General features: G+C 36.1%; 2 protein-coding genes, 1 long non-coding RNA gene and 1 other non-coding gene across 4 annotated transcripts; all 4 read right to left on the reverse strand.

The window, feature by feature from the left end:
* Positions 1-22,228: 22,228 nt before the first annotated feature.
* LOC149822648 (5.8S ribosomal RNA) lies at positions 22,229-22,384 on the reverse strand. The gene has a single exon (XR_016426309.1). It is a non-coding gene; the product is annotated as a 5.8S ribosomal RNA (ribosomal RNA).
* A 2,224-nt stretch (positions 22,385-24,608) lies between these two features.
* LOC149822649 (photosystem I reaction center subunit III, chloroplastic-like) lies at positions 24,609-26,637 on the reverse strand. The gene is made up of 2 exons (XM_089979942.1): positions 25,791-26,637; positions 24,609-24,804 (listed from the first exon to the last, which is right to left on the reverse strand). Exon 1 carries the CDS (start codon positions 26,549-26,551, stop codon positions 25,847-25,849), a length of 705 nt encoding a protein of 234 aa, XP_089836068.1. The 5' UTR covers positions 26,552-26,637; the 3' UTR covers positions 24,609-24,804; positions 25,791-25,846.
* A 13,620-nt stretch (positions 26,638-40,257) lies between these two features.
* Positions 40,258-45,726, reverse strand: LOC149822650 (uncharacterized). Its single transcript, XR_016425701.1, has 4 exons — positions 45,699-45,726; positions 45,538-45,616; positions 40,575-40,688; positions 40,258-40,493 (listed from the first exon to the last, which is right to left on the reverse strand). It is a non-coding gene; the product is annotated as an uncharacterized LOC149822650 (long non-coding RNA).
* Positions 45,727-47,525: 1,799 nt separating this feature from the next.
* LOC149822651 (uncharacterized protein At4g15545-like) lies at positions 47,526-54,645 on the reverse strand. Its single transcript, XM_089980335.1, has 8 exons — positions 54,513-54,645; positions 54,008-54,354; positions 53,699-53,767; positions 49,123-49,176; positions 48,903-48,975; positions 48,709-48,783; positions 48,348-48,626; positions 47,526-47,641 (listed from the first exon to the last, which is right to left on the reverse strand). Exons 2-8 carry the CDS (start codon positions 54,296-54,298, stop codon positions 47,526-47,528), a joined length of 957 nt encoding a protein of 318 aa, XP_089836461.1. The 5' UTR covers positions 54,299-54,354; positions 54,513-54,645.
* Between the last annotated feature and the right edge of the window lie 17,444 nt (positions 54,646-72,089).

The following is a 72,089-nucleotide window of genomic DNA, read 5'->3' on the forward strand; positions in this document are numbered from 1 at the left end:
TAAATATCGTCTGCGGAATTTTGATGGATTTTGCAATTCGCAAAGCAATCACACAAAGAACACAATAATTTATCCTGGTTCGGTCTTTCCCGACCTACATTCAGTCCCCAAGCAAAACCAACTTGAGATTTCCACTATCAACCTTGTGTAACTACAAGATCATACAGACCAAATCCGGTCCCACTTTCAGTAACACACCTACTGAAAGCAAACAACTCCTTTAAACCAAGGAGTCCTTCCTTTTATAGAAAAAGTAAAATAATCAACTTACAATCAACCTACGAGCCTTCTTATGAATGCAAAATAACATGCAATTGGCTTTTGAGGTTGTTGAAATACTCAACTCACGAATTCACTGTCTCTCAAAGGAATTTGAGTGAAAAATATCAAGTGAGTGAGAAAATGAATATGAGTGAAAAGCAAAGAGTAATTCAATGAAATTGCTTTCAATTTGATTGATTTTGCATGTAGAATGCACTCATATTTATAGTTGAAAGATTTCATACGTTGAGGGTATGAAAGGGTGTCAAAACAGTCTATTTTGAACGATCAAAACGCTTGAAAAATGAAAAGACGGGTCTTTTTAAAAATTACAAAAAAATGATAAAATTAGTCGACTCGAACAGTAGTTAGTCGACTGATTTTCAAATATTAGTAGACTGACAGTTATCGTCGGTCGACTGATGTATTTATTGAGCCGTTTGAAAATCTGAAGATTTGAAACTTAGTCGACTAGAGAAAAAGTTAGTCGACTGATAATATCATCAGTAGACTGAAAAACCTTTCAGTCGACTGTTACTAAATTTTTCTGAAAATACATGTTCTGTCCGGTCGACTGATAAAATCATTAGTCGACTACTGCTAAAATTCCAGAAAACAGACATTTTGTCCGGTCGACTGATAAAACCTTCGATCGACTAATTTGACAAAAATGATATTTTGTTTAGAAAATTTGCCACGAAAGGATTAGTCGACTGGTGAGTCTATTGGTCGACTAATAAACACGAAAAATTAAATAAAGAGTTTTCTAAAAAGATTTTCATGAAGGGTTTTTTTAGAAAAGTTTTTCTAAAGACTTTTTAGGTGAAATGCAACCTAAATATGCACTCTAAGTAAGGCTCTTACAAGAATCTAAGACATTAGATAAATTTTACATTTGCACACAAGTCTTCAAAGATTCTTCATCGAATTCTTCAATTCTTGTCATCTTTCTTCATTGCCTTAGCTGAAATGCAGTTGCTTTACTTGTTTATCATCAAAACCTTGTACTTGAAGTATCATGTACGACTTCATTGTCGTAACAATCTCCCCCTTTTTGATGATGACAAACTAATCAAACATGGAGCATTTATATGCATAGATGGAGATTTTACTCCCCCTATCAATATGCTGCAAAACATCAGAAGTTAGTACAATCAAAGCACATATATCACATATTGATTGTTTTGCATTTCCATCATTACTTCATGCATTTCTAAATTTTTTTTCAAGAATGCAATTTTCAATGCTTTCACATAATGCAATTTCCATGTTTGTCCTTTTCTCCAATTTTCAATTTCCATGCAAGTTCTATCTTCTATCTTTTTCTCCTGTTTCTCATGCAAGTTCTATCTTATCTTTTTCTCCTGTTTCTCATGCAAGTTCTATCTTATCTTTTTCTCCCCCTTTGTCATAATAAAAAAGAGTAAGGGCAGACATAGCATAAGCAAAATGCAAATAAAAAAAAAAGGGTATTAAAAAACAAATTTTATAAATCTAAAAATGAGCAAATGCCTAGTTCTCTTCTAATTCTCATAAAATCTTCATTTTTAAGTGGTTTAGTGAAGATATCGGCATGTTGTTCATTAGTGGATATAAAATTTAATGAAATATCTCCTTTTAACATATGATCTCTTAAGAAATGATGTCTAACTTCAATATGCTTAGTTCTTGAGTGCTGAACAGGATTTTTCAAAAGATTTATATATAGCACTAGTGTTATCACAATAAATAGTTGTTGTGGAGTAATTCAAACCAAAATCTTTTAAGGTCTGTTTCATCCATAGTACTTGTGAACACGCTAAACTAGTCGCTATATATTCTGCTTCAGTTGTTGAGAGTGACACTGAATTTTGCTTTTTACTAAACCAAGAGACTAAGGAATTTCCTAAGAAATGACAAGTTCTGCTAGTACTCTTGCGATCAGATTTACTTCCTGCAAAATCTGCATCACTATATGAAACTAAATCAAAGGAAGATGATTTTAGGTAAAACAAACCATAATCTGAAGTATCTTTCAAGTAACGAAGAATTTGTTTTACTGCAGTTAAATGAGATTCTTTTGGATTAGCTTGAAATCTAGCACACATACAAACACTAAACATTATATCAGGTCGACTAGCAGTTAAGTATAATAGAGATCCGATCATACCTCTGTAGAGTTTAGTATCTATATTTTTACCATTTTCATCTTTATCAAGAGAAGTAGTTGTACTCATAGGATTTCTTCTTGATTTCGATGAGTCCATCCCAAATTTCTTGAGAAGTTCTTTTGTATACTTAGCCTGATTGATGAAGATTTCTTCTTCAGTTTGCTTTATTTGAAGTCCAAGAAAGTAGTTTAATTCACCCATCAAGCCCATTTCAAACTCTTCTTGCATAGCTTTAGCAAATTCTTTACAAAGAGAATCATTAGTAGAACCAAATATTATGTCATCAACATAAATTTGCACAATAAGAATATCTGAATTAAGATTTTTAATAAATAAAGTGGAGTCTACCCGACCAATGGAGAAACCAAATTGTTCTAGAAAATTTCGTAGTCTTTCATACCACGCTCTTGGTGCTTGTTTAAGTCTGTACAAAGCTCTTTTTAATTTGTAGACTTTTTCTGGATATTTCTCATTTTCAAAGCCTGGAGGTTGCTCTACATAAACTTCTTCATTGATGTGTCCATTTAAGAATGCACTCTTAACATCAATTTGATATAACTTAAAATTCATATAACTAGCAAAAGCAAGCATCATTCGAATTGACTCCAATCGAGTCACTGGTGCATAGGTTTCATCAAAATATATGCCTTCTTCTTGATTATAGCCTTGTGCTACTAGCCTTGCTTTGTTTCGAATGACTTTGCCATTTTCGTTCAGCTTATTTCGAAAGACCCATCTTGTTCCAATTACTAGATGATCCTTTGGTCTATCAACTAGATCTCATACATCATTCCTAGTAAATTGGTTAAGTTCTTCAGACATGGCCAAAAAACAAAATTCATCATCACAAGCCTCATTGATATTTTTTGGTTCTATTTTAGATATGAAAGCAATATTTGCAATATATTGCAATTGCCTTCTAGTTTGGACACCACTCTTTATTTCTCCAATAACTTGTTCATGTGGATGATTGGGAACTTCTTTCCAAACCGGTTGAAGAGGAACATTTTCTTGAGAAGTACTCTCTATCAAAGGTTCTTTTTGAAGTATAACTTCTTCTCCTTCGCTTAGATGTATAACCTGCTCACAATTCTCATCAAATGTAACATGTAAAGATTCTTCAATGCAAGATGTTCTTTTATTAAAAACACGATAAGCTTTACTTCTAGAAGAATATCCAAGAAATATTGATTCATCTGATTTTGAATCAAACTTATCAAGATTATCTTTGGTATTTAACAAGAAGCATTTACTATCAAAAAATTTGAAATATGAGATCTTTGGTATACGATCATAATACAATTCAAAACATGTTTTATGTAAGATTGGTCGAATAAGAACACGGTTTAAAACATAACATGTTGTATTTATTGCTTCAGCCCAAAAGTATTTAGGTAAATTTTTATCTTGAAGCATGATTCTAGCACATTCTTGCAAAGTTCTATTTTTTCTTTCAACAACTCCATTTTGTGGAGCCGCTCTAGGAAAAGCAAAGTTGTGAGATATACTATGTAAATCACAATACTTTAGAAAAAATTTATTTTGAAATTCACCACCATGATCACTACAAATTTTAATAATAGATGTAGATTTTTCATTTGTAATTCTTCTACAAAGTTTAAAAAATTCAGAAAAAGCATCATTTTTGCTTTTTAGAAAAATCACCCATGTAAATCGAGAATAGTCATCTACTATAACAAAAGCATACTTGCTACCATTCAAACTTTGAATTCTAGATGGTCCAAATAGATCTAAATGTAAAAGTTCAAGAGGACGTTTTGTTGAAACTATATCTTTTGCTTTAAAAGAACTCTTGATTTGTTTACCCATTTGGCAAGCATCACATAAGTGATCTTTCTTATATGGTATTCTAGGTAGGCCTCTAACAAGATCATTCTTGGATAACTTGGAAATAATTTTAAAGTTAACATGTCCAAGTCTCTTGTGCCATAACCATTGAATTTCATTTGAAACAATAAGACATTTTTCATTAAAAGTGGGTAACTCATCTAGATAAAGTTTATACACATTGTTCCTTCTTTTACCTTTAAAAATGATCTTTTTAGATTGAAAATCAGAAATTAAGCATAAATCATGTTCAAAAGAAACAAGAAAACCTTTATCACATAATTGACTAATGGATAATAAATTATGCATTAAACCATCTACTAAAAGAACATTTTCTATCAAGGGAAATTTTGGATTACCAATGTTACCAATACTGATTACTTTTCTCTTGTTATTGTCACCAAAGGTGACGGTTCCTCCATCCTTACTTTGGAGGGTGGAAAATAACTTCGGCCTTCCAGTCATATGTTTGGAACAATCGCTGTCCAATATCCATTTGCTCCTTATTTTGTGTACCTACAACAAAATTAGAAGACAAAGCATTTGACCTCTTTCTATTTTTGGGTCCATGAGAGTTAGTCTTAGGAACTCATATCCATTTGGATTTTGGTTTCCTTTGATAATAAATATTCTTTCTATAAAAAGAATTAGCATTTCTAGAGTAATCATGTCTAGGCTTATAAGCATTATAAGTTCCATGATTAGATGCATTTCTATTATAACTAGAAAATTTAGTTCTTTGAACAAATGGTTGAGAATATTGTCTTTGATTCTTCACCACATAGTTTGATTTATTTTGAGTATCAAAGAAGCTATATCCCAATCCGGTTTTATTAACCGAGCATCTTTGAGAACCAAGAAGTCTTTCTAGATTCTCTTGTCCATTTGTGAATTTGGTCACTATAGAAAGAAGATCATTTGATTTTTCTTTTAGACTAGATATTTCTTTTTGTAAGAGGTTGGTTATAATTCCAATTTCTTTTATCTCAAATGCTTGACAAGAGTTTTCCTTCTTGAGATCTTCTATCTCTTGAAGTAACACTTTGTTTTGAAAGTCAAAAGTTGAATTTTCAGTTTTTAACTCTTTGTTTTTAGAACTTAGACTCTTAAATTTAGCATATAAATCATCATACTCAAATTGACTTACCGAGTCTTCTTGAGCTACAAAACACATGTTGGCAACTTCTTCATTTGATTCTTCATCGGAAGAGGAATCACTATCATCCCAACATGCTTGAAATGCCTTTTTCTTCTTGAATTTGTCCTTAGGCTTGATTTTGAAAAGAGGACAATCTTTCTTGATGTGTCCCGCCTTTTTGCAGTTAAAGCACTTGACTTCATTAGGATTGGAAGAATCCGCTTTCTTTACCTTTCTTTGAAATCTTTCCTTTTTTATGAATATTTTGAATTGCCTTGTGATGAGGGCAATATCTTCATCTTCATCTTCTTCTGAATTTTCAGAGTCAGGGATAGCCTTAAAAGCAAGAGATTTCTTCTTGGGTTCTTCTTCTTGTCTGTCTTGAAGTTGGACTTCATACGCCATTAGGTTACCAACCAAATCTTCAAGAGTGAGAGTGTTTAAATCATTTGTTTCCTCAATAGCTGTGGTTTTTCTCTCTCATTCAGGAGTTAAACACCTTAGAATTTTTCTGACTAAATCCATTTGTGAATATTCTTTTCCAAGAGATTTTAGAGTGTTAGTGATATCGGTCATTCTTGTTACCATGTCCGATATAGATTCATTTTGCTTCATTTTAAATAATTCAAATTTATGAACTAAAGAAGCGATTTTAGATTCCTTTACCTTTGACGTACCTTTGTGAGTCATGAGAAGAGTATGCCAGATATCATTTGCTGTAGAGCATTGAGAGATGCGATTGAACTCTACCTTGTCAACGGCACAATACAATGCATTCATAGCCTTGGCATTAAGTGAAGCAGTCTTCTTTTCTTCATCGGTCCATTGACTGAAATCAGTTGATGGCATTTGGTACTTTTCTGAAACAACTTTCCAAATTTCGAGATCCATGAATTGTAAGAATATTGTCATTCTCACTTTCTAGTATCCATAGTTTGTTCCGTCGAAGAGAGGAGGACGAACAGAAGAGCATCATTCTTTGTGCTGAGATGATGTTGTTGTCATGCTAGATGATGGTCAAATCAAAATAATAGCAAACCTGCTCTGATACCAAATGAAAGTGCAGTAGGATCGAGACAACGAGCACTAGAGAGGGGGTGAATAGTGCTTTTAAATATCGTCTGCGGAATTTTGACGGATTTTGTAATTCGTAAAGCAATCACACAAAGAACACAATAATTTATCCTGGTTTGGTCTTTCCCGACCTACATCCAGTCCTCAAGCAAAACCAGCTTGAGATTTCCACTATCAATCTTGTGTAACTACAAGATCATACAGACCAAATCCGGTCCCACTTTCAGTAACACACCTACTGAAAGCAAACAACTTCTTTAAACCAAGGAGTCCTTCCTTTTACAGAAAAAGTAAAATAATCAACTTACAATCAACCTACGCGCCTTCTTATGAATGCAAAATAAAATGCAATTGGCTTTTGAGGTTGTTAAAATACTCAACTCACAAATTCACTGTCAGTCGACTTCTGCTAAATTTTTCTGAAAATACATGTTCTGTCCGGTCGACTGATAAAATCATTAGTCGACTGCTGCTAAATTTCCAGAAAACAGACATTCTGTCCGGTCGACTGATAAAACCTTCGATCGACTAATTTGACAAAAATGATATTTTGTTTAGAAAATTTGGCGCGAAAGGATTAGTCGACTGGTGAGTCTATTGGTCGACTAATAAACACGAAAAATTAAATAAAGAGTTTTCTAAAAAGATTTTCATGAAGGGTTCTTTTAGAAAAGTTTTTCTAAAGACTTTTTAGGTGAAATGCAACCTAAATATGCACTCTAAGTAAGGCTTTTACAAGAATCTAAGACATTAGATAAATTTTACATTTGCACACAAGTCTTTAAAGATTCTTCATCGAATTCTTCAATTCTTGTCATCTTTCTTCATTGCCTTAGCTGAAATGCAGTTGCTTTACTTGTTCATCATCAAAACCTTGTACTTGAAGTATCATGTACGGCTTCATTGTCGTAACAAGAGATACTAATTTTAATGTGTGAAGAATTGTCATCCTTCATAAGCTATAATGTGTTAAAGAAAAAACCAGATAATAGTGTCGATTTAGAAACCTCACAATAAATAAAAATGCCAAACTTCATGTTTATCGTTTGCTTTCACAAGTACCTTTTAGAGACATATATTGAATTCTTGAAGAATCTTTAACTGCAAAAGCAACACCATCAATGCAAAGATGAAAATGAAATATTCCATGATATAAATATATGGTACAACTCATTGAACACCAAATTTTCCTTCAAGATTAAGCGACACAAGAAAACTAAAGAATCATATAAGGACGCCAAATTTTTCTTAAAAACAAAAATAATAACATGTGTCTGATTGTTTATCTTTTTTTAGAGAAATTTAACCACAAAAGCATCAATTATTTAATACATGAATATATATATGGAGAGAGAGAGAGAGAGAGAGAGCAAGGCCTTGTTTTCTTGGGTTGAAGTGTATGCGATCAGGTCTGGAAAATCCTATTTTGTTTGAATTTTCAAAATAAATAACTATAGAAAATGAGCTTCTTTTACAAATAGTGAGCAAACTCATTTTTGATGTACATGACGTATAAAGATTAAGTGTAACTTTAAATTTTAGTAAGTACAACATGTAATATATTATATAAGTTCTTCAAAGACAAACTTTAAATGTGACCGACTTAACTACGAGAACACTATACTAACCAAATAAAAGATAGGATGTCAGCTATTGATAAATTCAATATTTTCAGAAATCCTTATATGATGCTTATATTTAAGTTAGTTGGGTTGGGTTAGATACCTGAAAAAAATCATAGCTAAAATAACCTTACCCACATGCTATTTGAGTTAGATTTGGCTGACCCAAATAACTTTTGGGTCAGAACTTCTTAGGTACATACCGCATATCTGGGTTCAGGTTGTGTTAAACACCCAAGACAAACCTGACTCATTGACAGCCATGTCTTGGACTCCAACATAGACCTATCCAAGTATGTCAATTTGTTTTATCATGTTGTTTTTTTATTTGGATCCAACCTTGAAAACCACCACAACCAACTTTATATACACATAAATTAAACAAATAATTAGAATTTTATGGGATAATCCAAGTCCAATCTAGTCTCTTATCTTGGCTCACAAGAAACAAAACCAACACATGTCAATGACAAAGGGAACACGATAAATTACTATTAAACAAGGAAAAGTTAATCTGTTAGGTCTACTCTGTGGAGTCGATGTTCTGAAGGCATAACTTGACAACCACTAATGATCTTTTCAAAAATCTTCACTTCCATAAAATTGTTAAACCATGGCAAGTTATGTTCGGTCCTCTTCCCCATGGATGTATGAACACTCTAGCAGGAAGTTCTAGCATAATCAATCATACACTTCCAATAGGCCGAGTGAACTGCATGTATCCAGCCATAGGAGATTCACGTCTATCAAATGAATGATTCAAGAACGAAACACACTTTTAACTTTTTTTCACTAAATGATTTTTTGCCTTGCCTTTCAGCTCACAGTGGAGTAAGCCATAGCATTGTGAGTCATTAAGAAAGGGGGCATTTCTGATTGGTTAGATCGAGTCCTTTGTGCAAGCAAGCAACCTGCGATGGTTGAGAGATTCACTATCGTGAACCAAGAAGCAAAACATTAGAAAGACAAACCATGTAGATCAAATCTTTAACATTTGATCTACAAAAAATTGGAAATTTTTGAAGAAAAAAGTGATTTCTATTTATTAGTTTTGTACCTTCATTAGTAGCCAATATTAACCGTATATATATATATATATATATATATATATATATATATATATATATAGAGAGAGAGAGAGAGAGAGAGAGAGAGAGAGATTTTTCTGTCCAATTTTGTGCCATGTATACATTAAGCATCAATAGCATAATATGTACAAGAAATTGTATGATGTCATGAATTCAAAGAACACTCCTTTTTCTTTTTGCACATTTACCTATTTCAAAAAGTGTAGTAGAATTGTTCTTTTTTGTATTTAATAATAAATGTCTTAATTGGCTTTTCTAGTGGTTGTGGTGCAAATGAGATGGAGTTCTATACAATATGCTAATTATGGCTTTTATGATATGCATTGTTGTAGCTTATGCATGAAGATATATGACCACCATGTCTGCCCAAGTGCATATTTCTCTCTCTCTCTCTCTCATTTGGTGTGGAGAGCACCAACACATTTAAACTTAACTAGATAACTTAAATTTAAGATGATTATTTTCGACAAAAGTCTACCTTCTAAGGCCATTGCAGTTGTAAGTAGCTAATGTTAAATGAGTGCAACTTGCATAACTTGTGTTCTCTCTCTCTCTCTCTCTCTCTCTCTCTCTCTCTCTCCATCTCTCTTGCAGAGCACATTTCTAAAGTCCCTACCCCACATATGCATGTAAACAGAAAAGGATTGAGGTGTTTTTCAAAAATTCCTACCCTACAAAATGAGTTCAACATGGTTGATATGTTAGAAAGCAACACTTGATCATGTTTTCAATGAGAAAACATGAATTTTTCAGCTTGAAAGTTTATATGAATTGTAGTTCATCTATTTTCAAACCTTATAAGAACCTAACTACCCGTGACAAAATCAAATTATCCAAGAATACATTCCTATAAAAACCAGCATGTAGAATACATCTATATGCTCATATATATATATATATATATATATATATATATATATATATATATATATATATATATATATATATATATAAGAAAATTATTTTCTACTAATGAAGACAAGGAACTGATGACCTTGAAATCATAGGTTTTAGTTGTATCGACTCACTCTAACCACATAGATGTGTTCATCATGGTTTGTTTGTTAGGGATAAAGCCTTTGATTTTACTTTTATGATGTAAAACGTGATTTTTTGAGTTATGAAATTTTAGCACATTATGGGTAGTTGATTTTTAAACCCCTTTAAAAACCTAATTACTTGTCATAATCACATGATTCAAAATAAGTTTCCTACTAAACAAACCATGTAAATCACATCTGTAACATTTGATCTACAAAAAATTACAACATTTTTTATCAAGAGTGATTTTTGCTCATTAGTTCCTTACCTTCATTAGTATATATATATATATATATATATATATATATATATATATATATATAGAGAGAGAGAGAGAGAGAGAGAGAGAGAGAGAATATTTCTAAATATTTTTTTGCTAAAAAAAGGAAATGGATGTTGATAGACTCAATCACAATCCAAATCCACCCATATGGCCTGATCAATTTTGGCACCAAATTGGCACAAATATTTTATTGATTTATTTGTTTGAAAAATATAAAATATGATAGATGTAAAACCCGAGATTTCTTATTTGAAAATATTTCAAATTAATTCAAATTGGGCCTAAATCCATATTTCGGATCTAGGACCCATAAAGGGGTATTTACGCTTAAATGTTTGCGTTATACTAAAATAATTAGTAATAAATTAGAAATATACCTATATATATGTATATATATTAAGCAAATTCGAGGATCCACAGTTGGATCCACTTGGATCCAACTTGCGGATCCATATTTTGGGGGTTAAAATTTTTATGTTTAAAGTGAGATTTAAAATAAATAAAATTTTTAAGTTTTTAAAAGTTTATCCGAGGATCCACAGTGGATCCATTGGGATCCACTTGTGGATCCATATTGTTTTGGGGCCGGGTTGCGGGTCCCGGGTTCGGACCCGAGCCCCACTCTATGATAGCCCTTTTAAGAGAAAAGGGCAACCCGATAAGGGTTGCCCGATACGTTGTATCAGAAAAGGAAGGGGGGCAGGAGGGGGGTTACGCAGGGCATAACCGACCTCCCCCCCCATCACGGCTTGAGGGGGGCTAATAAAAGGGAGGATGGGGAGTTAGGGTTTCCCATCCCTCGCCTCTCTCTCTCCACTCAGTCCCCCATCTTTCCCCGTCTCTCTCACTCGCTCGGTGCGCACACGCCGGAAGAAAGAAGGTCGCCGACGAGCAACCAGCAACCATCAGCCCTCCTCGAGCATCCCTGTCACGACAGCAGTGGGGGCGACTCCAGCCAGCCCGGTGCTCCCGCCACGACTGTCTCTGATCGCCAGCAAAGTCATCGGAGAAATGTACGGTACTTCTTGGACTCGGGATGAGGAATCGAACGTGGGTTCGATTCCATGGGTGGATTGAGGGGAGGATTCGGGGATTAGGTTGTTTCCCCATTTCGAAAACCCAAACGATTTGGGGATTCACTGTACCTAACCCTAAACTGTAGCAAAGTTTATCCCAAATCGATTTGGGGATTTTTCTTACCTAACCCTACGTTGCAAAAATTCCTAGCCCAAACGATTTGGGGTTTGGCTGTGGTATCGGACTAGCCCCATTCGTGGGATTTCCGATTCTTTGAAATGGATAACCCTAATTTTTGGGTGATTTCTGTTTTGGGACCCAATAACCTAAATACTAAAGGGAAAGAGGAAACTGAAGTCTGTTTATTCTGGGTGCTTTACATGCTGTGAGCCGGGCCATAGCAGGCCCAGCCGACCCAGTCGGCTGGGTGCTGGCCTGTAACTCGTATGATTCAAAAAAAAAAAAATATGTATGCTGTGCATTTTCTGCTATGCCATGATATTATTCACGATATGTCTGCCTATTTTCTATGGATATTCATCTGATTTACTGAACTCCAAGCATGATCAAAGATTTGTTAATGTGTTGTTTTCCACATGGAAATGCACCTGAACTGAATCTGCGTAAAATATTGAAAAAAAAAAAGAGGTGGCCTCAACAAGTTGAATTGTTGTAAAATCAAGTGTCTTTATGAATTAATTTTTGGGAGGTTTAATGCATGCTCACTGACCCCTTTCAGAATGTATAAACCAATTGCTCCGTTAGGATGATAAACATGTACATGTTTGCTCCAACGAGTTTGAATTATTATAGATCCAAGTGTCATTCATGAGATAATTTTGGAGTTTGATTTCGTGATTAATAACCCATTCATGTTGTGTAGGTTGATTTCTCCCTTATGATTATAAACAGTTATATGTAATGGCAGCATAAGATTGATCATTCATAATGATGTACATTGTTTGGTTGTTGTTTTTTTTTGTTGTCCTAACATGATATGAAACCATACATACTATACATTGAAGATGTTCAGAATTTTTAAGTATTTAGTTTGGCCGAATATAAAGCTTTATTATTCAATTGTAACCTGTTTCAACTGCAATCGTTTATTGTCGATATTTCTAAACATGTTACATAAATTGTATTTCCAATGTAACGTACATTTATGGTAGCTTGTACTGTATCCTTTTGATTATTCTGATATTCTTGTACTTGGTTGCTGAACATGTAAAGACTTATCTCATGCACATGTGGGATTCGAGATTAGCAGGCTCTAGTAGGGCTGTAGAGTTCGTTTTCTGTAATACGTCACTACCCGTTTGGGTGGATATGTTCACTGCTCAATCATGTTAACTGAATCATGCATATTATACTGAAATAGAACCAAGAATGGGGTGAATGAACTGGGCATCAGTGTTGTGTTGTAGAATTAGTCACATGAGAAATATTTGATGACTATACTAGGATGTTGCTTGTATTTGGGGTCACATTTAGTTGCATGTATACTTGATTTACATGTGAAAAGGTACATGCACACTCACACACTTAAAGAAACTATGGATTGGTTAAGACCCCTATGTGATGTAGGTAACACACACATTGAAAATGCATATGAATAAATTATGACGTGCATATGTTTGGGGCATGAATATTTATGCTTTTGACATTTTGGCCTAGTGTTGTAAATTGATCACTAATTTGGTTTTATTACGTGATGCACCGATGGCCAAATTGGACCATCACCGGCCTGGAGAGCCGTGAGTTTGGTTTTCTTTTATATATGTTTTTTTTTAAAGCATCACTTAAACCACATAAGATGGTTTGGCACTTTACTACACTGTTCTTTGTGTTTACACGGGCTGGAGTCCCGAATGGGTCCCTGCAAGGGAGGATGCGGGGTTTTCACTTTACTTTTTGCATATGTGTGGCAAACTTAAAGAATGAACTTTAAATAAAAATATAATGAATAAGAACAGTGTAATATACCTTCTGGGATATCTCATCTGGAGTATGAGAATCTTAGTTATCCGGTCTTGGGGAGACTGTGAGGATACAAAAACTCCGTGTGCATTGTTGCCCCTGAACCCGATATTGAGGTTCTTCTCCTGGCCACGGTTTTAGAGAGAATCCGCCACTTTACCCGGGAGTGGTGTGTTAGTCACAGCTGTGAGTTTATGGTACCAAGAAAGTGGCACTTGTGGGCGTGGGGTGTCCCTTGTGTCCCCGACATTAGATGTGGAGGTCTAATGTTCCGATGGATGGTGTTGTTTCCTGATATCGGTCGAGGGCTAAGTTGGAACCCAGTAATAAAATACAAATTGTGTGTTAAGCTACCCTGGGAACCTACTTGACCTCGGGGTTTGTACCCGTTTGGTGTATCCGCGGGCCACGGTAATTAAAAAGAGAAACTTAAAGATGTGTGCATCTAATAGGGCATGCATATGGAAAGATGAAACTTAAATGAAAGATAACAGAAGAAATCATGCATTGCACATAATCATGCATTTTTCTGTTATGCATTAGATCATGCATGTTTGAATCATTCTTGATATCATGACATCATTTGGTGGTAGCATACGCTTTACTTCGTGAAATCATGCTGAAAGGTTGGTTATTTAGTTGTTGATATATGACATTGTTTACTGTTATTGATTGGTGAGTAAATGAAATCATTGGTAGTTATGAAAATTTAGATGTTGAAAATTTTATATCTGCACTCACTCAAATTACTGCATGAAATCTTATCCATGTTCTTTCTCTCATCTGGTTTCTTTAGAAGTAGCTGTGCTCAGAATTTCGGTTCTGACACCCTACTTTGTTGGTTTTTCACAGGAAATGGTGAACAGTGAAGTTGGACATGCATCTGGGGATGGATGAGTTATACTTGGACTTGTCAGCTTCAGTAGAGGATATTGTGGCTCTTTCTTTTGTCTTTCAGTTCTTTTAAATTCTGCAATTGTTACTTTACTTTCAGTTGAAGAAAACTTTGTCTTTGAAATTTTATTACTCATTAATAAAAGAGTTTTAGTTGGTTGATATGGATGATAATTGCAACTTCGTTTGTGGTGTGTGGTTATCCAACTGAAATTGGAACTGTAGGGACCCCAGGTCTCTGGGAAGTTTTCCGCAACTCTTAGAAAAAAAAAATTCAAAAAAAAAAAATTTCGCATTTTTCAAAGGTAGGAGTTGGGGTCGTTACAATAGAAATCCTTTCTTTACATAATAAAAGAAAGAATAATATAATTAAAACTATAGAAAAGCAAGGATAAAAATCATAATATTATTTCAACAATTTGATTACATTTTTAAGGAAAGAATATTGCAATAGTTACTCTTTAAATAGTCTTTTTGTTACATGGAGATATTTTTTTTATATTATGGCATATTTAGTATGACTTTTCAGGGTCATGAAACAATAATCAATTACGAATAAAGAAAGTGACCCAAGTTACTCAATTCATTTTTGGGATCCATTTGATGGATCCAATCCAGAAGGAAAATTAGATTGGATTCAGGATACAAACAAAAAAGCTACTTTAAATGAGTCCAAACGGATCCACCTTTTGGATCCTTACTATGAAAAAAATTAAGCCCATACTAAGAATAAATGATAAAATAAAGAGGGTTTTGAGTCAATTTGGATCCAAACGGATATCATATCAATTTAACTATATGGTATATATATAATATAATGAATTGGATTTGGATCAAATTGATCTAAACCCAACTAAAAATAATAATTATGGTTAAGGGCAAAATCATAAATTTTGGCATAGGGACATAATTGGTAAATTGAGAATGGTCAAGGGGCAATTTAGTTAAGAGATATGGTAGAGATTTTATAAAAATTTATGGTTTTAAAGATAATGGCAAATGTTGTAAATTAATGAGAATTTTGGGGTAAATAGAGAGAAAAAAGGAGTTGTTAGGAAATCTTTTTGTAGGAAGATTTTTTGGTCCTTTTGAGGACCACATGGCATTAGAGGCCATGCCAAGTGGTGGCTGGCCATGCCATGTGGTGAAGTTGAGCTACCACTTGGCTAAACCTACCTACCACCCCTTTCCCCTATAAATAGGAGGCCCACCTCCCCCTTTAACGTCATCCCTCTCCTCTCTACACTCTCTTCTCCCTCCCTCCCTCTCCTTCCTCTTTCCCCTTCTTTAACATCTCTCTCCTTCCTCTTCCACCCACCACCACCTTTGCTGCCACTACCACTACTACCACCACCACCACACTGCCTTTCCTCTTCACGCACCCTCTCCCTTACACGCTCTCTCACCCGACCCTACTGCCACCCTCTTGACTCCCTCATCTCTCTCTGTCTTCTTCTTCTTCTTCTTCATTTTCTTTTTATTTTCTGTTATGCGGGATAGGGGTGTCGCAACTCCTCCATGGCTGCCACTAGTCGGTATGAGGACTCGAGATACGTGCACACCTTTGCTTTCTAGTTTGAGGTAGGATTTTATGCCAAATGCTCATAAATTCATAGTATTAAAATATATATTTTTGCATGTGTTATTTTATAATAAAATATGTTTAAATATGTTCGCTTGCATAATTTTGTGAATAAACTATATTTTCTCGCATTCAAGGTCGACTCATGCTTTGCAAGAGTTGAATCCTACTATTAAGTTTCTATTTAAAAGCCTAGTGGGTTGACTCTTACTTCGCATGAGTCGACTCCTGATTTTTAGGATTGTATTCTATTTTTACGAGGGTCTACTCATGCATTGTCGGAGTTGATTCATGTATTGAAACTAAATTTTGTATAACAAGGGTCCACCCATGCACTGATGAGTCGACCCCTGCACTAATGAGTCAACCCCTACTTATGATGTCTATATTTTTGTAAAACTGGGATGATTGACTCATGCTCTACAAAGAGTCAACCCTTGTTATTTCACAATTTCGGTTTTGTAAAGCAAGGGTCGACCCCTGGAATGATGAGTCAACCCCTACTTATATGTTTGAAGAATTCAGTGAGTTGTGAGGGTCGGATTCTGCCTATGTAAGAGTTGACTCTTAATTTATGTTGTGACCTTAGGATCAACTTCTCCACTGCAAGAGTCGACTCTTAACTATGATATTTGGTTCGGTTATAAAAATGCTTGACTTCTGTTATGTTGTTTGAGTTAATTTTTGGATAATCTAAGTGAATGAGATTTTAGTTCAACATGTTTATCTTTTTTAAAGAGGAGCATAAATTTAATTATGTTTGCTCAAATGCATGATGTATATGATATTTGGGATCCACTTTCATAGGCAAAGTACTCTATTAGGTGCCAATGCAAATTCTGAATAATGAATGATATATGCATACACACACACTTAAAAGAATCTGTCTTCATAGGCAAAGTATTTGTAAAAGCAAAGCGATCCACCTTCACAGGCAAAGTGCTCATAAGTATCAAAAGTGCTAAAGCAATACTAAATGGGTGGGTACATATAACTGTATCATAAAGTGTTTGGCTACCCGGAAGCAAATTTTGAATAATGAATGATATATGCATACACACACACTTAAAGGAATCTGTCTTCATAGGCGAAGTATTTGTAAGAGCAAAGCAATCCACCTTCACAGGCAAAGTGCTCATAAGTGTCAAAAGTGCTAAAGCAATACTAAATGGGTGGGTACATATAACTGTATCATAAAGTGTTTGGCTACCCGAAAGGCGATACGCGGGCTATTGAGCCCTGAAATGCCTACAAGAAATATATACAATGATAAGTTCCTCTTAAATAAAAAAAAAATCTATGTTACCCATTCAACATTATGCTCAGCTTGTAGAGGGTAAGTGATGCAACTCCTATCGACACTGTTGTCAATGAAACATGTTCTTCAAGTGGTAATAACTTGACATCCCTAGTCATCGGAGGTAGGGGATTAGATCTACCGCAAGTATGTCTTAGGTTGGTAGTTTTCACAACTTTTGCATAAGGTTAAGGTGCACTCATGTTTGAAACAAGCTCAGTGTGAAACTCTCTTGCACGGTCATTATACCATCTCATGTGGTTATTATGTCAGCTATTCATACGGGATATTAAAATACATAGCTTAATAAATCCTCGTATAGTCTCAGTATGACTCAAGTTTTCCCTATGAATACCTACAGTGAGGCTAAAAATCAAAATAAAGACCTTATTCATACTGTTTGAAATGAAAACATGCCCTAATAATGCAAATACTCAAGCATAATTATTCTTTTGTATAAAACTACGTGATTATTTTAAGGCATGTGTTATGTTTTTTACCTTTGAGAAACTTCATAAATATTAGTTTGATGAACTAAGACATCTGAGTTGCATGAATATGATTGATGTACGACTTCTTAAGTAATATATTTTAATATTATATAATTACCTAGAATTGACATATTGCCTGCCAAACTATTATAAGTGTAACCCTTTAAAGGGGATTTCAGGTGAGCCATTTGATGACAGTGGATGGCGAAAGACAGGGGCAGCATCCAGTTAGGGGTCAGCTTAGGATATTTTTGTTTATACATTGTTTTGATCCTAAGTATTTTTCTTGTAAATAATATGCATGGTTTTGGTTTTCCTAAATGAATGCTCTGATTTATATGATGTTAATTCATACCTGTAACCCATCCAGAGTTTTTTAGCCCAAGAAGAAAAAACAAAAACATCATTTTCTGTTGCTTATAGATAAAAAAAAAGTTTTTTTATTAAAATTTTAAGATAAATTTTTGGGTTAGAAATTCTGAGCATTACAACATAGAAGTCAAAAATGTTGGCCGTAACTGTGACTATGGTTGGTTTCAACCATTTTTGGTCTCATGTAATCAGTTATCACTTGTGGAGACTATAACTATTTTTTGAGAAGAAAGACAATAATGATTTTATTATTGTAATTTAGCTATGATACACTGTACATAAATCAAATTAAAACCAAAGAGTCCAGCCCGACCTGGCCCAATCTTAAAATGCATAAATGCTTGACTGAAATTATGGGTTAATGAAAGAATAATAAGTTTACATACAAGTAATTCTTAATTAGTTCAACTAATTAGGTAAATAATAATAATTAATAAATATCAAGTTTCCATGCAACTAATTAGGTAAATAACAATAGTTATTCAAGTTACTATGTAATAGTTAAATTTTAAAATTTTATATTATTAAAAAGATTAATAAATAACTCAGGCTCATCGGGTTGGCCCGGTAGCCCGCGGGCCAGCCCAAGCCCAGCACACATATATAATGGGCTAGGTTTTGGCCCGGTACATAACGGTCTCGGGCCTAAAATCATGGCCCTAACCCGGCCCATGGTGGGCCAGGTTGGCTTGTCCCATCGGGCTGCCGGCCGGTAGCCCACCCCTATGTGCACATGCACAATACAAATAATAAAACAAGTTGGGCAGCATCAACATCACTCCTATATTTCTTTTTAAACTCTTCAGTGAGATGCTGATTTAATTGACGAAAGTGGTCACTCCTGAATACACCATAAAAAGGAAAAAAATGATATGACAATAAGACCATGTCAATCATAAGAAAAGAAACACAAAAGAACACTCTTAAAAAAAACACGAGGGATTCTCAGTATTTGTACAACGATCCCTCTCACATGGTTTGAATCGAGTGCAGGCGATGGCAGTGGGGCGGGGGACAAGGTCTCCACCCCCGCCCCGCCTCAAGATTAGAACCTCCATCCCCGGGGATGGATTTTAACCTCCACCCCTGCCTTCATCCCCGTTTCATGTCCTCCATCCCCGGTTCAAGCGGGGATGAGGCGGGGCGGGGAAAAGTGGCAGGGACGGGGATGAGACGGGGTGGGGAAAAGGGTACGTCCATCCCCGAACGGGGATGGATTTTAACCTTCGTCCCACCCTTCATCCCCGTTTCATACCCTTCATCCCCGGTCCAAACGGGGCGAGGACCGGCTTTCCCTCGGTCCACTGCCATCCCTACTCTCAAATGGTAGATAGGGCAAGGCTAATTTCAAAAATAAACAACGAAAATGCTAAGAGTGATTTGACACGAGGAATATACTTGTGCGGCCCACAACAGATCATCATCCCTCCAAGAATTTGGAATCCTTAGAAGAGTTGAGAGCACATCCCCAATTCAAATATTTCCTGCCGTTACAGCTAATTAACGCCAACTGGAGGCCAAAACTAATTAATAGCTCCCAACCTATATACTCCTCTTCAACAAGTGGTTGGTCGGTGATTACAAAGTCCATTCAACGGTCAAGATTTCTTTTTCCATTAACACAAATTTTGGGTTGTGAGATGGTGGGGAGGAACTACTTATGGTGGAGGACGGAGGGTTCATACACGATTTTTTAGATCTTCAACTTCAAATTAAGAATGATTTCAATTATGATGAGTGAGGATCAGGTCAGGGAGAGCGTTGAGAGCATTATGTGTTAGGACATTTGGGTTTGGGTCCAACCTATAGTGTGACCCGGTTTGACACTAATCAGGGGTTAGTGGGGTTGTTAGTGGGTACTTATGAGAATTAGTGGGTCGAGGTTGTAAAGGGTTCACATTCTGTAACCACCTCTTATCTTCCATTATAAATAAAGGGCTTATTGTACGATAAGAGAAGCTAGAAACCATAGCCTCTAACCTATTGCTTGTAATTGTTATTGGGTTCAGGGTCTTGCTCATCGTCGACTTCGAAGTTTGGGCTCATCGTAGGCGTCAAGGCTGAGGAGAATGCCGAGCACCTGCACGTCGCATCGACCATGTTGTCTATGATGTTTATTTTGTATTCCTATTTCAATTTATGCCAATATGTCAACATTATTGTCTTGGATGAATGACATATCTCTAACTTCATGGTTGGATTGCTTACCATCTAGATGAGTTCCACAAATTTTTTTTTTTAGTGACATTGATGCTCCATATGGATGGATAAAAAATGGATCGATGGCAGTGGACCGGGACGGGGGAGGGGGACAAGGTCTCCACCCTCGCCCCATTTCAAAATCCTCGCCTCCATCCCCGCACAGGGATGGATTTTAACCTTCACCCCCGCCTCCATCCCCGGTCCAAACGGGGGCGAGGCGGGGCAGGGCCTCATTTTCCCTTGGTCTATAGTCATCCCTTGAAGGATTGGGGATGGGGCGGGGCGGGGGAAAGCGTAAGTCCATCCCCGCCTCCATCTCCGTTTCATGCCCTTCATCCCGAGTCCAAACAGGATGAGGCAGGGCGGGCCCCATTGTCCCCTGGTCCACTGCCATCCCTAGTTGAGAACACCTCAAAACCAAGGTATTTGAGGTGCCTTTCATGACCTGAATGAACATCAAGAGGTAATGCGTCAGAGGTCCACCCTCCTGATGGTTCTACCCTTCATTGCCCTGATGCAGGAACGGAAGAAAAGAACCAGTTCCGTAAGGGTCTATTTAGATCTACTCTATGTTTTGTTTTTCTTTTAGTTTGTATTTTGATATTGAGTCCAACCGATGGATCCATAAATTAGGTAGTTAATCATGATAGGAACTTACGTCAATTAGAGTTTATTAATTAGGTAGCGTGTTTTGATATGATCAGGAATTGAATATCAATTACTTCTTTCTTTCAGTATTCAGTTCATTTCTCATCTTTTTACTTAATTTCCTGTTTTCCTAGTTCATAGTTTTTTCTAGATTTCGTAAATCCAGGGTTTGATTTACATCAATTAGTATCAAGGCCCAAGATCTTTTCCTCAATTCGTTCCACAAGACGATTCTCAATAACGATCCTATTGAATCCGTGGAGTGGCATCAAACTATCACAGCTTACAACTCCTCTGCAATCCACTCAAATCAGCAGGGAGTTGCTGCCAGCATGCCTGGCCAGCGGGACCCCCACCCGCTTGCTCCCCCGTCTTCCTCACTGTTTCCCACGACTGCTAATAGTGAGGTGAAGGCCCGTTAGGATCTTGGCCACCAGTCGACAACTCCACTGGTGGCTAGCCATGGACGATGGGTGAGGAGTCTACGAACCCTTACTAGACCACCCTTTTCTTCCAAACTATCATGGGGTGTCTGAACCGGTTCAATTCAAAACTGGTTCAACCCCACCGTGCTTCCTCATCGCCCTCCTGAATATTCTCTAGAAGCCCGTTAATGCCTTCAGAGCCAGTTAACACCTCAAAACAACCCCATTTCAAAGTCCTTTTCATCTTTCCTTCACGGTACTTGTTCGCTATCGGTCTTCCGCCCGTATTTAGCCTTGGACAGAATTTACGCCCCGATTAAGGCTGCATTCTCAATCAACCCGACTCGTTGACAGCACTTCGTGGAGCGACACGACGGGGCTCTCACCCTCTCCGGCGCCCCCTTCTAGGGGACCTGGGTCAAGTCCGTCGCTAAAGACACTTCTACATCCTGCAATTCGGAAGGTGAAGCCTACCAATTATCAAGCTGGGCTATTGCCGGTTCGCTCGCCCTTACTAATTAAATCCTTGTAAGTTTCTTTTTCTCCATTTATTGGTATGCTTAAACTCAATGGGTGGCCTCACCCGACCTGGGGTCACTAAGCTAAGGCAAGATATCGCCTTTAGAGTTCCAACAAGCTTCCAATACTTCATGTGAGGTGCAACAATCCATCGCAAACAAAGTGCGTGGGTGGATCGTGCTGTAAGATAACATTTTAGCAGACGACACCATAAAAAAGGCACCGAAGGCCAATCCTCCGCTCCTCCTTCATCCATTTTAAACTCGAAGAGGGGAGAGGGGGAGTGATGCATAGCGTGACGCCAAGGCAGATGTGCCCTCAGCCAAATGGCCTCAGGCGAAACTTGTGTTCAAAGACTCGCTGATTCACGGGATTCTACAATTCACATCAAGTATCGCGTTTTGCTGCATTCTTCGTCGTGGTGGGAGCCAAGATATCCTTTGCCGAGAGTCATTTTGTTGAAGGCAAAGGGTCATCCCTACTCATCGCAGCAGGGTGCCCATTCCTTTACTTAAGTTTCTTGTCCCAGATCTAGTTAGTTTTAGATTTGGATCAAAAAACTGTTAACGAGTCCAAATATGATTTATTGGATCCATCCAAACCAATTTTAGAATCTACTACCCAGTCTCCATCAACTTCAATTAGATCTCAATCAAATTCGTTTAAACACAGCCCAAAGTGACATCCTACGCATTATCCAGACCCAATCTCATGATACCACAACCAATTAGTTTTGGATAGTAGTGGATACCCTCATGGCATACCATATATCCAAATCCAAAACCAACATAAGCTCATCTTGTTTGACCTAAGCTTGCTCCAAACCTTTAACTTGCCTAGATAGGATCAGGTTCCCTTAGAATGGATCATGATTTTATTATCTCAACCATCTGCTTCAGATCTATTTTGACTCATTTCAAAGGGATCTCCTGTGATCATGGTTGGTTTGGAAAAAATATTTCTAATCTTATCATCATGTATATTATACCAAATTCAATAAGTTTTCTTGGGTATTTCAAGGTCAGGGTGGGCACTAGCCTGCCCTAGTCCTTAACTGATCCAAACCCAATATAAGAGAGAAAAGTGTTGCAGTGAAACAAAAGCAAAACATAAGAATCAGATCCATAAGAGTTCATTTAGATTCAATCCAATATAATTTGGATTTTTTTTAGTTTGTATTTGGATATTGGGTTTAAATGGACCCTCATGAACATGGTACTTTTGTTTCGCTTTTGCATTATTCTCCTTGGGTTAGAAAAGACTTGCCCTCAAGTCTTAATCTTGCTTGCGCTTTTTCTAATTCTATTTCACATTGTGGGTCATGGATGTGGAACCAGATTTTTATGTTGCTTAAGAGGGTTTGGGTGGGCAATGACTTAAATGTTGTTGTGCATCCCCCCCCCCCCCCCTCATATTGGGTTTGGATCAGTTGCAAAGTTACATAAGTGCCCGTCACTACAAGGATAAGGAGCTTTAGCGGTGACATTTATGGGTACTATTAGTAAAATTGTTGTCGCTATTGAGTCAATAGCACAACATATATGGCTACATATACGGGCTTTGTTGCTCTTCAGCAACCGAAAATTGGGTTGCTGCTATTGGTAGCACTAATAGCAGTCACTTTTCCAGTTGCTCTTATTGATTCAGCCAACAACAATGACCCCACTTAACGACGCCTTCCAAAGTAATCACAATGACTTTATAAGTATCTGCTATTGTTAGCAATAACAGCCACTTTAGCAATAGCAGCCATTTTTATGGTTTCTTTTTGCAAATCAAACCCTGCAGATTCATTCTACGTGGTCCATTTGCTAGAAATTGACTCTTGAATCATCGTAGTCGGATCAAAAAATGCAATTTTTTATGCTTGAATATGTGTGAACTGTTTCTATAAAACCAAGCATCTAGATCACATCGGTACAGTGAAATTTTTGAAAAAACATAAAAAAATCTATGAAAATCTTAGTTCATACCAGTAAATATATTTGGTTGGTAAATATATTTCAGTTACCCACATGTATAATACATATAATATAGGTATAAAGAATATATAATATGCATATTATATATATATATATATATATATATATTATATATATAATATATGTATAAAATATATAAATATATAACATGAAAAACAAGCCTATACAAGCCGAGCAGAGCTTGCCATGTCCGTTCTTGGTTCATTTACTTAAATGATCTAGCTCATAGCTTAGCTCGCCAAGCTCAATTTTTGAGCTGAGCTTCTCAAAGATCGAGCCAAGCCTAACAATAAGCTTCTTGTCTTGTTTCCTAGCCCTATCCATGCCTCTCTAGTCTATCTTTAGAGCTTTTGAGCTTTGACTTAGTCAAAGCTCTACTTGGTTTAAGCCAAGAAGCTATTCAAGAGTGGTCATGTTGATTAGCTCCGGTCTCACCTGATGCAAAGTGTAGGCTGAGTATTACGACTAAAAGAAGCTCAGTTGTATCCTACAAGTAAGGTTGCACGTACCATTGCATCAAAGACTTGATCATAGTGGGGCAACTAGCGCTTTAAAAAGATAATGTCTAACGCATGCCTCTGAGCCTACATTCAAACTCAGCTGTCACACCCACAAGATTTATCAACAGAAATTAGCAAGTGCAGTTTAAGAAGCCACTAGAGAAGTAAACTTGAGAAATAGAAACCAAGACAAGTTGCCAGAAAGCACACAGATATAAGAGAAGAGATTTACAAAGCTACATGAGATAAAAAAGACTTCAAGGAAGCAACATATTTGTATTTCATGAAATCAAATGTAAGATACAATACAAGAGTGTTTCACCATCTTCTCAATCATTGATCAACACAGTTAAGCTCTTTCCATCACTCCGGTGACTCTGCAGAGCATACCTGCAAGTGCAAGCCAAAGAATCAAGGTTAAAATAGCCCTCTTATGCATCAAAGGAAGAGCTATAGTTCTTTGCAATCCATCGATGTGGCAATAAGAGACACATAGGTCTGTTCTACTTCATTTACAAGACTAAAAAATGATTGACCAGCAAAGTTTCAAAAAAAAAGATCCCCTTATTAATGCACCAATAGTCGACCAGCTGTGAGCTGGAAATCAAATGCCCGTGCCAACAAGCCTTGATCTGGTGAGAGTTTGGAGATACACTGGTTGTATGTGTTGGAAGATCTTTGATGAGTGGCATACCAACACGTTTCTCATCATTATAGTGGATATCTGATTTTTAGCCCTTCATGGTTGCGGTGCATTTTACAATGAAGTACTTAGAATCTTGCAAATCTATACTTGCATCAAGGGTAACATTTTGATGCAACTGAATATATAAAGAATGCAATGAATAGTGTTCTTACTCCTAGGAATGCCAAGAACCATGAAAAACATCTTCAAGATGCATCAAAGCATACAATTGGATGCCACCAAACATTAAAAAAATTCCTGGTTTTACAGCTTGCAGATAAAAGTGTCCAATATTCAGGAATTGATGCTTTCTTTTGTCATCATGGTGTTCCCTAAATAGCTTGCTATTCATGATCGTTTCAGTATACTTGATTAACAGAATGGCAATTCTTACAGTCTCCAACAAGTTATACCAGAACCTGGAGAATTTTCTTACACAAAGTTTTCCCTCACCGAAATATGGCCAGAGCTCTTCTTTTCAACTGTATTTTCTTGCTTTTATTGTTGATATTGCTTACTTTTCATCATCAACATCCCCAACAACAAACAACTTTGTGGATCCTAACTAAAAGATCAATAAACAATTAACAAATGAAAGGAAGCCAAAAAAATAAAAAATATAATGATCTTCAGTTCCTTAATTATATTTAAAACAAGTACAAACAAAATACATGAGAGATCTGGCACTTACCCACAAAAGTCCCACCACCAACACCCATCTGCACATACCCAAAGCCAACAGGATGCCTAAGACCCCACACCCACATCTGCATCATCCACCACCAAGTCTCCATTCACGTACTCCCTCAGAGCAGCAACGGGCCATATAAATCCTCTCCACAGGAGCCTATTGGCCAGAGGCACATCAATTATGATCTCCTTCATAGCGGGCTTCTTTTCATCCCTGATGGCAATCAAATAGCTCCTGCCAACCCACCCAATCCACCCTGCTATGTACAGGAACAAGATCCCTGGGGTGATGAACTCCCCCCAGTGCCGCTGATCGCCGCTGACGATCAGGTGTGGCAGCCCGTCGGCGCCGCATAGCAGACCCTGCTTGCCGTAATTGTCAAAGCGGCGCTTCGTCTTCTCGATGGTGGCCTTGATGGCGAGTGCAGGGGCAGAGTCCTCGGCGTAGTTCTTGAGGCTTGATTCAAGCTTCTTGATTGATTGCTTCTCGCGCTTGGCAAAGGCCTTGGACTCCTTGCATGGGGTGAGGCCAGCGATGTCAGCAAGAGCATCAGAGGGAGCTGCTAGTGGGGAGGCAGCAACGGCAAGGGCCAGTGCAAGTGCAGCAAAATTGGTGGTGCTGGAGTTGTTGGTGTTGGCTGAACATGTGGCTCTGAACTTGGGGGAGATGCAGTGGAGCCTTGGGGAGGCGTTGATGTTGGTGGTGATGGAGGAGAGCTTGGGGTTGATGACAAGGCCAGATGGTATGGTTGCTAGTGCCATGGCTCGGTCCTCTGAGTGTGTGTGACTGTGCTTGGGGTAGAGAGCGGAGAAAAGGAGGGTGGGGGAAGTTTGTAAGAGCGAGGGTGGCAATGAGGATATGGGTTGGGGGTGGTGGATAAGGGTGATGTGAGTTGGGTGTCTCCCATTGGAGAGGGTTATGACCATCTATCATGTGTTTGGATTCTGTCAATTTGTGTGGTGAAGAGGCTTCTTGGCGAAAATATCACGTGCAATATGATTGCACAAATATTAAATGTTTGTTCATTAAGCGCCTGAGCACCCTCCATTTTGCTGTCAGTTGTGGGCCCAAGGCCTGATGGAGGGTGATCAAGTGCTTAATGCACAAAATTTGTGCCATGTGATTGCACTCGATCCGGACTCGGCTTCTTGGTGTCCAGCTGATGCATGGTCTTAAATTTTAAAGACTCTCTGGTAGCTGCTCAATCTCGACGAGTGTTCATTGCGGGTGTGCAAGAATGTTCAGCGTTTTTTGAACAGAAACTGCTAAAAACCGCAAAAAAAAAGTGTCGCTAAAGGTCCCCAGTTCTACCGCTAAAAACAATCTAAAAAAAACATAGGGTGCATCCCTCAGGTTCCAGCGATAAAAAGATCTTTAGTGGTGCTTCAAAAGCATCGGTAAAGACCTTTTTCTTATTTTTGTGCTTTTGGCATTTTTTGCCAATTTTTGTGTGCTGACGTCCATCACGCACGCGATGAAAGATCAGCGCTATTGTGTTCCTCTTACATGTATGGATTACTTAGTTACAAATTTCTATATACATATATATGTATATATATAATAATAACCTACAAAATAGGCACGGTGCTAAATAAAACATTCTAATAGATTTTTGGCATTTTTTCAAAATTTTGACCCCATAGATGTGCTCAGCATGATTGATTTACTAGAAATGGGCATTTAGATTATGCATTTTGGATTGAAAAAATGATATTTGGAACCTCAAAAATTTATGAAAATTATAGGCCATTGATTTTTTTAAACCTTGTAAAAACCTATTCATCCATTGGAATCAAAATTAATGTGATACTTATAATAACAAGCATATGGATCACATGTGTACCATCATAATTTTGAAAAAACACTAAAAATTTAATAGCATATTTCATTTAGCACGAGGTCCTGTTTCTACAAAATGGGTACGGTGTCAAATGAAACATGCTATTGGATTTTCTTTGCTTTTTCAAAATTTTGACCTTATAACATATGTTATTTATATGTTTTTATAGGAATCACTTCTTGGAGCATTTGATTCTGGTGCATAAATAGATTTTTGTAAGTTTTCAAAAATCAATGAACTATATTTTTCAGAAAATTTTGAGGCTTCAGATACCATTTTTTCATCCAAAATACATGATCCAAGTGTTGGTTTCTAGTAAATCAATTATGCTTTACACATCTATGGCAATGTTGTAAAAAAACATTAAGGCGTAGCGAGACAGTCCACCAAAATCTAAGGCGAGGCGTAAAGTGTAAGCCTAAAAAAAAATAACTTTAAAAAAACTAAAAAAATTATCTAAAAATATAAATAAATATTTTATTGATGAAGCAACAATCAACAAGAAATAAAAAATCTCAAATAAATACTGAAAAAATATGAGATTAACATGTAAAAGTAGCATTAATGCAATAACTTGATCCACGTAAGTATCTAAGAAATAAAATATGAGCATTCATTCAATAAAAAATTAGCATTAACAACCAAATGCATATTAGCATTAACAACCTCATGTCATAATTAGAAAATACATGTTAGCTTTAACAACTAAATGTCAATATATTTGTTTAAAACTCTTTAAAATAAAAGTGTTAACATTCACAAGTGCAAATGAAAAACCCCAAAAAATATATAAATGCATGTAGCCCTATGATATGAATTAGAGCCTAGGCTCATCATCAATATCTAAGTCTTCAATATCATCTGAGGAATTCATATAAATAGGTTCTCCTTCATCCTCATTCTCTGACTCTTCATCATCTGCACTTTCTTCCTCTACATCATCGATCACTTCTTTTGCTTTTCTTTTTTTTTCAATAAAAAATTATGTATTAAATACTTATTTTATCTAATTAAAAAAATACATTTGTATTTATAGCAAAGTAAAAGGAATATAGTTTTACCTAAATCTCTTGTCTTACCTAAAACCACTTTGTGAATCATGAGGTAAAGTGTATTTTTCAATATGCACATGCTCAATGACATTTATGTCGAAGTTCGGATCCAACCATGAATCCTTCAACCAATTGGGATCACTAGGCAACGCTGGATCTTCCTTCTCCACAATGCACTCATCGTCTAAGTCTATATAATCTACACATATAGGGTCTTTGGTAGCCCTTTTTCTCATATTTCTCTCTCTTAATTTCATATTATACATTACAAAAATCAACACATTCATCTTCTCTTGTTCAAGTTTATTTCTTCGTTTTGTATGCACCTATAATTCCAAATTATTCATAATTAATCATAAAATAATTAAACTTATACAAATGTATTTTAAAAATAAAATACAAAGTCATAAACTAATGAGAAAGTACTCTAATTTATCTCATAGTCTGATGCACTACACATCAAAATTAGAATTTGAATTGCAAAATTCATCAATTCAGGATTTTCGTGCCCAAATGAACTCCACCAATCAGCTGCATTCAAATAAAATAATAAAAAAATGATAAAAACATTAAGAATGTTACAATTAACAAAAAAATAATAAAAACAGGAAAAAATATTAACAAATAACAACATAATTGCAAACTTACCAGGACTTTTTAATTTTCTTGCTGTAACGACTGTCTCTCTACAAACAACCCATTTGCCCTTTTAAGTGCATCAATTTGTGTTGTAATTTTCAATCAAACATTTGCATCAGAAACCAATTTTTTTGACATAATCATAAAAGTAACTCATAACTTCTCCATCTGGGTTGAAGTTGTGAGCATAATGAAATTGATAATTTAAATAATAGGCAGCTGCATGCAAAGGCTTATATATGGAGTCGCAAGTTTCATCGTCTATCAATGATGTCTCAAATAGGTTTATATTTTTTTCAACATTGTCAAGGTTTGAAACAATTTTTTCTTTTGCTCTATCTATTGCCTCGTATAAAAATTTCATAGCAGGCCCATTTGCATTCACTAATTGCAACACTTTCACGAGAGAAAGTGTAGCTTTAATTGTATATGATATGGCAGCCCAAAACTTATGATCATTAAGAACAATATAATAAATGTTTTTAGCATTATATTTCTTATAGTAATTAGATGATCTAAAATTTAAAGACAAGAACATTGACTTCAACTCTTTCTTGTAACATCCAATAATATGAAGTGTGAGATATGTTATAGCAAAATAAGTGATAACTAGACATAGGGGTTTTTTCTTCTTTGTGAACTTTCTTATCAAATTTAATACTCATGCATGACTATAGATATATCTTGTATTTTTTTTTACCTTTTCCACTGTATCTTTAAAAATTGATATCTTTTCAATATCTTCTAACATCATATTCAAGCAATACGCCACACACGGTTTCCAAAACATGTTTTTCCTACTGTTAACATATTTTCAGCTGCCACATAATTTGGTGCATTATCTGCAATGACTTACACCATATTCATTTTACCAACTTCTTTAAATAACTTACACAAATTTGCAGTAGTTTTTTTCATGTCACTGATGTCAACAGACTTAAAAAATATTATCCCAGATGAGATGTTCATAAGAAAATTAATTAAGTTTCTTTCTTTCCATCTCTCTAATCATTTGTCATAATGTTGCAACCAACTTTTGGCCATTCTTTTTTTAACTCTTTTAAAATTTCATGAGTACAATCTACCTCATCCTTCAAAAACTGCGTTCTAATCTCGTGGTAAAAAGGCAGTTTGAACCCTCATCCATAATTTGCAATTGCTTCTACCATTACACCAAAATATGGACTCTTACAAAGATTAAATAATTGAGCATTGGAATAAAAAAATCTATCAATGGCATGACATACACTTTTTCTTTCATCCCTTTTGAAAGTAGTGTTTTATTGTGGTTTGTTATGCTTCTTTGTTCACAAAAAGGTCCATGAGACTACATGTGTGAGACCACATGTGCTTGTTTTTGCAACACTATGTGATCCACTAGTTTCTTTGTTCACATTATCACCTGTTGATAATCTAAAATAAATACTTATTAATTTCAAACTTGTTTTGTTCCTGTTCTTGTTTATTTTGCTTCTAATCCCTTAGATAATTCTAAAAAAAACTTTTCACATCAAGTGGAACCGCTTCACACAAGCTTACACTATGTTTCGTGTCAGCTAAGTGATGTTTCAACCTATAGATGTCTCATGTAGTCTCTCTATGACAATAATTGCAAATTACATGTCCTACGAGTTTGGGATATTTAGTGGCATTTGGAACTTTAACTCCATGATCCCATCCTACATCTTTTTTCATTGTTCAACTACAAAAATGCATATAAGAAAATATATATTAACACAAAAAATTATAAAAACTTAAGAGTTAAAAAAAACGGAGACAATGCTTTATATAATCCAATGAATTCAGATTCATATTCAATAAGAATCAACATATATAACTTGGAAACTAATTAAATAACTTGAAAACTAATTATATAGCTTGGAAACAAATTATATAGCTGTGAAAAAAAATGATCATACATATTTTTTATATAAGGACTACATTAATTATATATAATCCATCTAGATGAACTTATACAAGAATTAACAGAGTTGAACACCAATTATTCATGCTCAGTTCGGCCACAAATTGCTCATGGATTTATGCCCATAGTTGTTCAACTATCTACTATGAATACACCTCATTATAAACCAAAAAAATGCACCATTAGAGATCCATTGTCCATGATAAATAATAACTAAACACTTATTTTAAAATAATTTATCATAATAATATTTAAGAGTGAATAGGTCATGTTCGCTAATGGATTCTTACAAACATGAAGATAGCATAGACATGCTGAATAGATTACGAAATTTGTGAAACTAGGAAAAGGGACATGCCAGTGTGGTGTTTTGTGCAGAATATAAAATATTCACAACCCCACTATTCACAGCTGCAATCCCACAGTTACAGCCAACCAAGCACTGACAAGAAATCAGATTTTAAGCAAAGCAAGAACAACAAATTAATCATTAAAAAGTAAATAAACAATTAAGCAATTAATTATTAACAAGTAAAAAAACTAAGGTAACAAACAATTAACAAAGAAACATAATTTACAAACAAAATTAGGAGGTATTTAGAAATCCCCATCAATCCATCAGACGATTGGTGACGAGAAATCATATTTCTTAATGTATTTTCTTTATAGAATTACTAAAAATTTCTGCGATTGGTGACGATTAATGCATTAAATCACAATGTCAAATTTTATACCTTTTTCTTCTTATTTCGAAAGGCAAGCTGGGGTTAGACTGACAAACGAGAGAGGTGGGAGAGACCGAGATAGAGAGACAAGAGGTGTGAGAGAGACGAGAGAGGTGGGAGAGACGAGAGAGATTAGAGAGGTGGGAGAGAGCAGAGAGACGAGCGAGTGGGAATGAAGGCCTCTGACTCTAATTAGGGTCAAGAGCCCTCTAATAATAACTTTATTTTTTGGTCAAATGGGGGCTTTGCCCCCCCATTTGACCAAAAAAATGAGGCGTGTATGCCTCACCTTAAGGTGTGCCTCGCCCCGAGGCATACGCCTCATAGCGTACGCCTCAAAGCATATAAGGCGTACACCTCAAAGCTTTTATGCTTTTTGCCTGTGCCTCAAGGCACAAAGGCCTTCACCTCAAGGCACAAAGGCCTTCGCCTTGAGGTGAGGTGCACTTTTTGCACCTTGAGGCATATTTTTAATAACACTAATCTATGGTGTCAACATTTCAAAAAAAATACAAAAAATCCATTAGCATGCTTCATTTAGCACCATGCCCATTTTTTAGGTTTTCATTTCCTTATATATAATGATAATAGAAAAAAGACAATTCAATGATTTTCCAAACTAAAAAATAAACATCAAGAACAAAAATGGTAGCTTCACATTTGTTGAACATGAAAACAAGTCGGACAACCATCAACCAATAATTTAGTTCTCTGGAAATCTTGTTAACCTTTACAAACTATTGCTTTGTTTTTGGCACAAATGGTGGTATCTCATGATGGGACATGAAATTTGGGTCTTATTCCGGCCATGGCATCATTATTCTCATATTGCAAAAAGATTATAAGAGGTACCTTGCTCATGCATCTTTGATGAAACCTAATCTAGTGGGGGGGCATCATTGATAAGGTTGTAAACGCCTCCGATCCAATTGGTCCAGGATTTACTATCAAGAACTAGGTCAAACCAAAGTTGTACTTTGACCAACTCAGGGCTACAAGTCAAATTATAATCCTGGTTTAGTACAAATTACTTGGGTCAAACATCAGTTGAGCTCCATTCCACCACTTCAGACATGCAAGGCAATGTTACAGACCCTTTTCAGCTTCAGGTCTGACCTAGAGGATCCACCTCAGCCCTGGACATTCCCCAATCAGGATCCTATCAGAAGGAGCCGCACAACCCCAAGATCCATTCCAGGGAAACCCGACTAGTTTGGAATCCTACCTATGCTGGTACTCTAGTGGGATGCCCAATCTAGGGTGGGATTGTGCTTGTATTTTTACCTCTCTATCCCTTATAAATGTTATAGATAGGTGTATCATGTGCAGTCTATTTTTCAATGAAGTTTTAAACAATTTTTCCAATTCTTCATTCTGGTCCTTGATGTGGTTTGCCTTCTAAGGGAACAGTTCTTCTCCCTCACTCGTCTATCTCAATGTCAGAGGGAACATGTTTCTTTCTCCTCCCAGCCAATGCCCCCTGCTTTCCCCATGTTCATGAGAGTCGACCAGGAGAGATGTTGCTCTCTCCCTGTTGATTCCTCCAGATCATGTCCTCCCTTGGGGCATGCGCCCCTCACATGGACTAGGTGGTTCTGTTGTGACTATGTCCCCTACCCTGGGACACGTTGTCGTACGCCTACAATGTGTACAACAACCCAACTGAATGTGCCCCCACCTTATGTGGTGTGACCTTTCTCTTGCATGGTTTGAGAGCCCTGCCCCACTCCACGTGCTCGTATATGCAGGATAGTCTTTTGTGGGAGTTTGAGTTATGACAGTGGTATCAGAGCATCTATCTCAAATCTCGTTTAACCTTCTCGATTTTCTTGAAGCGATCCTGGGAGTCACATTGTACAACTACTTGCTTAGGGATAACGCAACAAGGGTCCATGCTGTTTATGATTTTCGTTCAAGTTTGATTCGATGCTCGTATTTATTTTTTTGAATCATATCTTATTCAGTGTGTCAAATTTTTTATCGTGAATGGTGTTAGATCAAGCCCAACATTAATCAACACTGAATTCGAAGGATTTGTTTGGTTCACATCCCCCAAGATGTTTTTGTATCTTTTAGAGCTGGAGGACAGTCCTGACGATTTTGTAGTCATGTGGCCAATTTTTTTTTTAGCTTGCACCATGTCTTAATTCGTTTACTGATGCAACTTAGACGCTTTTAAGAAGGTCTGAACAATGTAGGTGTTCGATAGTTGTTCGGATTTGTCACTGTCAACGTGATCACTGCTACCACTAATTGATTGTTCGGTTGCACAAACTAAATCAAAATTCATCATAATATATCGTTTCCTTTGCTTCCATGCAATCAACATTTCTAATATTCAAGATTAACCATAAAAACTTCACATTCATCATTGCACATATATTTCAAGCATAAATTACAAAGTCCAACAACTTATACCTAGCTTTATTATCTACTCGAGAAGGTTAGATGTCATAAAAATTATTACGATAAAGATCATTGGCACTAATTTGCCCACGTGGTTTCACATTCTCTACAGTGATCCTTTGATCATGTACAACATCAATATTGTTCACTATTTATGACAGTTCGATTATCGACAAAGGACTGAGCTCGATAGATAAAGCTTGATATAGATGCATATTCTCTAGAGGATTTGAATCATTTCATTCATCAACTGTTTCTTGTACATCATTTTCAAATGATTCTTTTTTAACTGCTTCTCGATTAACTTTGTTAACATCCATGTAAACATCACTACTAAATAACATCGATTCTACTCCATCATCGTTTCACTCATCTATTATATTTGTTAGCTATTTACAGTTGAAGAATAACTATATCGAAAGCTTAATAAGTCTTTTGCATATCCAGTTTTATGAGATATCAAAGTCATAAATTCCTTAAAGCTATTATTTTGTAAGACCACTATAGATCTCCAATTAGAGTAATCATACCTACAGAAGTGTACTTTAGCCCTTTCAAATGCCATCATTAACTATCTACAACAACCGCTATACATCTTCAAAAACTAGCATATGAGAAAAAGTCATCCATATATACTTTTTATATTCAACTAACAAAGCTACCTACAACAATCAGTTTGAAAACCAAATATCCCACATTCCATGCTTATGCACAGTGAATCCTAACCCCCTTACACCAGCACAAAAACAACAAATATTAACTAAAGGATAAATAAACAAACAAACAAAAGTCATCTACAACACAAACAAATATATATCTATGAAAAAAAAAATAAACATAATACACCCTAAACAGTAACTCCGATGAAAAATATTAAATAAATCTTAGAAAAACATACAAAAAATATTCATAACAGCAACCAAACAGAAATACACATGGAGCTATTAAATGATAATAACTATACAAAAATAACTTGAGAAGTGAAAAACAAACAATATGCATATATATTGTTTGTATGGAACTCATCTTTCGAACCTATAAATAGAGAAGTCGATGATAAGGAATGTAGAAGGTTCTACAGGAAATCAACACAACAGAAGAGGAACAATGAAGAGGGTTTTATAAAGAAGTTTTTTTTTCAACCATAAACAAAAAATGAAACCAAAAGAACAAAATGAATTTATATATTATTTGGGAAGTCAAAAAAAAGAAGAAGAAACTTTACATAGTATTCATCCCAAACATATGCGATGTATCACAAACATTTGCATATATGTAGAGAGGAACTCATATATGTCATAAATTCGCAAATATTTGTCATGTTGGGTCTTCAATTTAAGTGGAGGCTCACACATATTTTTATGCGAATTCGTGAAGTATATGTGGATTAAGTAGGATATTTGCAATGTTGCGACATTCAGTTTAAGTGGAGGTTCACACATATATTTATGCAAATTCATGAAGTATATGCATATTAGTAAGATATTTGCAATGTTAGAGGTTTCAATCAAACCGGATGTGATCAAATAAATTTATATAATGTTCATATTATATATGCAACTTAGGTAAGGATATTTGCAATGTTTGAGGTTTCAGTCAAACTGGATGTTCGCAAATAAATTTATGTGAGCTTCGTAAAGTTTGCATAAGAAAACATGTGATTATACATTTAAGTGAGAGTTTGCACTAGCTAACGAGAAGAGTGATATATCACAAAACTCCATCTTTTCACACATGCGAAGGGTGAAAAGGTCATAACAAAATTAGGCATTTGTGATTTTGGATATGAAGAGAATAGCAAAAATTTCAAGGCATTTTGGAAAACGTGTTAATTTGCCCGTACAATACTGTCATTTTCTGAAAAATGTAACATAATGGTTCAAATGCCATTGAAAACTGTAACAATAGGAGCTTAAAGCAGGATAACATGAAGGCTGTGTTTTTCATGTCGAGAAATTTTTGAAGAGTAGCTCAAGGTGCAACAACTTACTCAGAAAAACTAAATATTGAGAAGGGGGAAGGAACAAATGACATTTTTCATTCAAACAATCTAGTGGTTGCATTTCAGTAAATCAATTGAAAGGAATAGCTTTCCCTAGTGTAGGCCCACTACCCCACCTAACGTGACATGCTCTACTAACACAACCTCATGTAAACAAACACGGGAAAATTTTGATTTTTTTTTCCATAACAAAATTTTTTGAATTATTTTCATCAAGCACATTCATGCCATCCAACCAACCTAGCGCAGTCTGTCATGTAAATAAATATAACACAACCATCAAGGTCAGATGCCCAAATGATCCTCTTTCTTCTTTTCTTTTTTGTGATGTAAACTGAGAGGGCTCGGTTTAGGATAAAACGCTCCTCCTGAATTTATGCGATGAAAGAAGAAACAATGAAAAATCAGGAAAAATAATGCATAAACTCAAGAAAAGTACTAATTTCATTCATCAAACTCTTCATCATTCCTCAAAATTCCCTATAATTAGTATTTATAGGGAAACACAGTAAACCCTAGGTCTATTTTGGATCTAAGAAAGATCCAATATTAAATAAAAAAAAACTCTAAACCGAATTAGATCCAAATGGATCTTTATGAACCCAGGTCTTCTGCTCTGCTCCTGCATCATTCTCCATGGGTTAGAGAATAGTTGCCCTCAAGTCTTGATCCCTGCTTGCACTTCTTCCAGTTGTACTATAATGGTAAAAAAATAATGATCCAATAGATCCTCTGGCAGGCACAGATATGCTATTACTAGTGTGATCCAATCCGAACAGTGCTCACACAAGTGCAAAATGAAAACCCAATCATCCAATGGCTGGTGTAGCTTGTAACCAAATGAGTCTTTGTGTATAACATCACTCAAACTAGAAGGATCCATCTTAAGATGCACTTTGAATCCAAATAGGATCACTAGATCCAAGTGAATCTTAATAGGATCCAAATGAGTTATGGTATGTCCATGGTCAAATGGATAGGTTAGGTCAGGTTGAATTGGATCCGATAAGTTCTGAGATAGGTAATAGTTAAAAAACAGGGTTCAAGAACTCATATAGAAAAAAAAAAACTAGATTTGGGTCAGATATTTTGAAGCCAGACTCAAAACATGAATTTGAAACTTATCCAAAAAAAGTTTGAACCAAAATCATGGGATTAGGACCCAATCAGGAGGGACCCCAGGACCGAACCCACAAGACCTAAAATTTGGGTATTATGGGTCGAAATCAGTCCGAATCCGAATCCAAAACACCCGGAACAGGGCCTTGTACAAGAAAACCGAGTTGGACACCAATACTTAATCTGAACCAGTTCGGCTAGTTCCATCACAGGAAGCCTTCCTCGTTTTAGGAAACCGCACAAGGGTTTTCTTAAACAAACAAAGCAGCCGATGACTACCATCCACCGCTGCCGATACAACGGGCCCTCTGGGCAAGGGTTGCCCTCATCTGTCAATCCCGTTCGACAAAAAACCCACCTTTTGGATGTTGGCCGCCGCTAGGGGTCATGAAGTTATCACTGCTTGTCCCTCCTAAAAAGGGTGGGTCGGTGAACCGTGGTCCACTGCAGACCACTCCAGTCGGGTGGGTGGGTCTCGTTGGCCTACACCCATCAGCAGTGAGGTGGAGGCTCAGTTTGGAGCGATAGGGACGTGCAAGAAAGGTGCAGATGGTGGTGGTGGAAGACAAAAGGTGTTGATACTGTGGGTGATCAAGGCAAGGGCGGCCCCTGCCGACCTATCTCATCCGCCAGCAGATCAATGTGGGTTGGTTAGAAGCTGCAGGAGCTTGATGGTGTGTAGAATAAAAAGGGGGGCCAGGGCAATAGCAAAAAGGGAAGAGGGTGGAAATCCTCTTCCGATGTTAAGCACACTTGACGACAACTCCATCGATGGCATCGCGTAACTGCTTGTCAGAATCTAAAGGAAAGAAGAGGAAGCACCCGATAAGGAAAACAATGATGGAACAGCCACAAGCGGCAGTGATAGTGGGTTTGTTGGCAGTGGTGATGGAGGACACATTGTGCGATAGAGGTGACAGTGATGCGAAGATAAGGCATATAGATGGGGGCCCGACGGTCCATTGGTCAGTGGAGTGGGGGTCAACTTTGCTAGCGATTTCCAAACTGATTTGGCAGCTTGTCGACGAGGCATCTTCATCCTCAATGCTATGTTATGCTGCATTGAATCCAATATTTGCTTCAACTGATCAAATAGTTGATCTATCTCTTTTTCTCACTCATTTCTCGAACTATGAAACATCACGAACACAAGCAAGATTTTCAATTCTGATACCAACTGATGTGAACCAAGATGGCTTGATTTACGATAAAACACTATTTTACACTAGTAGGGAATTTACCCTACAAAAGCTAAAAATAACACATAAACTCAAGAAAAGTACTAATTTCATTCATCAAACTCTTCACCATTCCTCAAAATTCCATAAAATAAGTATTTATAGGAAAACACAATAAACCCTAGGTCTACGTTGGATCAGAGATAGATCCATTAAATAAAATATCAATATTAAATAAAAAATTCAAATAAAAGCTTTATAGACCCAAGTCTTCTGCTCCGCTCCTGCATCAAATAGTTCAAGACTAAATCCCAACATCACCCAAGAGTAACACTCTTAAGGGTTTTATCAACCACAGTCCTGCCAATGTGCAACCTGTGATTGGGAGGCTTTTCGTTTGGTCTAACAACATGCACCCCCACCCCCCAAACAAAAAGTAGGGCATCCACCTCACCTTTGATTGCACTAAAAAAACACACAACACCAAGCAAGATTATGGCAATTAATTGACAAGTTGTCAATGACATTTTAGGGCTAAAGACTTTAAAAAGTAGGAAAAGTGATACAAGGTGGGAACACAGTACTATTTTCCAACCCTTCCAAACAAGACATAGTTTTTCTCTAAAAAGACTTTCTAAAAAGTACACTTTTTGATAAAAAAACATTCCTACAATGAGAAAAGTGAAAGCCTACCAAGAGAAAATAGTAATTTACACTCTCTGCCACCCATCTCACCACTACCAACTACCAACTCCCACTCATCATCTAACCACCACCACCATCCATCTCACCACTACCTACCTCTTGAGACTCTCCCTACAATGATTTTTCACCATCCATCTCACCACTATCACTACCACCCACCTCAAAAAAAAAAAAAACCGGACAAGCTCCACCACCATCCATAATCCAACCTCTGAGAAAACCGTGCCAAAAAAGTTCCCACCACTCTTCTCTCTTATTTTTTAAAGATTTTTCATTTTATTTTTTTCATGATACCCAAATAAGTGAAAAAAAATTATTTTAGAAAAATTATCATATCAAAACTTCTCATGGGAAAATGTCTCTTTCATATTAAGAGTTTTTCTTGCTTCCAAAATGTGCCCTTAAGCTCAACTTGTTTTCCTGTAGTGAGTTAAGCCAGGCTCCAGCTTGCTCGTTTTCATACATTATTTTCAAAGCTGAAAATACTAGATTTTAAACTCTAGCCTCATTGAGCAGAGTTCAAATTGGCACATTTAAGAAGACAATACATTCATTTTAGCTTTAAACCTATTCCTTGCCAAGTCAAACACTTCAACTGTTCATTATGCACTACATTATATGATATAAAAAATATCTAAACCATATTTATTATTACCTAACGAGCAAAACGGTTATTGTTGTTCAGCTTGTCGAGCCTATTTTACAAGTTCAAACAAGCTACTTACGAGACAAGCACAAGCTGAACCAAAAACAGCTTGTCTCATTTCCCAGCCCCTACCACAGCAGATTCACTTAAAATTTACCCTATCATATGATCTATAATGAGGCTCGCTAGCTTTATAAAATATTAGAAACGCCCATCATCATTTCTTAGAGCAGTTTGTAGATACCAACATGTTAGGTGAAACATGAGACCTAGATGAGAGGCCACGTATTTACAAAGTCAGCAAACTAAACTTTCTTTGATAAGATGGAGCCAATTGCTACATCCATGATCTGAAAAGCAGTAGTACTTCCAACATTGGAAGCCCGACAAGCCAATTCATCATTGCCTTCATGGTTTTCTCAGATCTAAAATAGCATGGCAAGAGTGGAAGCAGAACTTCGTCACACCTGCATATGGAAATAAACGGCTCACTGATTTCACAAACTTGATCCATCAAAGAAAGAACACTATCTACAAAGAAGAAGCACCTTTAGGAATGGAATGGGTACTCAAGACACGCTCCGGTTGAGTAATCCTTGGAAGGACAAGTAAAGATCTTTGTTATCAGGACCAAAAATCTCTTCTGCCTTTCTCAAAGTTTCCTGAAATTTAAGCACTAGATCAGACTGTTGAAATATATATATATATATATATAGTTTATAATCTAAGTTTATTTTAGTAACTTTTTCTTTTGTTCTTTTTGTAATAAGGTCTGCCCATTAGGGGGCAGTTTTGTATATAGCAATATAACCATTGGGAGTACCCCAACGGCTAGTGAGCTAGCCTCCTCTCTCCCTTTCATGTGTATATATGTGGGAGGCTTCCCACATTCAAAATATAATTTTCTAAAGCATTTTTAGAGTGAATGTTTTTTTTTGTGTTGTGCTTTTTTTGTGCTTGTGAGTGTGCCCTTGTTATTGCACATTAGTGGCTAATGTATTGCCTTTGTGGCCTTTTGCTCATGCTTTCTCTTGTATGCCTTTAGCAGCATCGTGATTGTATTCTTCTTTGTCACTTCATTACATTGTATCAGAGTCTTGTGTTCTATTGTATTTTTTTTTCTTCTACTCTTGTTTCGTGGTTTGTGCTCGCAATTGCGGAAGGAGACTATCTTGGAGTAAAGGGTATCTTCATTATTGGAGTCCGTTGCTTCTAGCTTTTATTATGGCCGAGAAAGAATATATGACGATGATCTCTTTGAAGTTCAATGATTCAAACTATCTCATGTAGACCGCTGCCATGCAAAATCATCTCAAAGGAAAGAAACTTTGGAAGTATATGAGTAAGATGATGAAGGAATCACAACTCATACAAAAAATATGATCAAATCAAGGCCCTTGACGACAATGAATGTCAAAAGACTCTTAAAGAATACCAAAACAAGATGGAAGATTAGGAAGCCGAAAATACCCAATTATTGTCTTGGTTAATAAATAGCATAAAACTCAAGATCGCTGCCCACATAGTTAAATATAAAAAAGTGTGATGCCTGGGTCGTTCTTAAATAAATGTTCGTGGAAACGGATTTAGCTCCCCAATACTTCCTCTCAAACAAAATACATACTATAAGACAAAGTGACAAGAGTACTAGAGATTACTATGAGATTCTCTCTCCCTTATGGGATGAGTTGGCTTTGCTTGAACCAAGGTGAGAATGTTATCGAGATGTGACAAAAACAACTCAGAAAAGATATTTACATTTCTTTTTTAGCTAAGACCCGAATTTGGACAAGTTAGGTCACCCGTTCTTAATAGGACCATTGCTCCTACTCTTGATAAAGTTCTTGCCAAAGTATATCAAGAAGAAACACGATTTAACATGTCCAAAGGAGTTCTTGTCATGTCTAGACCAAACAACAATGTGAGAACATATAGACATCCTCACTTTGGGAGAAATAACCATGGTGAAGAGAGAAAAATTATGTAGTTTTTGTAATGAACTAAGTCACATCAAGCCAGGTTGTCCAAATCTCAAAAAGGAAGTAGCCAGCGTTGAAGAATCTTCCAAGAAAGAGGACGAGGCAAACAAGAAAGCTAAAGAACTTAAAGATTTGTCCATTTCTCAACTTGTAGAGACTCTTCAACAATTTTTCAAGCCATCTTTAATATCCACCTCCGGAGTTGTGGTATCTACCTCCGCTCCATCTAGTATGTGTTTGTGGATTCTTGATTTTGACGCATCTTTTCATATGACTCCTAATGAGTCTCTCTTATCTGAATGCACTATTAATTCATGCAAATATTTTGTTTCTAATGCAAATGATACTTCTTTATGAATAAAAGATATTAAAACTTTAAAAAATATTTCAAATGAATTTTATGTTCCAAAAATTAGAGCTATTCCAAAACATAAGTTTATTTTTCGTTTCTCAAATGTTTGATCATGGGTACTCAATGTTACTATCGAAAAATGGCTGACAACATTCCATGTGCACTTGATAGGTATATGCAATCACATGCCATAGAAAAACCTAGTGTTAAGAGATCTGATCGCATTTCTAGACCTCTTAATAAGTTTCTCCTATGAATATTTTGCTCCAAAATAAAGAGTTTGTCTTATGTCCAATCATTCATTTTATGAATCATCTTCGTAAAAAGAGACTAAGGATATTCTCGAATGTATTGATGTCATGAAGTTAGAACTACATACTCTAGAAAAGGCAAAACTTGAAAAATTCAACCTTTACCCATAGAAAAAAAAAGACTAGGATGTAAATAAGCGTTTAAGGTTAAAACCAAGGAAGATGGATCTTTAAAAAGATAAAAAGCTAGACTATTAGTCAAGGGTTATTCTCAAGAATACGAGATAGATTATGAAAAAACATTTGCACCAATAGCCCCCATGACAAGTGTTAAGACCTTCATTGCTCTAACATCTATTAAAAAGTGAACCATTTACCAATTGAATGTTAAGAATGCCTTTTTGAACAAAAACCTTAATGACGAAGTATACATGGATCATCCACCTGATCTTGTGATAAAAAAAGAGAATGTTCTTCAATTAAGGAAGGGTTTGTATGAGCTCAAACAAGCCCCTAAAGCATGGTATAACAGGTTCAACAATATAGATCTTGTTATACCGACACAACTCTCCTTGTGAATGATAGAGGTTCTGATATTGTCATCCTCTTGTTATACATGGATGACGTGATTATTACTGAAAGTGATAAAAAGGGAGTAGAAGAAATCAAAGTTATTCTTAAAAATCATTTTAATATGTCTGACCTTGGCTATTGGAGATCCTTTTTAGGTATTGAGGTAGCTTATTCACCAAGGGGATATATTTTGTCTCAAACGAAGCTAGTTGCAAATATTATAGCTAGATCAAGGATTTCATATAAGAAAAAGGCAAACAACCCGAAGGTTATTAATGCAAAGATGAGGCTCAAAGATGGAACACTTCTTGAAGATCCAACGTCATATCGACAATTGATTGGGTCCCCAAATTAGCTGCATCATTTTTTATTTGCGCTCAGCACTTTTAGTGTGGTCTTGACTGCTGCTAAAAGTTTGGATGGAAAAACATAGATTTAGTAATGGCTCAAAATCGTCGTTAAATCTTTTTTTTCAAAAAAAAAAAAAGACGCACGGCATTACACAGCACATTCAAACAGGTTCAAAGGAAAACTCATTCGAAGATACGGGTTTGCCTATATATATATATATATATATATATATATATATATATATATATATATATATATATATATATATAGTTTATAATCTAGGTTTATTTTATGTAATTTTTTCTTTTGTTCTTTTTGTAATAAAGTTGGACTATTAGGGAAAGTTTTGTCTTTTTTATTTTCATTCTTTATTTGTAATAGGTTCTGCCCATTAAGGGCAGTTTTGTCCATCGCATTATAGCAGTTGGGACTAGCCCAACGGCTAGTGAGCTAGCCTCCTCTCTCCCCTTCATGTGTATATATGTGGGATGCTTCCCACATTCAAAGCATGTTTTTCTTAAGCATTTTTAGAGTGAATAAAATATTTTGTTTTTATTGTGGTGTGCTCTTTGTGTGCCGTTGTGAGTGTGCCCATGTGGCTTTGTTATTGCCTTTGTGGCCTTTTGCTCATGCTTTCTCCTGTATGCCTTTAGTGGCATCGTGATTGTATTCTTCCTTGTCACTTCATTACACAAACAACCAAACTCATCCAAATACATGTTGAGAATCATTATGGTATTGCAACTTGATAGTACTCAGCTAAGCAGCTGATTGTTATTGGTTTCTGCTAACAATATATGTTACATCGACACTTCTAGATGCCGAAGGTGCCTGTGTTGGACACAATTGGACACCAACATCGACATGCACACACCTGGACACTCCATAGGCATGCAACTAGGGGTGGCAATCGTGTCGGGTTGGCGGGTCAGCATACCTCAACCCGAACTCGACCCGTTTATTAAACGGGTCGGCTGTGGCAAACACGAACCCGACCCGTTTAATAAACGGGTAACCCGACACGACCCACCAACCCATTTAATAAATGGGTTGGGTCGGGTAAACGGGTTCTCAGGTTCGTGGGTCAGGTTGGCGGGTTGACGGGTTGACCCACCCACCTAACCCGTTTATTAAACGGGTCAGCCGGGTTGGCGGGTTGGCATACCCCCAACCCGAACCCGGCCCGTTTAATAAACGGGTTATGCGGGTCAACCCGTTTATTAAACGGGTTGGCTTAAGCCCAACCCGAACCCGCCTAAGAGGCAGGTTGGCGGGTCGGGTTGGCGGGTCGTGTCAGGTTTTGCCACCCCTACATGCAACGTTTTGATGTGCAAGTGCTCATAAAGGTGGATATGCATGTTGCATGTCCAAAACTTGGACACGAAGTGTCCAGTTCATGGCACACGGCGTTCGACACTTGGACATGAAGTATTCATTTATAACAAAGTGTCTGATGCTTGGACACAAAGTGTCTAATTTAGGACAGTTTAAAATGTTTTGAATACAAAGTAACCAGTTTAGGACACTTTTAGGTGGCTTAGATCGGAAGTGTCTTATTTAAGACGTTCATATTTCATGTATATATATAAGTCTTGGCATGTCCAACACCTATACATCCATGTCAATGTGTAACATAGCATAACATGCATAGCCTTTCTTCAATCATGCTGCAACAAATTACTCTTCCACAAGTATCTATTACTTAAATTGCTTTTCATAAGGTATTGCTGTTATTCTTAGAAGGAATTTTCGTACATGAATTTTATCATGTTCTCACATTATCAATTTAATCACAGTAAGAACTTTATCAAGTTAACAAGAATTTATGTATTTTCAACTAACACCAGTGGGATACCAAAGGTCTTGTGAATAACATCCCAAGTCCATAGCAACTTGACTTAACTCAGAAGTATACCAAGTAGATCTCAGGAAGATAGAGCATTATGTTAAGCTCTGGAGAGTGCCTAATAAGTTAGTAATTGGGTCAACAAGAGACAGATGTTACCTCACGAGACTGTTTGTGTGCATTTAGCTCTTTGATGTTAGCCAAGAATGCACTGAACTGCTCATACTGGAGGCGACTCCTGAAGTATAACAAATATCAAAGCTGTTATGGAAAAATATGAACCAAACCACAGAAAATAACCATTGGAGGAAAACATAAACCTGGCTTGGCGGAAGAATGCTTTTCCATCCATCCGAGGAGTACGTCCTACAAAAGACATGCAACTTGAATCAGAAAACATCATCTTTTTTCTCTGCCTGAAGGTTAAGTGTTGGGGCTAGGATTTCCCACAAAAGAAGGCAAGAAAACCTGGCCCATATTACATATATAATTAGAAATAATAAATTATATATATACTACTTATAGATGGAGGAGGGGCACTTGTGCACAAAAATGTCTTCCCTTAGAAACTTTTTAAAAATGACATAGGTTATTGCTAAGCTATCGCCTGGGTACGGGTATGGAGGGTACGACACGACATTCTCCTCCCAAATACATTTCCGGTAGTTCTACTCTCCCCAACTCCTTGTAACTCCCCCCAACACAGGTTCCAAAACAGAGGCTAATTTCATTTGACTATTTTACTAAAAAATTGGACACTGATAAGTCTTTTGAGAAAACATGAGGCTCTTTTAGCATAGCATGCAAATGTGGGATTTTAAATGAAAATCCCCAAAATCAAAAAATGGATGAGTGTGCCGGTTATGTAGGAGTTAGTTGTTACGTGGAGTCGGCATCTTCCTGAGAATCTCTCTCTCTCTCTCTCTCTCTCTCTCTCTCTCTCTCTCTCTCTCTCTCTCTCTCTCTCTCTCTCTCTCTCTCTCTCTCTCTCTATATATATATATATATATATATATATATATATATATATATATATATATATATATATATATGGAACAACATGATGAAGAAGGCGGCTTTTGTAGGTGGGCTTTGATGATTCCTGCTTCATTCTAATAGAATAGAATCCTCCTCGTACATTATACAAATGGGAGACATTCGGACAGACTTAAGAAAAAAGAGGAAGAGGACATTAGAAAGGCGGCTGCTTATGTGTGACCTGTGGCCCGTGCCTCCTATTTCTTCAGGGCAGGCAGAGCGAGTTTGCGAGCTCCATGTCGAACAGAAAGCGAATGCGAGTAAGTTGACCTTCCCAACAACATTGAGAAAAGAGCGACAACGAGACTTGGAAGTGCAGACGTTAAGCGCAGTTCTTTGAATCAAATGATTCATTATACAATTGAATGAAAAAGATATCCAAATCGTACACGGTCCCTGATATGGAAGTGGTCAGGGCACGGGAGGTAGGACCCTTCAAATGTACTAGAATAGATATATATCACATAAATACAAAATAAACTGAATATAATCTAAATATATATGCTATATCTAAAATATGCATTATATATAGAAAATATAAAGTTATAAACTGAAAATATAATTATAAATTATAAATTAAATATAAACTTGTATATACGGAGGGTAAAATAAAATGGCGTGTCCATGTGTCGACAAGTGGACACGCATGTTGACACAGGTCCAGAGGGAAAAATGGAGTGTTTGTGTGACATAGTTTCTATGTGTAGGTGCCTTTTTCAGAAATGTTGAGAACTTTTGTCATTATGCCCTCATCACGCACATGAGAGTGAGAGAGAAAGTAAAATAAAAACGTCTATAAACTTAAGAGAGTAAAATAGGTAATTAGTAATGCATACATTAACAAACTCCTTAAAGCTAGTGGAGACAGTGGAATACGAAACATCCTAGAGAGGGAGATCTAACCCTTCATTAGGATGGCGGTTTTGGCTAATATATATCTATCTCTATATATATAGATATAGAGAGAGAGCATTTGAGATTAAATAGGCAACCAAACTATCTCTTTCTTTTCTCCTAGATCTTTGCAATAGGAAATATTTAACAAGTTACCATAAAGAAACTTTAAGTAGGGGGTAAATTAGGCACATTCATTTAATTGGAATTTGGACTCAAAAATCCCCTAATTTGACAAGCAGCCTGAAAGGTGGAGGAGGAGGGGCAGCTAGAGCTTTTCCTTCCCCACCAATTGGCTCCGTCCATGCAATGATATATCCTCCAAGAAGTACTATTTAATCCAACTTCATGACCAACTGAGACTCATTACTACAGCAAATCTTTCTCATTTTTGCATGGCCCACAAAAAGTAGGTAAAAGTACAATAATAAAAAAGTAGGAAAATGCAAAAACATTTTTTCTCCACGTCAAAACATGAAGTTTTCCACGATAGTCCCACTAGGAGCTTCACTTCTAGCCATTGAATGCCAAAACCTATGTCATATTGATACAAACAGATGCAGACACAATATGGATACAAGAGATACATAAGCTATATTTGAAAATTAGAAGACGATGGCATAAATTTTTTAAATTTTAATGATAAAAATATATTTTGATATTTTAATAGTAAAGCACCAAATAATGTTGGACATGCCATAGCATGTGACATGGCCTGTCCGCATGTCGTGCCATGCCACATAGAAATGAGACCTTATATAGCATGTTCATGTGATGTACGTAAAAACTAAAAACTAACTGTCTGCACTAAAAGATTAGTGGTGGTCCACATCACATGAGAATCATCAGTTTCCAATGTTTCCAAAGTCTTTCTTAGAAGAACCATGAACTGGACTCATGACATCGACAACCAAAAGTCCACAGGTCACCTACCATATGGTCAATCCAAAATAGAATGAAACTTTGATGAGTCAAATCAGCCGGATAGTTCAAGTATGACCAAAAGAAAAAGGTCCAGATATTCAAGCAGTACAAACATTCAGAAGCATGTGGAAAACCTGGAAATGAACGTCCATGAGGAGGGGAGCCAGGTGCAGAGGACTGCTGACTTGGAGGGTACCATGATGGCAATGCAGATCGCCCATCAAAGTGAGATTTCGTTGGTGAAGTAGCAGCTGAATTCAGTCTTGGAGACACAGCTGCAGAAAAAACCTTTGGGGAAACTGTACTCGATACCACTTTTGGTGTTCCTGTTGGAGTAAGCCGTGGAGTGATGTATGGTGTTATAGAGAATTTACAACCAACATTCCTTGAGTCTGCAAATGGTGTCCACACAAATTAATGAACCATCGTCAAAAGACCCGTATACTACAAGTCTACAACTTGAGCAAAACTTACTATCTTGAAATGTATTTGTCGCATCTGCTAAGCCACTTTGGAATTGATTTGAAGTGTAGCCATTAGGCTCCTCATCTAAGACACCAAAGGAAAAAGAAAAAGCAAGCACAATGAATTATCTAGAGATAATATGTATTGCTAACAAGAGGATAACTAGCATCTAGAGATAATATGAAGTCTCAAAAATTAAATACCTTTCACAGATGAACAAGAAGATGATTTATCAACTGACGGCTCACAAGTGCCAATATCAACCGTTTCTGCTTGCTGATAAACAAACAGAAATCATGCGGATAACATTTAGTGGAAGTCTATTTGTTTGCATGCATGCATGTGACCATGTCAGAGAGAGAAAGAGTGTCCTGATCGAGAGCACTCCTACATAAACTTTTTCAGTTTGTAAATAAATCTTACAGATGAATTATCTTCACTAAGTGACTGCATTAAATGTCTCTTGAATGTTTCCAGCTGCCAAAGGAACCAGAAGCCTAGTTATGCTTAAGTACCATCAGCATTCAGAAGCAATATAGATGGTATAAAGAAAAATAGATACTAGTGTAGTCCTATCATGGAACTTGATTGTGTATGCCAATATAGAACTTTAAACTCCTATAATTAACATCCACATTCAAATCCTTCAAGAATTGTATGATAAGCTTTTAAAATAAAACAAAAAAACAAAACAAAAAAAACATTGCCAGTATGCCAGCAGACAAACACACGAATGAAGTGTAAAAGCCTCTAACAACAAGAGATGGTGCCCTACATATAAGCAGCATAATGTAGGTCATGTACCTTGCCATTTCTCATCAACCTTATCCCATAAGGCATAGATTTTGACAGCTAACATGACCAAATAACAGTAACAAGTCAGTTAGCATATCATGCAGGTTTGACTCGCAAGGACATTTTTTCTATAATTTGTTATTTTCATGAATCCATGCTTTTTTAGTGATATTGTGCATTGAGTTTTAACTTCAAAAAACATCAACTTGTCTTGAGGCATATGGAGATCCATGAAGTCATGTACGTCACTGTGTGAACATGAAAGTGAACCCTAAAAACACAAAATATAATGTATAGAGAAAATTTGTGCAGGTGGTTTGGCCATTAAATTTGGTTTCTCATTGCTGAAAGGAAAAATGATCACCCGTCGAAGTTATGATACAAAAATAAGAAAACTATGATAATATGAAAATTAAAAAGGGATGAATATATAGGATGAGAGCCAAGGAAGAAGAAGAAGATTGTGACTTAGTTTTATTCAAAAACAAGTAGCCATGAATATGATAGCATGTCATGTTTGATGTTGGATGGTCGACAAAGACTGTAACTATTGGGCTTGTAGCCTAGTGGGGATGGGTTTGATCCATGAAGATAGGGTGTGGAAGGTTAAACCACCAGACTCGTATCCCACCCTTGTGTGATTTGTAATGCATTATCTTTCTTTGATTACTGGTAGTGATCTGCCTAAACCCAGCTTGCCAATAAAAGAAAAGAGGTACTCATCGTATTAGAATATTCAATCCATGCTCTAATCCTGTGTGGATTGAATATTCAATCCATGTTCTCATCATATTAGAAATTAAAGAGAAACTTACTTTAAATATCTCGCGATAATATTGTGTTCTTATTGCAATTATTAACAACCAAAACGAAAAGAAACTTTTACTTAAAAGGCAAGCAAGGGCATTTTTAAGCCCCACTTTGAAAAATATGAAAGGCTGCTGGCATGGACTCAACCCACTTGAAGAGCAGCCTTTCTTTTCTTTATTTCGCATGAGGGGGGAAGCACCTGCTTAAATAGAGATGGGAGGGGAGCTTCTTTCCCCTCCTCTTCGATATGGGACTAACTTTGTGTCCCCTTACACTCTAAACCATAGTAAATGCCCCTATAAACCATGTATAGAAGCGTTCATCCCTATTTTTTCAAAGTGAGACATTGTGCTTTGTATTTATGGGCTCATACTATTGTAAAATCTTATAATCCCTTTATAAAAATTTATATTACTTTTGCCATATACTTCTTTATAAAAAAATTAGAAGGCAGATATTTCCCAGATAAAAAAAATCAAAATATTCCGTGGCCGAGAAATTGTCGAAAAGACAATTGTGACTATGTAGAAAATATTATGACACTAACAACTAAAATAACCATAATGACAATGTTTTGAAAATGTATTCATCACATGTATCAACTATCAAAAGGATCTAAAATTGAAACAATTGAAAATAGAAATATCAAATAAAGTAATAATCCCACACCACATAAAATTTTAAATAAAGCATCAGCTATCAAGTATTTACTTCAAGAGTATAACGAGTTTTAGAAGTGTGAGACTAACTAAAAAAGGTTTTAGCAAGTATTAAGTATTACTATTGACCTATGTCACATGGGTGCAGGTATGCGTGCGACACGGGTGCGGAGAAATTTCAAAAATTTTGGACACAGAGACACGGCTATATATATATATATATAACAATATATATATATATATAACAATAATAAGATTGTAAATTTTAAAGTAAAAACAAAAAAGTAATTCTATTGAAGTAACAACACAAACTTATCAAAATATAACAGATAAAGAAGCTTGTGAGTGTGATACCGTCTTGGTTCCGAGTCGGGTCCAGATCCGGACCCGACCTGAGTCCAACTTAATTTTAATAAATGGACAAAAATAGACTCAGTCAAAGTTGACCGAGTCCAAAATGTGGATGGACTCGGCCTCAATGCGTTGACCGAGTCCGACACTTCGTTGCCCGTGTCCGAAGTCGCACCCATGTTGGGGCGTGTCGACGGGGGTGCGTCGACATTTTAGCCGAGTCCGTGTGACTTAGCTATTGACAAAAGAAGGGTTATCCAATGTCTTTTATCCATCACTTTCACCAATTACAAGGAACATAAAATAAAGCAATGAGCCGTTTCCCGTAATTGTTTCCTTCTTTCTTGTATTCCATTTCTAAATCCAATCTTACATAACCTTAATAAAACCTAAGAAAAAACTCTTTTCTTGCCAATCTTATAAATAGGGTGGGTTCCTAAATGAAGCCCTATTTAATAAAAAAATGTCTCGTTAGAAGTAAACAAGATCTAAATATTACTAAATAAAGTCATATTTATTCAAAAGGTCTTGTTCAAAATAATAAAGATCTAAATAATGTATCTTAAAATTTTTATCAAAAAATATAAGTTAAGGGTGAGTATAATGACCCATCTATTTGGAGAGGATGAGTTCAAGTTCAAAATTCCAGCCTATGCCTAATCCAAACAGACCAACCGTTGCCTAAACCAAATAGACCACCCCATGCCCACTGGCTTCCCACCCTTTACATAGGCCAGACCATGGGGCGGGCTGGGCCAAGCCATTATAACAGGCCCATTAATAAGCCATGGTCCGGCTGACCGGCTTATGGCTTGTCAAGCCTAGATGCAGTCCCAACCAGCTTAAGTAGGAATAGATCCCACGCCCAGCACAAAAGGGCCAGCCTCCAAGCATTCCCGACAGGGGCTAGTAAACGAGCTGAAATAACCGAACAGGGCATGTTCGAGCTCGACTTGTTTACCAGTGGTCCAGTGGATTGAGCCCGTGACTCGGCTCATGTTCATGTTTAGCTGAGCCGAGCTTGAGCTGGCCTATTAGGTAATTATATATATATATATATATATATATATATATATATATATATATATATATATATATATATATATATAAAGTGTAATATGTAAAAACATATATGTTCCATATATTTTCCATGCATCATTATCTTTGCATATATATTTTCTGCATTATTCCTTTTATATATCACAATTAAAATATATATTATACTTAAAATATATGTATATTTTATCTAATACAAGCTCTCCCAAATCGAGTGTACCCAAACACCGTATTGTTTAAGTTAAACAAGCTGCTCATGGCTAGGCTCGCCAACTATATGAACCATTCACGAACGAGTTCTGGATGAGCCAAACCGCACCAAGTCACAAGCTGCTCGGTTCATTTGCCAGCCCTATTCCTGACCAATGCCTAGCAATAAAAAAAATTGACCATATGTTATAACATGGTATGACCCAATTTTTTTCAGTTCTTAATACACACTTTTTCTCAACTCAAGAGAGGGAGGGGTGCTTGTATCATGTATTATGAGCATGCAATGCTACAATTTATTATATCATGTTATACTGTGCAATATGACCTTCACATAGACTCATGACCAGTGGTTAAGACACCATTGTTGTCCTTATGTCTTTTATGCATAATACTTTTGTTTTCAGTTTCTTTGCTACCAGACCAAGTTTTTTTATCAGTATTTGGCCTAGGTCCGGTACCAACTACCAAGAGTATCAGGTTCTCTAGTTAAAGACCAATATCATCAAACATAAAGTGACCAAGCGTGATTTGACCAATTGGCCTACCTGGCCTATGGTTTCCCTTGCTCATCCTCCTCAGCCTTCACAGAGATCACTTGAGTACAAATGACAAAAACAAAAGGAGACCCTCTAAACAGACAAGCATCACCATCGTAATTCACCCAGAAGCTAGAAATCAAAGCACCTGACTTTGATCAATCTCATTTCCATAGACGACAACAAATTACCATAATTTACTCTATTAGGGAATTTTACAAATTTAGATGCCACGATAAGCTCATTATTTCAGTTTCAAAGCAGTATTACTTCTTAAACAGATTCCTATAATCAAAAGGATTATTTTCATTGACACATAAAGTAGGTAAATATTAACAGAAAAATCAATATCAAGTAAGTGTCTCAATTATAGAAATATACAATTTTCTATCAAATGAACAAGCCAAACCCAAAAGGTCTACAGCATTATATCCGCATGAATAAAATACTATAAATGGTCAAAAACAAGAAGCGCCGATTATAACCTTTAAATGCAGCAGTGTTTGATAGAAGAGAGAGCAAAAGTGAGACTGAGATGAAAAACAACTAAAACTTCTTTCAGAAAGAAGGATGATTTACCTTGGCCAAATCTCTGTTCAACCTTTTTGTGGCAATCGTCAACGCATCTTTCTCATTGGAAAGCTTTATCTGCATGTCCGAAAATCTCTTGTTGATCATCACATTCAATACAACAAACAACAACAGTGGTGGTGGCAATGATGATGTTAATGGTGTTCACAAAAAAACAGTTCTGAAGATACAGAACTATGAATGAAGACAATGGATTGCTGTAATAAGAAACGATTCAGGAGAATGAATCCAGAAATGAAACCCCCAAAAAATCAATCCGTTTCAGAAGCCAATAAGTGAAGGTCTAACAGCGCATACATTCTCATCGAGGGCAACACGAAGACGAGCGTCCGTTTCCTGAAACGCTCGCTCCAGCTGCAAGACTTTGTCCTGGAGATCGTAAATCAGCCGGTCCTTCTCGGAAATCTTCTGCTTCAGCCTACCCGTCTCTGATTCGAGCTTCGACACCCGAGACGCGATCGCCAATGACGTAATCTTCCGTGCCAAATCGAGCTGGTCGTAAGGGTCGGTGGGGATAACGGCGAGAATCTCGTCAGGCAGATGGAAATCCGAACCCAGCCCGCTCGAATAATTGCTACCCTGATTCATTCCTTTCCCTTAACTGATCAATTAAAGTGCCCTAATTCCTAACCCAAAATGAAAAACTAGGAACCCAGAAAAAAAAAACGATTTCAACAAAATTAGATCAAAAAATAACGAGCAAAATCCAAATTTCCATGAAAATATACAATAAGAATCAAAACTTCACTGAGATTGAACCAAAAGAGAAAGTAATTACAAAATTCGGAAGCTCATGACGAACCTTTTGCGTCTGATTGTGAGGATTGACGGTTAGGGTTTTCAGGGGACCAATTCTGAGGGTCTTTTCAGGGGTCGGAGAAGAAAAAAATGGTGGGTGGGTGGAATTTTTGGGGGAGGAGTTGTATGTGGTGGCGTTTGAAACTCTGAAAAGTTTCCCTCCAAAATCTCCAAAAGGTAAAAAAAAAATAATTTGAATTGGACATGCTGGAAAATGTTGGCACCCTAAATCACGGATGTTTATGTTATGGGAATTATTAATTTATTATTCTATTTGGCTTCCTTTAGTTGTGTTCAAGTAGGGATACAAACGGATCCGGTAGGGTGAGATATCACTCCCAATCCTATCATATTATTTTGGATTCGGATCCTTTACGTAAGTTCCAAATAGGTGTGGAACAAAATTGGGTTTGGGTCTGTCGGGGTTTACTCAAAAATCAATAGGTTAGACTCAATTTGACCCAAATCCAACTACAACACTCGTCTAGTTCCAACCTAAATCTGGATAAACCCAAATATATTATGGATCTGTCTCAATTGATATACATGATATCCAATACCAAAATATGGGTTAGATCCCATTTCAGATCTGGTTTTTGAGGATTGGTTCTTCTTTTAGATGTGGATTAGACTTAGATCCTAAATAAAGTTCCGTATCCAGTTAAAAGTTGAGACCCTCAAAGGCACGCGCACCCACACACAGGGCTGGGAAATGAAATGACCAGCTCACCGTTCGGCTCGGATCGGAAATTGAACTCGCGAGCCTTGTTTAGGTAGATGAGCTGAGCACTAACATGGCAAGCTCGGCTCGACTCAGCTCGCATAGGCTTGTTTTATATTATATATGTATATTACATACATAAAATGCATATTATATATGTATTACACATATATTATATATATTTAATACATTATTAAGCTTTAGAAAACTCTTTAAAAACTTTTTTTTTTTACAAAACGAGTCAACTCGTGGTGGCTCACAAAGCTTGGGCTCGGCTCAACTCATGACGAGTTAGCTTTCCGAGCCTCAACAGACCAAGCTTGGCTTCTTTGGCTCGTTAGCCCCTAATGTACACTCGCGCGCGCGCGCGCACACACAAACTGAGCGATACGTGTTTTAGTGAAACGATTTAAGCCTGCTGATTTTCATGCAAAAAATGGGTTGGATTCCAATATGGGTCCTAATAAACCCACTTATATTTGTTCTGAATCTCACCCAAATTTGGAGCCAAAATATGAATCAGATCCGTTATGAATCTAACTCGAAATTCCAATCCATTTATAAGCTCATAACCACCGTGACAAAAGTAAAAAAACAGCAAAATCTTGGCAGCCAAAAACTCACCAAAAAAAATAATTTATAGATCTGGTGTTCGCAAAATTATCTCAACAATAAAAACAAATTAAAAATCTAGAAAATATTTTTATAAATAAATACAAATATTAAAAAAAAATGCATGGTTTTTACGATAAATAGGTGATAAAAACATAAATATCGTATTTAAAATGCAGTATTTATGTGTGTGACAAAAAAAAATCATGAGAAATTGCCATTTTTAACTTTCAGGTAATTTCGCGTGATATTTTTCGCGAGAATTTCATCAATCTCATGATATTTGTCACTATGCTCATAACTAGGGCCACATGTGGTTGGATTTAAGCTGGATCTTGCCTGATCTGAAACTAATTCTGAATTTTGTCCACTTTATCCGAGTGTGAAAAAGACCCGATGATATAAGATAGAATCCAGATCCGAACTATATGCATCAATACCGGATCCCATAACAACATATCTAAAACATGCTCTTTACATTTAAAAATTGCAACAGGATCATATTTTGATTTGAATCTGAATGAGATCTGACCTAAAATACTGAATCGAATCTGATTCAAATCTGAAAATAAACTGATTCAGCAGATTCCAGTCCAATCCAAATACGCATTTGAATTTTACCTGAAGGATCCAAAAACGAAGATAATATGGTGGATTCGGAGTGGGCGTCTCACTGTATCCAATCCGTTTTGCACAATAATGTTCGGGGGTGTAAATGGATCAGATTAGGTTAGACCCTAGATTTGTATCCAATGCATTGTTTTAGGATATGATGTAAAATGTCTCACACTGCATATTCAGATCAGATTCCCACTTACATGATCAGACTTTTTCAAGTGCTTACAATCTTTTTTTTATCGGAATCAGTAACATTTTAAAGATTCGGATCTTCATTCAACTATACTACACTGGATCTAGTTGGACCTGGGTCTAGTTTGGACATGCTGGCAATGAGTGTTATCAAACAGGCAGGATCAGATCCGGGTAAAGTATTTATTCATCTTAATCGGAAGTTTGGTAAAAGCTAGGCCTGATATGAACTTATAAGCTGGGTCCGTATACTACTCAGGTCCTGCGGGTTGGACCCGAATAGCTAATCACACCCACTGCATCAATGCTAAGCATGTGTCCTATTTTATCCAATCTTGGGTGCCAACCCATTGACAACATTTGCAAAAAGGATATCGTTCTTTGACATAGGATGGGTTCTAGATGGTGATCAGTCCACATCTAGGTGAAAATGTGGAGCAATCTTAGCCGTTGATGGGACAGCTAGGATTGAATGTAGGATGAGACTCATCCTATGTCAAATGATGGGATCCGTACTCCAGCATTTGTCTTTGAGTCATGATTATTGCCAATGCATTGGATCCTATAGGAGCTTGATCTAACAAGACTGAGTTTAGATCTGAGTTTGACGTATTGGATTCGATTATTTTCTTGTTACCTCCAGCCAAAGAGGCTAAAATGGATCAACCTTCGCAATCCGAATCTGGATCTTGGGTTCATTGTTAAGCAAGTCATGTACCTAACAAGAAGCATTGATGCAACCAAAGAAAGCAAGGAGCTTGATAGATGAGTATGGTTCATGTGCAAGAAGAGTAGGAATACAAACGTGTTGTGGTTTCAAATATTGACGATAGTTTGAAAATTTATCGTCACATTTTCATCCTATTTTCAAAATATCACATTTTGAAAAGATTGCGATGAGAGAGAGTGAGTGAGAGGGAGGGTGAGTGAGAGATTCTGGGAGGGGTGGTGATCCTCGGGGGGAGGGGAGACCTTCAACCCCTTCTTCTCTGCAGTACCGTCAAAGGGTTCCCTTCGTCTGCGGACAACTTACGATCCATCTTACTGTTGCTGCACCCCTCGAATGCAGGGAGGGTATTGTGTGTTCTCCCCCGAAGACGCATTGTTTGCTACAGTGCATGTTCGGAGGTCCGAATGAGCGCCACATATATAAGCTATATAAGCACATGGGGCTCGTATTTTCGTGTGTATCGGCATCACTTAGCATCAGAGTTCGGTGCAGTTGCAAAGACTTAAGTACTCTTTCCTGCTATTCTCACCATGAAATGACGGTTCAAGAAAATGACAAAAATATTCTTCATTCAAAAAAAGGAAAATGACGGTTCGAGAAAAGGACAAAAATGTCCTGCATCCAAAAAGTCTAGGATGATGTTAACTTTTCAAAGTCCAAACGTTCTATTTTGCACCATCTGTTGTAACAGGAGCTTCCTTTGACGACGCGCCCTTTGTCATCATCTGCTACCACCGGAACAACCTTCGCCATCATCTCGAGTCCAGGTTCCTGCCTTGGTTTTTAGCTTGTGTTACAACACATTGCCACCTTCTCGTTCCTGCCTTGTGTTACAAAACATTTCGGGTTCGCGATCGATTGATTCGATCATTGGTGGGCGTCATAGGGGCATTTGTCGGCCATCTCTTTTAACAGTCTTCTCTTCTTTTTCATTGTCGTTAGGCAGTATGGAAGAAAGCAATGATGCACAAACATTCCAACAAGTGCCATTAAGGCGTCATGAGTACCTTTCCATGTCATCATGCTATTGTTGAAGAACGTATGTCGTCGTGAGTGCCATTAAAGCATTGTTTTGTTATTGCAGGTGGATGTTTTCCTTTCGATGGTTGGAAACTTGAAGATATTTGTAAGGCGGTGGGATCTGTTGACAAGAATGCTTGGTTACAGATGCGAGCAAGGGCCTCTACCCCATCCGATATCATCCATTCACTCAGTATATGCAATGTAACGCAAATCGCTGTTGTAGTAACATACTACCGATTTGTGAGATATTGTTTTATTTGTTAATATCGATGTGTAAGCTATTATGCTAAATTTTCGTATCGATTTGTAATATATTTTGCGATATGTATATCGATTTGTAAGATATTATGTATTTTGTAGTGTCGATTTATACGCTATTATGCTGAATTGTCGTATCAATTTATAATATATTATGCGATATATATATCGATTTGTAAGATAGTATGTGTTTTCTAGTATTGATTTGTAAGATATTTATAGAAAGAATTATAAAACATGTGCGTGCAGAAATACATTGTTGTGCGGTTGTGGTGACGATTTTCGTATTCAAATCGTTGCTCATTTAGCTATTTCTATTGAAATTGTTTCACAGTTTCGTAAATATAATTAAATTGTTGTCACGTGAATCGCTATCGTCAACACACATATACGACAAATCATTTCTTTTATTGGCATAGTAAATAATAGCTCGATGCATAGTATAAGCAAATAACAAAATCATTGTTGCTTTTATACTGTGATTCATTCAATCATTTCTTTGACTTGCTTAACCTTATTGGTATCCGTTGTTATATGCATCTTGAATAAATTGTAGTAAACGTATACGATGGCTAACGCAAATTGATATCTTGCTTATAACAATGGTGAGCTTATCATCTAGTTGTAATGGAGATGATCTATCTCAATCATTGGAAAGTTATAGAGAAGTGAACATTTGTACTAATGACGCACCTGAAGAATTAAACATGTGCACTAATGATGCACATGATAAAAAGGGTGCAGGCATTGGATTCACTCTTGACTTGAATGTTCCAGCAGAAGAAATGCAATTTGATAATGAGGTAGACGATCATGACACTACACTTGATAAATGTGCAGGCACTGAGAATGTATATGATAGTACACCTAACTATGTTCCCGTAGAAGGAATACAGTTTAATAATGGGGAAGCTGCATATAAATTTTAAAATGATTATGCCTTAAAATTTGGCTTCACTGTTAGAAGGTATTCTTGGTAAAAAAATGCACAGGGTGTCATGGTGAGAAAGACATATGTTTGTTCTAAGAAAGGTTAGAAGAAGTCAAGTGAAAATTCAACAAGGAGCAAGCCAGATTCAAGACGTGGATGCCCAACGAGAATGGTGTTAAGAAGACTTCTGAATGAGAAATATGTAGTTCGTACTTCAATCAGTGATCATAACCATGATTTATCTGCTTCATTTATGACTCCTATGTTAAGGTCGCATCGTAAAGTAGCTGAAGTGCATGCTGCAATTATTGAAATAGCTGATAACACCACCATTGCACCAAGGAAGACATACAATTTGTGCCCGCACATAGATGGTAGTCGCGAGAATGTGTCATTCACACCTATGGATCTAAGAAACCACTTGAGAAGGAAGAGGACAAACAACATGAAGAATGAAGAAATATGTTCTTTGGTTGATTACTTACAGAAGAAATCAAGCATTGACCCTGGTTTCTTTAGTGAAATGCAACTGAATGAAGATGGATATGCTGTGAATATGTTTTGGGCAAATTCAAAGTCAAGAGTAGATTATAAATGCTTTAATAATGTTCTTGTTTTTTATATGACAGTGAAGATTAATACTAAACAACGACCATTTATGTAGTTTGTCGGAGTGAACCATCACTCACAGAGTTGCATATTAGGCGACACTTTTTTGTATGACCAGACCAAGGAAAGCTTTTAGTGGTTGTTTAGAGTATTTACACAGGTAATGAATGAGAAGCAACTTGAAGCTGTACTTACAGATGGTGATCACGCAATTGCGGTTGCAGTGTCTCATGTGTGGTCAGATGCACATCATCGCCTATGTTTGCGGCATATCTTTCAAAATACAACAAAGAATATATGACACATATTTAATCAGAAGACAGAGTTTGACAAAAAGTTTACAAGGTGTATACTTGAGAGTGTAGGTGAGGTCGCCTTTATAACTGATTGGGAGGAAATGATTCAGATGTACAACCTTAAAGATTGTCTTTGGTTACAAAATTTATATGCAGAAAAAGAGAAGTGAGCATTGGCATATGGAAGACAATACTTTTTTGCAGGTATGATAAGCACACAAAGAGCTGAATCTATGTATGACACACTGAAGAAAACCCTGTATTCATATTTAACAATGTTTTGCTTTATAGAACAATATGAATTATTTGTAGACGGTCTTAGACAGAATGATCTTGAATAACATGTGAAATGCTTGAATACACACCCTATAACTTTGAGCATGAAAATATTGATGCGACCTGCAGATCTGTATACACTAACTGTATTTGAATGAATTAAGAAGAAGGTTATATAGGTCATGAATTGCAACATAGAAGGACGTGTGAAAACTGAGAATATACACAAATACCATATTGTATGTGAAGGCAAGAGAGTCAGAAAAGGCAATAAGCACATGTCACGTACAATGTTGACAACAAAACAGTTGAATGTATGTGCAAAAAGTATGAATTCAAAGGCATTTTATGTCGTCATGCATTAAAGACACTTAATCAAGAGAATATACAAGAAATACCTGAGTCATATTTAATGTGAAGACAAAGGAGACAAACAAAGATTGAACTACTGGATACAGATAATGTCCATCAATTTGGTATTGATGAGAAGTGTCACATAGCCTCCCGTTACCAACAACTGTGTAGGTCATTTATACATGTTGCAGATTTGGCATCGAAAAGTGAAGAAGCCTATGTATACATGAAAAAAGCGTCAAAGGAGTTACTTGAAAACATGCAGTTAATTCACCATCAGTCTGTTGTAGCTCATGAAGATCAGTCTAAAAAAATAGGAGCGAACATTAGAGGTGAAAATTATGTTTTTCTTGACACTCATGAGAAGTCGCTTCGAAGCGTAAACATCATCTTTAACAAGTCAGAAGTGAAAGTTGTAAATTATGATGAAAAAATCACCTAACGAAGGGTATCAAAAGAAAATCTGCCTCTAATCGCAGTCGTTAGAGGACAAATGGTGCACTAGAATTGGTTGGCAAGAAAAAGTCTAAAAAACAACCAACATATAAGCAAAAGCAACCAAGTCCTTCACATGAACAAGTATATAATACATTATATTGCTTCTCATGTAAATTGCATCACGTGCAGCATATCAATATCTAACTTGTGTAATTTCTAACATGCAACAGTACCCTATATATGTAATTTCCAACATTGTAACCTTCAATCCACTCGACCAGTTTTTTTGGAACGATAACTTCAGTTTTACAAGTCTTTTGGTATGTAATCAATGTTGGGAGGATGTTTACATTTCTTATAAAACTTAATGTAGTGTCTTATATTGTTCTGTTTCATGACAGACTCAAATCAATTCGAAAGTGAGCTATGGAACACATAAATCGCGTGTGAATTCTGTTTAAGTCTTACCATAAAGTTAGTTGGCATGCCTCTTTGCATGACCCAATTTCCACATTGTCGGATTTGTTAAGAGTTTAACAAAACAGGTGGTGAATATGCTTATACACTGGATGGTCTTATTAGGAAAGAGTTTTTGGATGAAGCCATTTTCATGAATCGTGAAACACAAAAATTAGATTGTTAATAATTTTGTGGATCACCGTTCATGAAAATGGCTTCATCCAAAAAGCTATGGAACAAAGAAATCTTGTGTGAACTCTGTTTAATAATGTATCTTTCGCATATATAAATCGTTGTAATATGTATCATTCACATGTATAAATTGTTGTCTCATCTAGCCTACAAAGCTACAATTTTGATATTGTAGGTAAATCACCATTGCTTAGTGCTTATACAATTAGTGAAAATCGTTGTCTCATCTAGCCTTCACATATACAAATCATTATACATATATTGTATCATCCATATTGTATGGGAGGGCCTCAACACCATCCGGTATTGTCCATTCACTCAGTATATGCAATGTATCACAAATTGCAAATCGTTGTTGTAGTAACATAATACCGATTTGTGAGATATTATTTTGTTTGTTAATATCATTTTTTAAGTTATTATGCTGCATTTTCGTATTGATTTTTGTAATATATTATGCCATGTTTATAATGATTTGTACAACTGGATGGAAATCACAATGTGCATAAGTACAAATTGAGATAAAATTGCATAGACAAGTCGTTGTCTCGTCCATAAATCGACGTGAATTTCAACAAAAAAAATCGAGGCATATTCAAAGTGATTTACAACATGATACCAATTTATGTTTTATATAGAAACAATATTTTAGTAACAATTGCAAATCGATAAGTAAATCACGATATTAGATATCGATATCGTTCACAAAGACAAACAAGATATATCATTGACGCGATAGCTTCTTACATATTAGTATCTATTTACAATACATCATGACCAATGGCCGAAATGACTGATTAGTAAATGGTCGAAAAGAAAAACAATAAACAAAATCACAAGATGTATAGACTTAGTAAAGAACAAATCGAGAATAATTCAATGATACAAATTGAGGTAACTTTATAAATACAAATCAATATCGTTAATGACGAGACATCTAATTGTATTTATGAAGTAACTACGACAATGATATGTCTTTGTTTGTCTATATGAACGATATCGATATGTAATATAGCAATTTACTCATAACATTTTGCAATTATTACTTAAATCGATTTGTACTTTACTAAGTCTGAATATCGTGTCGATTTTTGTACACGTGCGTAAAACCCTATAAAATATAAAACCCTAATATAGATCTATATATAACACCCTACCCGACCCGACCTGACCCATTGTCCAAGTCTAAAACCCTAATCTATTTAACTTCTCTTCCTCTTTCTTTTCTGCGGCAACATAGCTTCGTCTTCTTCTTCTTCTTCTTTTTTCTCCTCCGCCTTCTTCTTTTTCTTCTCTTTCTTCTTCTTCCTTGTATTTTTTCTTTTTTCTTTGTTCTTCTGTGTTTCTTCTACCTGTACTTGATAGATGGGGTTTGATGTTGATAATGCAGTTGTTTCACGTCGTGAGGAAAGATTTGTATAATCTTCGATGATGATTATAGTGATTATCTGCATGATACACAGGGGGTGATGTTGATGTCCATCTATTTGATCTATTCCTACTGCTAGTCCCTCCATTGTTCGCAAACCATACTTCACAGTTGAAAAAAATATCTGCCTAATGTTCGATATACTTCATGACAAATACATAAAAGTGATTTATCATGTAGCCCCTCGGCTCCTTCAAGGGGACAATGCCTGAGCTTAAGTTGTGAAGCTTATTGTCAAGAGCGCACCAATGCTAGAGTCTCTAAGAATCGACCTCAGTCTAAGGAAAATGGTGCAGTGGGCTGCCATTACTAATGAGCTCATTTTCTTGGAGAGGATGTATTCTCACTTGCACATAGAATCGCTTTGCAACATAGAAGGATGCGACGATGAACGATACAGATGTTTTGGTGATCTCTTTTATAAAAATGGAAGTCTCTAAAAGATAGATATGTGTTTGACGAAAATGTCCTCCCATAGATATTGTAACTAAATACTAATATTTTTTGTATATGAATATGATTGTAAATAATATAAATAATGTAAATCATGTGGTTTTGTAGTTACAAAGTTATAACGAGAATGATATGTCTTTGTTTGTATTTGCGAAAGCAATCGATTAATATTTAAGAATTTAACTCATTTTGTATCGTTAAAGTAAAACCCAAAATCCTTAAACCCTCAACCCCAATCGCCCGTAAAAGCAATTAGGAAATATCGTTGACATAGACATAGCTCGTAAAAGCAAATCGCGATAGCACGTAGCCTTCATACGTCATTGTGTAAATCATGATAGTACGTATTGTTCACTTAGACAAAGCTCATTGTCTAAAAGATAGATGTCATTGTGTAAATCACGATGGTATAACAATTTACACAATGACGTCTATGTCAGCCACAACTGGATGAAAATCACACTGTGCATGAGTACAAATCTTGGTAAAAGTGCATGGTCAATGTTTATGCAAATCATGATCACCGTTTATGAATATTTGTGGAAATTGTTTCAGCCTTATATAAACGCTTGTTCGATTTTAATTTAAGAAGGTTGATCATTACAACGATTTGTTCAATGACATTTGTGTGCTACACTGATTAAAATAGATTTATACTCTTATAGAATGTCACATTAAAGAAAACAACTTGTTTCCATTGTACACAACGATAATCACTTTTATGATTTGCCTTTACGAAGGGCAAACATAACAACGATTTGCCTTTACTACACATAACCGTCCAACTTATTGGCATGTTTAGTAAAATTGATTTTTTATTTGTTTCAATCAAGAGAGATTTACATAATTTGTATACAAAGTATTACAAAATTTTTATATAAAATTTGGTTGTACAGTCTATAAAATCTGTTACAAGTTGATGTACATCATATTACTCCTAGGGTGGTCACGTCGTTCATTGCCTTCTAGTTATTCTTGCTGGCTAAGTTTTTTTCTCTTCCGCAATTAAAAACTCTGCCAATTTTCTGCATATTCTGTGCAAAATTCAGGTATATCATCTTGCAACAAAAATGTAATGTGACACCAATATATAAATTGAGTCACAATAATACTTCATTACATCAAAATCAGGTTATCGTCCATTGTATATTGCTTCAATATACTTCATTACAAATACACCATAATCGATGCCATTGTTTTGTAAAAGAGCATCGTGTGTTGAACGAAATCTCCATTCCCCAATGTCGAAGCCCAAAACATCTTTGACAAACCCCACCTATGGTTAATGCAGAAGAAAGTAAATTCCTGGCCACCGTACATTATATATCAATATCGTTCACAAAGACAAACAAAGATATATCATTATCGCGGTAGCTTCTTAAATACAAATCGACGTTATTTACAACCACATTCATTTACCAAAAATATTATTATAAATACAAATCAATTGTTATCTAAAACCTAAACCCTACAACCTAAACCTTAAATCCTAAAACGCTAAACCCAAAAACCCTAAACCCTAAAACGCTAAACCCTAAACCCTAAACCCTAAACCCTACAACCTAAACCCTACAACCTAAACCCTAAACCCTAAAATGCTAAAACAAATTCCTAAAACCTAACCCTAAACCCTACAACCTAAACCCTAAATCCTAAAACGCTAAACCTAAACCCTAAACTGTAAAATCCTAAAACGCTAAACCCTAAACTCTAAACCCTAAACCCTAAACCCTAAAACGCTAAACCCTAAACCCTATAACCTAAACCCTAAACCCTAAACCTAAATCCTAAACCCTAACCCTAAACCCTAAACCCTACAACCCTAAATCCTCTTTTTCGTGTTTTATCAGTCATTGTGTAAATTACGATACAAATGTTTTCCGCTTTATGTCTGTGGCTGTACAAATCATTACAGTGAAATCGATTTGCAACTGTTACTTAAACCAGTATGAAGTTGTAAATCGATTTGAAGTTTACCAATAAACATCGTGTCGATTCATTTTTCCTTCATCTTTTTCGTCTTTTAGCAGTCATTGTGTAAATCACGATACAAATGTTTTTCGCTTTATGTCCGTGGCTGTATAAATCATTATAGTGAAATCGATTTGCAACTATTACTTAAACCAGTATAAAGTTGTAAATTGATTTGTAGTTTACTAATAAACATCATGGCAATTCATTTTTTCTTCCTCCTTTTCATCTTTTATCAGTCATTGTGTAAATCGCTATATAACATATCGTTGACATAGACAAATCCCATAAAAGCAAATCGCGATAAGACAAAAGATTTTCAGCCTTTTAACTTTTTTTGTGAAAATCATTTCAGCCTTATATAAATCGCAATGGTACAAATCATTTCGCACATAAGAAGAAGAATAAAAAGTAGGATAAGAAAACAGAACGACATAAGAAAAAGAAGAAGAAGAGGTACACATGCCTAATATAAGAAAAAGGTATGACATAAAGTTTATGCAAAAAGCGTCGGGAAGACCATAAAAGCAATCGCTTTGTTCACAACAGTAATCACTTTTACGATTTTTATTTACGAAGGGTGAACATTACAATGATTTGTTAACAGTACACAACGCTAATCACTTTTACGATTTTTATTAACGAAGGGCGAACAATACACTGATTTGTTTACCGTACACATCGCTAATCATATTCGCGTTTAGGATTTTCATTTACGAAGGGTGAACATTGCAATGATTTGTTTACTGTACACAACGCTAATCACTATTAGGATTTTCATTTACGAAGGGCGAACATTATAATGCTTTGTTCATTGTACATAATGGTAATCGCTTTTACGATTTTCATTTATGAAGGATGAACATTACAACAATTTGTTAACAGTACATAACGCTAATTGCTTTTACGATTTTCATTAACGAAGGGCGAAAAATGCACCGATTTGTTCATCGTACACATCGCTAATCCCTTTTAAAAATTTTATTTATGAAGGTCGAACATTACAACGATTTTTTCACTGTACACAACGCTAATTGCTTTTAGGATTTTCATTTACGAAGGGTGAACATTACAACGCTTTGTTCACTATACACAACGGTAATCACTTTTAGGATTTTCATTTGTGAAGGGCGAACATTACAACAATTTGTTCACTATACACAATGCTAATCACTTTTAGGATTTTCATTTACGAAGGGCGAACATTAAAATGTTTTGTTCACTGTACACAACAGTAATCACTTTTACGATTTTTATTTACGAAGGGTGAACATTACAATGATTTGTTCACTGTACACAACGCTAATCGCTTTTAGGATTTTCATTTACGAAGGGCGAACATTATAATGCTTTGTTCACTGTACACAATGGTAAACACTTTTAGGATTTTCATTTGCGAAGGGCGAACATTACAACGATTTATTCACTGTACGCAATGCTAATCACTTTTAGGATTTTCATTTACGAAGGGAGAACATTAAAACACTTTGTTCACTGTACACAACGGTAATCGCTTTTATGATTTTCATTTATGAAGGGTGAACATTACGATGATTTATTAATAGTACATAATGATTTGCCTTTGCTGCAAATAAGAATCCAACTTATTTGCGTGTTTAGTAAAATTGAAATTTTATTTCAACCCAGAGAGATTTACATAATTTGTAAAGTCTTACAAAATTTTATATACAAAATTTTGTATACACAGTCTATAAAATCTATTAGAAATCTCTGTACTTCATATTACTCCTAGGGGGTCACGTTGTTCCTTGGCTTGTAAGTATTCTTGCCGGCTGAGTTTTTTTCTCTTTCGCAATTAGAAACTCTGTCAATTTTTGAAATAGTTCTGTGCGGAATCTAGGTATATCATCCTGCAATAAAAAGGTAATGTCACACCAATATGTAAATTGAGTACTCAATAATAGAGGATTAAAAAGCATGTTTAAGTGTAGAGCATACAACTTCAAAATCAGGTTCTTGTCTATTGTATATTGCTTCATTATACTTCATTACAAATACACCACAATCGATGCCATTATTTTGTAAAGGAGCATGCTCTGCACAACACAAGCTCCAATCGCCAATGTGGACACCCAAAACGTCTTTGACGAATCCATCCTGTAGTTAATGCAGAATCAAGTAAATCCTGGGCTACCATACAAGATACGATACACTTATAGATAGAAACTTATCAAATGCATAACATCACGTTGTACACCAGTGTGAAGGTCTAATGAGTTGTAGCACCATAGTTGTTTTTTCCGTAAATCCATCATGTATAAGATCCAATGCTCAGCAGTTTGTCAGATTGTAGGAATCAATATCTGCAAATATTGATACAGATTGTAGGAATCAATATCTGCAAATATTGATTCCATATCTTACAAATCGATAGTACAAATCATGTTAGAACTGTTAGGCCTAAACTTTGGACAAGACGTTTCTTCACTTACCTTTTCACTTGACCAAAAGTCTCTGCAGTGATCATCGTTACCCCATCATGGTAGTGCATCTTAAAATCCAATGGAGTATGGCTTTTGACGAACATAAGTCTATTGAACGAAATAGTGATAATAGTATGGTTAAAACACAAAGCAATCAGAGTAAATAAAAAAAGAAAATAAATATATAAGAGAACCAATATATTATGAAATAAGGGGTGATGATGCGTCTAGTATTGGTTGTTGCATTGCTTTTAATATACATGATAAAATCAGATATAGTCTGTTTGTAACAAATATGAACTTATAAACATACATACACATGGCATACATAAATATATAACTAATAGTGATTTTATACGTACAAAATTACTGATAGTGTTCCCTTCTGAAAATTCATCTTGCAGTCGATTGATGTTCTCTTGGAGCTCTTTGCAGAGTTTTCGGGCACCTTTTTTTTGTAGAGAACTACTGACATGAGCAGAATATTCATTAAACGACATTGAAATTCCTTTTTATAGTACACAACACAAATCAAATATACGTCATAAAAGAGGCAAATGTTGAAGAAACTCGTCACAAGGTTTAAACAATATACGCCTTCGTTGGTCATGTAGTTGTGGTCGTCTCATTCGTCGCCATCGCTGGCCGTGTAGCTTTCATCGTCTCTTTCATCACCATCGCTTGCCATGTAGTTGTCATCTTCTCCTTCCTTGACATCGATACCCCCTTTTCGATGAAGCAGGTTATATGTTTGATTCACAAACACGTCGTTTATAAAGGAAACACCGGTTCCTCTCTTCCTCAATCACGAAGCAAAACAAAGCGACACCCTCTTGAACTTGTGCGACGTGTCATTCATATATAAAGGAAATGTCGTTTCACTTACCACCCATTTTAAAAAACCGTATGCAAATTAATTGCATTACACATTAATTAAATAAAAACATTGTTTCATCTACCTTTTATAATTGTTCACATTGACAAAGCTCGTAACAACAAATCGTAATAGTGTTAAATTATGAAACTTAAAGTATTTTGGTTGTAAGTCGGCTTGTAATTATTAAGTTACCTAGATTTATAGTTTAGCAATAAATATCATGGCAATTTGTAAATCGATTTATATTTATGAATTTACCTCAATTTTTATTTTATCTAGTCTGAACAATATATCGATTTGTGTGATGGGTTTAGGTGGGGGAGTAACCCAAACTGACCCATTGTTTAAGTCTAAAACCCTAATATATTTAACCTATCTTCCTCTTTTCTGCGACAATGCAACTTCTTCTTCTTCTTCTTTTTTCTCCTCTGCCTTTTTCTTCTTCTATTTCTTCTACTTCTTCCTTGTGTTTTTCTTTCTTCTTTAATCTTCTGTGTTCCTTCTGCCTGTGCTTGATGGATGGGGTTTGATGCTGATACCGTAGTTGTTTCATGCCGTAAGGAAAGATCTGTATAATCTTTGATGATAATTATAGTGGTTATCTTTTATGGATACATCGATAGATTCATGACACATACGACCGTGGTGTATTTGTCATGAAGTATATCGAAGCTTATGCAGAATATAACGACCATAATCATCCGCAATCTTTGTCATCATACCGAAGCAAGCACAGATATTCTGCATGATAGATAGGAGAATGTTGATGACCATCTATTTGATCTATTCCTACTGCCGAACCCTCCATCGTTCGCAAACCAAACTTTGCAGTTGAAAAAATATCTGCCTAATCTTCGATGCACTTCATGAAAAAAAAAATGCAAAAAGATAATGACCTCTATTGCTAGATAGATTTCCCTTTTATCGTTCCCAGTGACTAGCGAAGGCCACTCAGTAAACTGAAGGAGCTGATGATGATGTCTGTTTTGAAGCATATCACTATTTGGACGTGGGGTTGATGCTGCTGATGATGTCTGTTTTCTTTGATGATGATGGTTATATATTGTATCTAAGCAAAACCATTGGTCATGATGTATTGTAACTAGATACTCATATAAATGAATGTGGTTGTAATGTATCGTTGAAGTTAACTCAATTTGTATTTATCAAGTTACCTAGATTAAGTGAACTTGATTTGTTCTTTACTAAGTATAAACATTGTGTCGATTTATTTATTTTTCTTTTCCGCCATTTTTGAATGTCATTGTGTAAATTGCGATGGAACGTATCATTTGCTAGGACAAAGCTCATAAATGAAAATTGCAATAGGATCTTCAAACAAATTTGGTTTGATTATTTGATGGGTTTAGGTGGGATGACTGTATAGATTGTTATAGAACAACTTCTATAAAAAACAAATCGCAATCTCTTATACAACTAGTTGCAAGCCAATCACGATCTCTTATAAAAAACAAATCGCGATCACTTTTATTTATGAAAATCAAACATTACAATGATTTGTTCAGTGGCACTTATGTGTTACACTTATTAAAAAAATAATTAAAGAATTAAAGAATGTCACATTACAAAAAAGAATTATAGAACTACAACAAAGAATTATAGAATTACAATAAATAATTATCAGGATAAAAAGAATCGCTATTGTTTATTCAGTGACAATTGACGACTTAGATGGACTATGACATTCAAATTGTCTCTTTCTTTTTTTTGGTGGACTCTCTATCCTCGGCGGCCTCTTGGTTTTCTCGATCTTATTATAAACACTGGTCATCATCTCTACCAGTGTATCATATTGTGATCACATTTGTCTTCCCAAATTCTTTACCTGCTTTCGTAAGTCCTTGTTCTCCCTATCCAACATCTTAAACCTTGTGGCAAAGACTACCTTCTCTTTTGTGAGCTGTGTTCGCTCCTCAACGTGTACTGCAACTGAGGTAATCATTGTTGTAGCTAGAGGGAGACGATGGACGTGTTTTCTATGCTGTGATGCGACATGATGAGGGACAGAAGGAAGGCATGGGTTCCCAATATTCTCAATATGAAGATTTCGATGCATGGGTTTTCAATATTTTTGGATATAGTTGGGATCATATTGTCGTTCTTTATAATCATACGTTATGGCACGAACACCTACTTTGTTCCAACTATCCAATTGTTCCCTGTAGCGTTCGTGCCAATTCACATTTCAGGCCTCACCACTATTCATCTTTCTTCTTACTTCCACATGCTTCTTTGGGGTAGACTGTCCCAAGCCAGATTGTAAGACAACTCAACTACCATGCTGCAACTGGGCTTCATAATTGCTAAACAACCAAATATCACAGACAGACAGTCTCGCAGCCTCAGCAACAACTTCTTGGTCCTCGTCCTCCCCATCTTTATACGCTCTCCACACAACCTGTATATTGGAGATTATGGTTTATGTATAGACAATTATTCATGCTAATGGCTGCTAAATATTTAAATTATTTATAATAATGAGTGCTAAATATCTTATAACGACTGTTACTAAGAATGCTAACGATTATAACGACTTACACTAATGAAAGTTAAATGCTCAAGGGATAACGATTTGTACTAAGAAATACAAAATCCTGCAATGATCATTACTTAAGAATGCAAACGACTACAATGATTTACACTAATTAAAGTTAAATATTAAAGCGATAACAATTTG

The sequence above is a fragment of the Nuphar pumila genome, chromosome 11, assembly GCF_984573655.1.
Source record: "Nuphar pumila chromosome 11, dmNupPumi1.hap1.1, whole genome shotgun sequence".
Lineage (NCBI taxonomy): Eukaryota > Viridiplantae > Streptophyta > Magnoliopsida > Nymphaeales > Nymphaeaceae > Nuphar > Nuphar pumila.

Excerpts from the sequence above, each read along its gene's own strand:
- LOC149822649 (XM_089979942.1), bottom strand. The coding sequence starts at position 26,551 with ATGGCACTAGCAACCATACCATCTGGCCTTGTCATCAACCCCAAGCTC.
- LOC149822651 (XM_089980335.1), bottom strand. The coding sequence starts at position 54,298 with ATGAATCAGGGTAGCAATTATTCGAGCGGGCTGGGTTCGGATTTCCAT. Across the intron at positions 53,768-54,007 it reads GTGTTGCCCTCGATGAGAAT|ATAAAGCTTTCCAATGAGAA; the intron begins GTATGCGCTGTT and ends TCGGACATGCAG. Across the intron at positions 48,784-48,902 it reads TTCTTGTTCATCTGTGAAAG|ATGAGGAGCCTAATGGCTAC; the intron begins GTATTTAATTTT and ends TTGGTGTCTTAG.